General features: G+C 35.7%; 1 protein-coding gene across 4 annotated transcripts; it reads left to right on the plus strand.

Moving 5' to 3' along the window:
- Positions 1–36311: 36311 nt before the first annotated feature.
- Positions 36312–44740, plus strand: LOC114275765 (WUSCHEL-related homeobox 9). Of its 4 annotated transcripts, XM_082887764.1 has the most exons (5): positions 36312–36421; positions 37847–38040; positions 39434–40114; positions 42809–43082; positions 44481–44740. In XM_082887764.1, coding segments are annotated over exons 2-5 (1107 nt in total). In that variant the 5' UTR covers positions 36312–36421; positions 37847–37889; the 3' UTR covers positions 44482–44740. The 4 variants fall into 4 exon arrangements, with proteins under 4 accessions (XP_082743890.1, XP_082743889.1, XP_082743891.1 ...); XM_082887763.1 differs by lacking the exon at positions 36312–36421 and having other exon boundaries at positions 37692–38040; XM_082887765.1 differs by lacking the exon at positions 36312–36421 and having other exon boundaries at positions 37692–38040; positions 42809–43029.
- The last annotated feature ends 17387 nt before the right edge of the window (positions 44741–62127 follow it).

The following is a 62127-nucleotide window of genomic DNA, read 5'->3' on the forward strand; positions in this document are numbered from 1 at the left end:
CATGTTAAGCATGCTGTCATGGCAATATTCACACTCATGCGATATGCTAAAGGGGAAATACTTACATAGTACTCCATGCCAAAACAAAGAACTTGTTAGCAAACATGCATGATCCAAGTCCATGTTAAGTGCCTAATGCATCGCATACAAAATGTTGCTAGAATAGGCTCGGCTATCCTAAACATGTCATGTGAAAATGCACAATTATCACGTATTCAGTTTGGGAATTGAAGTATTGATGCAGTTAGCGTGATGTACCGAGCCTAATGCATGCAATACAAATGCATGGATGCACACATGCATAGCATAGGGTATGCTAAATTAAACGTGCCCTAATACTAACCATTAAAGCGGGTAAGTAAAAGGGAAGAAAGAAGTGAGGTTGGAAGACATACACACCACCCACGCACACTTATTACAGATTTGCCCTTGCTCGGAGGAACCGAATAAATATTACAAATTAATTAACTACACCAGCTAATTAATATTACAAATTGCCTAATTTAATTAACAAATTAAATAGACTAATTAAAACAGGAAAATGCCTCGGGAAGCGCGCCGCCATGCGCAAGTTGCCTCTGTTTTCCTTCTTTCACTCCTCTGGAGGCTGTCAAAACCTCAGGGTTGCATCCCTAGGCACTGGGGAGTACCACCGGCTGAGTGGAATCACCACCGGCACTGGTATATGTCCATCGGCACAAAATTGAATCTGTCGGCAGAGAAAAGGTTGTCGGCCGGCACCTTACACTGCCGGTCGGCAAAGAAAGTCTGCTGGACCTGCAACTCACAGCAACAGAGGGCAAAACAAGGCATGGCAGCACAATTCAAGGCATGTATGCATCAACCATATCCCTTATCATTGCAATGACTCAAAGGGGCATGTGCCTCGATTCTCGGACCACCAATCACGCATTTCCATGCATGATGGCCCAAAGAACCAAGTATGCAACTTTGATTTCAAATGTATGCAAACCAATCAAACAAAACTCCCAATCCCTATCACCCAAGTCGAGGGACAAGGAATGCATGCAAGATGCAACGCAACCTAGGCATACAAGCTAAGGATGCAACATGGCATGGCAAGGCACTTATGCAAGCATACAAGCATACATATGGCAATGCAAATGGATGGCAAGATGGACTTATACATGAATTAGGCAACTCTAATAAGGCCTAAAACAGTGGCCAAAGTGCTAAAGAGTGAGGACTAAATGGCATACACACACACATGCACATAAGGACCAACACTTAAGCCCAAATCAAGCAACATTCAAGCACACTTGAAAGAGGCATTCATGGACTAAAAGCATGCAACACAAGCTCTGAAAATCATACTATAAAATGATGCCAAATCATATTAAACAAGACAAGTAAATGCATGCAATCATGGTCCAAATACTTGAGGCAAGTCATGAAGCTTTGAAGCATGTTTTATCACAACAAACATGGCATGCATTAGGCAACCTAAAACAGGTTTTTAGCACATAACATAAGGCCCAAAAGACCACTTAGATGGCATCTAGATGGCTCAAAAACAAAGGCATGCAAAGGCACCAAAACATGAAGCATTGCTACACAAGCTTCCAAAGCATTAAAGAGGCATGCAAGGCAATCAAACAAGCATGGAAATGGGACTGAAATGGCATATAGAATGATCCCAAATCACCAAAACAATGCAAAGATGCCATGCTACACATGCACATACTCAAGGCCAACAAGCCCAAATACAAAGGAGCTATATCAAGCATGCCAAGATCAACCCAAACGACTATGGACAGAGCTAAAACATGGCAAGATATGCGCAAAATCTTCACAAGACTAAGCCTAAAACATGCTCCAACAAAGGCTAACAACCTAAAGCACATTAAGGCATAAACAAGGCATTACATGGCAACTATGCTAAGCATGCATGGAGTTCCAAAACCAACTTGAAATCATGTTATATTATGGATATATAAGCATGAAAAACAAACCAAACATGCTCAACACACACTCAAGCATAGGCTTCCTTAAGAGGCCAAAATATGTCCTTTTCAAGGACAACAAGGAGAGGGGGTGGCCCTCTCCTTCTTGGGACTTCAAAGCATCATCTTCACCACTGAAATCCCTCAAGATTTCAGTGGTGAAGAGACCTCAACACCAAAATCCCGGAGCTAACACAAAGTGGCTCAAAATGAGGCCTTTTGAGGCCTAAGGGTGGTCAAAAACCCTCAAACAACAAAACACTCTTAATAAACAATAAAGAGGGCCTAAAAACAGAACTTTTTTATGTCATACAATAATCACAAAAACAGCTCTAAGATAGGTATAAAATCAATGCAAAAATGGGGGAAAAGGGGACTAGAATCTCACCCTTGAAGACCCCTTCACAAATGGTGCTCCAATGGCCTCCTTAAGCTTGAATCCAACACCAAAACTTCAAAACAAACTCTTTAGAACCTCAACTCCAAGAGGAAGGTGAAACACTAGGTGTTTGTGTGCAATAGTAAGACACAAAGCACCTAGTGAACAAAAGAGAGGGAAAGAGAGATAGAGTGTGTATCTAACTCTAACCCTAGAACTCAAACCCTAACAATGGTTGTTCTTGCTCTCAAAATATCCTAAGTCTCTAACCAAGCCTCTCTTCCTTGTTCCAAGAGAGAGCCTCTCTCTATATCTCTTGTAAAGCTTACAAGACAAGCTTTACAAGAGGGAGATCCCTCCATACACGTGTATGGAGGAGAGCAAAAGCAAGAAAGCTGTCTAAAAATATCTGCAAAAGCAGATGAATAGCAATCGGCCGGTCAAAAATGCCATCTTGGCCAAAAAGAGTGCCGACCAGCACAAAATAGTGCTGACCGGCAACAAATAGTGCCGGTCGGCAAACTACATTGCCGGTGGCAGCAAAAACCAGCCGGTGGCCTCTAGCCACTGCCGGTGGTGGGTGGGGATGGTCTACAAGCCCTACCCTGCCTCTCCAAGGCAAAACACAAGTGTTCGGTGTGAAACCGGACACTAAACGGTCGAGTTCGGGGATCCTGAGGCAAGGCGCACGAGCCAAGACCTCCGGGAACTCCAAACGAACACAAACATGGATGATCACCGAGTGTTCAAACGGTGACGTCCAAGTCTTGAGGACGGTCAAAAATGGGGTGTCTACATAACCCTGAACTAATCAACATGGCATTCATCATCTCTTTAGGAGTTTGATTCTTTCTCTCAGCAACTCTATTTGACTAAGGAGGATAGGGCACAGTGGTTTGGTGAATGATACCATGTTCAGAACAAAATTCCTCAAATTGTGCATCATACTCACCACTTATGTCACTCCTCACTATTTTAATAGTTTTGCCAAGTTGATTTTCAACCTCAAGTTTATATTGCCTAAAAGCTTCTACGGCTTCATCTTTACTTCTCAATAAATAAATATAGCAATATCGAGTGCAATCATCAATAAAAGTAATAAAGCAATCCTTACCTCCTCTAGCTTGAACAAATTTTAAATCATAGATATCTGTGTGAATTAAAATTAGAGGTTCAATACTACTTTCTACTTTATTAAATGATGCCTTAGTGAGTTTTGTCTCAACATAAATCTCACATTTATGATTAGGATCAAATACTAAGTTTGATAAACATTCTAAAGCAACAAGTCTATGCAAAGAATTAAAATTAACATGACCTAATCTACCATGCCATAATAAATAATAAATAAAAAAAAAACTCAGCAATATACACAGAAGATGTGTTTTTATTATTAAAAGCCAAATTAGGTACAACAGTTATTACATTGAGCTTAAAAAGCCCATCACTCATATAACCTCGCCCCAAATATATTCCACTCTTGGAGAGTACAACTTTATCAGATTCAAAGACTAATTTAAATCCATTCTTGATCAACAATGACCCTAAAATCAAATTCTTGCGAATCTCTGGCACATGGAGTACATTGTTAATAGTGAGTTCTTTCCTTAAGGTAATTTTCAACACGATCTTTCCTTGTCCTTCTACAGTTGATGTAGAGGAGTTTTTCATAAAAAGTTGTTCCCCACTTTCCATCACTTTATAGGTTTTGAACATCTTCTTATTTGCACAGATATGGCGGGTTGCTCCAATATCTACCCACCATTCCTTGGGATTGCCCACCAAGTTTGCTTCAGAGACTATTGCAGCAAGATTGATGTCTGGCACTCCATCGGAAAGATAAAAATCCTCGGCTATGTTGGCTTATGCTAGCTTTTTGCTCGAACTCCCTCCATCCTTGCCAATTTGACAATCCTTAGTGCGATGTCCATCTTTGCCACACACAAAACACTTGCATTTGAACCCGTTGTTGATCCCTTTATTGATCTTACTAGTGGATCCTTGTTTGGAACCATTGCCATCATGCTTCTGCTTTCTATTGTTGAACTTTGACCCTTGTCCATGTTCCACGACATTTGCTTTATCCTGCATGACATGGTTTCCTGACTTCTTGTTGGAACCACGGTTGTCCTCCTCAATTCTAAGTCACACAATCAGTTCCTCAAATTTTATCTCCTTGCACTTATGCTGTAGATAATTCTTGAATTCTTTCCAAGATGGTGGCAATTTTCCAATGATTGCCGCAACCTGGAAAGATTCACTGAGAACCATTCCTTCCGCATGTATATCATGGAGAATTAATTGGAGATTTTGAACCTAGCTAATAACTTTCTTGGTATCCATCATTTTAAAATTCGGAAAACGGTCAACAATAAATTTCTTTGTACTAGCGTCCTATGTCTTATACTTATGATCTAGAGATTCTCATAGTTCTTTAGCAGTGCTTTTAACACTATATACCTTATACAGTGTATTGTCCAACCCATTGAGGATATAATTCCGATATAGAAAATCACCATGTTTCCATGCATTGACTAGAGCAACCACTTGCCGGTCAGTTTCTCCCCCGTTCAGTGCCGGTGCCTTTTCATGAGTGAAGCGAGCCAAATTCAATGTCGTAAGATAAAACATCATTTTTTGTTGCCATCTTTCAAAATCATTGCCATTGAACTTTTTTAGCTTCTCCCCGTGATTTACCGGTACTACCAGAGTCATCACTGGCACAACAGGTGTGGGGGTCGGTGTAATAATAGTCTCAATACTGTTAGTTGTCATATAAAAACAATTTACACACAAAATATACAGAATAATATTTTGTAACAAAATTCGAATGATGAACAGTATATTACTATTATGTTATCCAAGAAATCATTAAACAGTATATTACTACTATTGAAGAAATTAAACAGTATATGACTACTATTTAATTTCTTGAAAAAAAATATTTGTTCGTCTTACACAAATAAATTAAAAATAAAAATCTACTTTAAGATTGTTATGTCCACAGTCGATGTGTGTGCAAATTAAATGTGTAAATAAAATAAACAACAAAATAAATTAATTTAGAAAATAAAATTCTGAATTAAATGCTTACAGAAATTAAAGTCGAGGCTTGTATTGGACACAATCTCCTTAAAGTAGTTTCCAAGGATGCAACGACTAACACTTGATTTTACAGTACTATAAAATCAAATCTGACGAACCAAAACTCTATTGCAACTCTCTCTTTTTCTTCCTAAAAAATAAATGCAGAAACAGATGCAAGAGCACAGGAAAAACAGAAGAAGAAGGACAAAATTCTGATGGAAAAATTGAATGAAATGAATTGCTGGAAGCATGCTTTATATAGGCAAAAAGGTAGCTGTTCCGAACAGGTATAAACCTGTTCAGACAGATTGAACAGGTGCCAGACATATTTGAATCTGTTTGGACAGATTCAGTTAGAGTTGAACCTGTTTTAAACCCTTTGAACCTGTTCGAGTGAAAGAAAAATTCTGGACCAATTTATTTTGAATTTTGAAAACAAAATAAAAAATAAATAAATAAATTACAAATATTTTATGCCCAAAAAAATAAGTATTGGGCCGGACAAGCCCAACTCACGCACCACGCACCCAAGCCCAGCCCGCCCGGACGGACGGCGGCGGCGGCTTTTGTTTTGGGTCCAAAGGGTCTAGCACACTTTTTCCATAACCTCACCCTTCCACAAACTTGGGTACCCCTTGAGGCCCATCCCAAGTATCCCAAGCATCCCAAGCTGAGGTATATAAACCTATTCAAACCCTTAAGCCTTTCCAATGTAGGACAAACACATTTCACAAATGTGTAGGAAACCCATTGTAGAGACCCCATTTTTGACCGTCCTCAAGACTTGGACGTCACCGCTTGAACACTCGGTGATCATCCATGTTTGTGTTCGTTTGGAGTTCCCGGAGGTCTCGGCTACGCGCTCTGCCTCAGGATCTCCGAACTTGACCGTTTTGTGTCTGGTTTTGCACCGAACACTTGTGTTTTGCCTTGGATGGGCAGGGAATGCCTTGTGAGGCATCCCCACACACCACCGGCAGTGGCTAGAGGTCACCGGCTGATTTTTGTTTCCATCGGCACATTTTGTTGCCGGTCGGCACTGTTTGTTGCCGGTCGGCACTAAATTTTGTCAAAATGACATTTTTGGGCAGCCGATCACTGTTCATCTACTTTATGTAGATATTTTGTGCCAGCTGTGATAGCTGGCACCAACTCTGCCTCCCTCCATACACGTGTATGGAGGGATTGCCCTCTAACCAAGCTTGTTGTATAAGCTTTGCAAGAGGGAGTTCTATAAGAGGACAAGCCTCCTCTTTGCTCTAGGTTAGAAACTTTGAAGGCAAAACCAGAGCTTCTAGATATAGATACACCCTATCTCTATATCTCCCTCTCTCTCCTCCTTTGTGTGTGTTTCTTGGCCTAAAAGTGTGATTTTACCTTACTTTTGCACCAATACACACACTATTACACCTTGCTCCGAGATTGAGGACTTTGAGGGTTGTTTCTTGAGGTTTTGGGCTGTTTTTGATCAAAAGAAGGAGGTTGCCTTGGCTATTCTTGAAGTGTGCTTCAAGGGTGAGCATTTTACTTTAGTTTCCCCAAACTTGCACTAGCTTTTTACCTATTTTACTTGCTGATTTAGTTTTTGTGCATAACATAAAAAAGGCTTGTATTTTCATGCTTAAGAACTTTCATTAAGAGTCTTTCATGGTTTGAGTTCAAACTCACCCTCTTAGGCCTTATTTGGCCCTTTTGTTGCCTCTTTGGTAAGGCTTTGTTTGCTTAAGTGTTTTGGTCTTCTCACCACTGAAAATCAATGGATTTTCAGTGGTGAGGAAGGTGGTTTGAAGTCTTGCATAGGGGAGGGACACCCCTCTCCCTTCATTGTCTTGTTTCCTTGCATTTTGGCTTAAAAGGGTAACATGTATGCTTGATCATTTTTGGCCTCATTTCAGAAGTTTTTTGGGTGTTTTGGGTCATGTGTGATCTCTGTTTTTGGCCGGATTTGTACCCATTTGCATGCTTAATATACTTGCTTTACATTCCTCCATTTGGCCTAGGATTGTATCTTGTGTTTAGGCCATGATTCTTGCATGTGTTGGCTTGATTCCATGAAGATGTTGGCATTATTTCACCATGTTTAAGGTCTGTTGGCCATTCATTTCAATCATACTTGCCTTGTTTGGTGTCATCTCTTTGTGTTTTGGCTTGTAAGCCTTGAGCATATTGACCTCTAGCATGCATAACTATGATCATCCTCATGATTTGGCATCATTTAGGACCCCATTTCAGTCCATAAATCATGCTTGTATGCTTGCATTTGTGACCTCTTCCATGCCTTGAGGGTGTGCCCTTTTATGCCTAGATATGAGCCTTGGTGCACACACCTCTTTGGAGCCACTTTAGCTGCCATATTAGGAAGTTTTGGAGTCCCTTTTTGCATGTTAAAATTCTGTTTTGGCTTGTCCAAGCCATGCCATAAGTGGTCATGTTAGTGGGAGTGAAATGCTTCCTTTTTGTGTCTTAACCTTAGGACCTTTGGTTTGCTTGTTGGCATGAGTATTGGCCCACCTTTTGGACACTTTTGGCCACTATTTTGAGGAGGGTGAAGGTCTGTCCCTTTACCATTTTAAGCCACCATTGCATGCTTGTTTCATGTTTGATGTATGGTTGCTTCATTAGGTGTTGTAGCATGATGATTCTATTGTTTAAAGTATCCATATTTACATTGCATTTGCATCTTGTGTGCCTAACATTGCATGCTTGACATACTAGTTGCATGATACTTGGCATGCCTTGCATATTGATATCATGTTACATTTTAAGCCTTGTTTGCATAACATGCATTGCATTACTTGGTTTGGGGTGTCAAACCAAGTGTGAGGGTGAGGGGCGTTCATACCATAAGTGATGTAACGTGCCTTAACTTTCGGTCACCGGGGCCTTTGACTTCAACATGATAAGGCCTTGGTCTTCATTTGTGTGTTGCATGCATCTTTACATCAAGTGGAAAACTTGATCCGTTGGGCTATCATGCACCATTGATGGCTCGAGGATCGAGGGCCATGCTTCCCTGAGCTCAAAGCATGATGGGAAGCATGACCATGCTCACATGTGCCTGAAATCACATGCCATATACTGTCTGTTCTCTGTTGCTGTCAAATCTGTCTTCTACAGGAAGCTTCTGCCGACCAGCATAATTCAGTGCCAACCGGCCATTTATGAATGGCCGATAAACCCAAAAACAGCCGATGGAAATTCTGCACTGCCGGTGGGAATTTCCCCTAGCCGGTGGTACTCTGCAGCATGCAAGGAACTTGTCCTAGGGCTTTGGCAATTTTCAGAGAGAGACAGGGCAGTATAAACAGAGGTGGCAGGGGTATGGCACGAGTTTTCCAGGCGAGCCGGGTTTTGAGCATGCATCGCACACGCATCCCGAGGTAGGGGGCTGTGGCCACCTTTCTTCCTTTTGCATTTATCCTATTAAGTAAATTAGAAGTTCTGTAATAATTTATTTGTTTATTATTCGGATTGTAATATTCATTTGGTCCCCCCAAGTGAGGGCAATTATGTAATAAGTGTGCGTGAGTGTGTGTATGTCTTCCAACCTCACGTCTTTCTTCCCTTTTATTTACCTGCTTATGATGGTAGATTATGGCATTTTTGAAATCAGCATACCTTATGCTATGCATGCGTGCATTCATGCATTTGTATTGCATGCATTAGGCTCGGTACATCATGCTAACTGCATTTGTACCCCAATTCCGAATTGAATACGTGCATCAAATTGATCGCATTTTCACATGCCATGATTAAGTTAGCCGAGCCTACTCTAATTGCATCTTGCATGTGTTGCATTAGTCAACTTGACATGAACTAGGATCACGCATGTTTGCTAACTAGTTTATTGTTTTGGCACGGAGTACGATGTAAGTATTTATGTTTTAGCATACCGCATGCGTGTGAGTGTTGCCATGACAATATGCTTGCCATGCGGCTAGATGCTTATGTGGTAAACTGTTTGAATGCCTGTGGGTGAAGGTTGGGTTGTCTGAGTTGGAATAGCTCATTGAAATCCGTATTTTAGCCTACTTACGAGTAGCAAAATTCCAAAATATGTTTTTCAAAACAAATGGATATGCAATGCTTATTTCCAAATTAGACAATCTAGTCTATACTTGTTTGCTGTGCGCATAACATAGTAATTCTAGGCCAATAATTGGAATAAAAACACATAAAGTTTTCAAAAACGGATATCATGATTAGTAGAGGCCGGTCTTCGGACCGGGCGAGAGGGGGTGCTCATAGCTAACCTTCCCCAATCGTACCCTAGCTCCCGAGCCGAGACAACTCCAGTGATGACGGACATATAGCCTTCGGCACCGAGTCAGGGTTTCCTAAATTCCCCCCCATAAAAAATAATTAGGTGGCGACTCTGTATCTGGCAAAGCAGTCCATGTTTGGCACTTCTTTCCTAAAATCTGTTTTCTCAAAACGATTTGCCGGATTTGGACTCTTTGGTTCAGATTTAGAACCGTGACACAAATCGAGTCCGAACTGTAGTAGCGGGGTCCCTCGCGGGCGCGTGCTACACCCATCTAAATACATTTCCATCAACCCGAAAATGTGCATTGAATTCTCATTCATCTGGAAATGGTTTTGAGCAACCAAATACACGATTTTATTCACTACGCGGCATTAAACATGAACCCAATTAGAAATGTTAAAAATAACGCTTGGGTCCCACCTTAATTAATGCTCAAAATTAGCAAAAAAAATAAGGTTTTTTTTTCAAAAGTTTCAAAAGCCATTTTCCAACATAAATCTCAAGACATAATATCATACACCTAGAACATTTTGGACAAGAAACAATAATTTAAAACAGAGGATCTCATGCTAATATCATATAACTTTTAAAGTAATTCCATATGAACTAACATGTTTTACAATCTCGTGCTCATGCCATTGAAAGTATGCCTTGTTTTAACATCTCAAGTATTATTATTGCATGATACATAAGTTAATAAGAAGAATATTGATTTGGGTCCTATTTCAAATTTTCAAGTTTCGTACATATCATATCATTGAGGTGAACCCCAAGGTTTAGTTTAGAAGGAGGAGAATGCAACCAAATTGACTTTGTTAAGTTAGAACACAACGACTATACAAAAGTGAATCTTTATTTAGATGCAAAGATACACTCAAGTATACAAGAAGACTCTCAAGGACACCTTACTCTTGGAATCACTTACACTCAAACACTTGACTCCACTCTTGAATGTTGTGTCTTGTCCCTTCCAAATGAGGTCACTTCTCTTTATATAGTCATCCACCTCCTCAATGGATGGCTAGGATCATTTTGATCCAAAGGCTATTGTTAACCCTCTAGAATATTCTAGCATATACTCATACTTTCAAATATTTTAGAACTTTCTAAACTATTCTAGTATATAATAGTACTTTCTATACTTCTAAAATATTCTAGAACCTTCCGAAACCTTCTAGATTTCTCTAGATTTCTACAAGTTTCTCTAACGTTCCGGAATCTTCTACAATGTTTTAGAATCTTTCTAATTTTTTTAGATCTTTCTAGAGTCTTTTAGATCTTTCCGGAGTCTTCTAGATTATTCAACATATGCACTTAATAGCCTAGATGATTCTAGAAAAGTCAATGAGGACTCTTAACACTCCCCCTCAGCATTGACTCCTTTATTTAGTTCTTCATTTGTAATTAAGCTGAGTTGCTTCCAAAGCTCTACAAACTTTGAAGCTCCAAGTCCTTTAGGAAACAAGTCTGCTACTTTGTCATCTGTTCTGATCGATTTTATCTCCATCTCTCCTTGGAGTACTTTCTCTAGAATGAAATGATAATGTACCTCCATGTGCTTTAGCTTAGGAACTAGCTCCCATGTCTGATTCTGTCTTAGGGCATGAATCTCTTCCTCCATTGCCTCTTGCCATGCTTTGCTTTGGGATGCCTTTTCAAAGGTTGTTGGCTTTGTAATGCTATCTTATTCAATTAGAGCAGCATTTGCATACTTCGAATTAGGCTTAAATTGTCTTTCCAACCTTTTGAGTTTTGATCCAATCTCTTTAACCCCTTCTTGTTGGCTTAGGAAAACTTCTTCTGGACTCTTGTGATGGACACCTATTTTCCACGAACTTGAAAATCTTTTTGGTGTCTTTGACAAGTCAGGCTCTAGGTCATCACGACTTTGTGTTGATATTGGCTCCTTGATGATTTCTAAACTAGGAGGTGCCTTTTCCTCTTGTCTTTGCTCCCCCAGCTTTTCTTGTAACTGATCTTCTAAATTTCTGGAGTCTGGCAATAGTATATCTTGTGAAGATCACCAAGATGATGCTTCATCAAATACAATATTGCTCGAATTATAGCAACGGCCAGTCGTGGGGTTGCAACATTGCCATCCTTTCCTTTGATTTTCATAACCCATGAAGATGCAACGAATTGCCTTCTTATCAAACTTGCTACGTAGATGATTTGGCACAAATACGTAGCAGACACATCTGAATACTTGAAAGTGACTTACTGTGGGCTTTGTGTGCCATAACTTCTGGAAGGGTGAGACTAACCCCAAACCTGCCTACGGTAGCCTGTTGATCACATGAGCTGTTGTCTTCATACATTCAACCCAAAATTTGCTAGGCACATTCTTAGCATGTAGCATGCTCCGACAAGTCTCTGCAAGATGTCTATTCTTTTTTTCAGCTACTCCATTTTGTTGTAGAGTACTTGAGCAGGTAAACTGATGTCAAATTTGGCATTCTCTAAGATAGTTAGAAAACTCATCTGATGTATATTCTCCTCCATTATCTATTCGCAAGCATCGAATCTTCTTTCCAAGCTCACTTTCAACCTTCTTACAAAATTCTTTGAACTTGGCCAGAACTTTAGACTTCTCTTTCATAAAATACACTCATACATACCTTGAGAAGTCGTCAATGAAGGTCACCATGTAGCTCATTCCGCTAATTGCGCATTCCGCTAATTGATGCTTGTTTTACCGGTCCGAAGACATCTGAATTGATAAGCTCTAAGGGTTCCTTAGCTCTATACTTTGAATCTTCATATGGTAACTGATGTGCCTTACCATACTGACATCTAGCACAAATTGTATCTTCTTGAATATCCAGTTGAGGAAGGCCCTTGAGCGTAGACTTCTTCATCATTATTTTTAGCTTGCGATAGCTCACGTAACCCAAGCGTACATGCCAAAGGTTTGTAGTCTCATTCTTTCGAGTCTTATCTACATAGGCTGATTCTGCTGACATTACGTAGATAGACTCCAACCGTCTTCCCTCTACAATAGGAGTACCAGATAACTTAACTTTCTAGTAAACCTTTACATTCTCTGGGCTGAATAACACATAATTGCTTGAGGTTGTGAGTTGTGAGACTGATAATGGATTCTTCTTCATCCCTGGCACGTGATAGACATTCTGCAGATGTATTTGGTTAGAGTTGAAGCGAGGAGTGATGATTATCATACCAACATGGGTGATCGACAACCTTGTATTATCAGGGGTCACTACTACTCGGCCTCTTTTGTACTTGGACATGTTAGACAGCTTCTCCTCGTCACCAGTCATATGGTTAGAGCATCCTGAATCAACGATCCAATCATTGTTATAGTTGATTGCTTTAGTTTTAGACTCCGCCATAAGAGTCGACTCATTAGGCTCAGACACAATCGCACATACAGCCACTTCACTAACAGTTGGACTATGTTGCTCATGCACTTCCCATGCATCAAAGTCTACTTCTTCAGAGTAATAAGTCTTATTAGGATCGAACACTACAAAGGATACTTGGAAGTCCTATTCTTCCTCACTGTTGTCTTGGTGACTTTGGATGTCGCCAAGTTACCTTCTTCTTGCCTTCTCTTTGAACGACAATCGTTTGCGTAGTGACCTCTCTTTTCACATTTGTAGCACTTTATGTTACGCTACCAGGGTGCTGAGGATCATCGATCATAGTTGTTGCTGCCAGATTGAGCTCCCCTATTTGAGAGCTCTCATCTTGCTGTTGTGATTTCACATGTTCTTCATTTTTCTTTGGCCTTGTAGAGTTAGGCCGTCTTGGTCTACCACGTCTTGGTCCACCCTTTCTATTATTATTACTGAAGAGTGTCTCCTCTTCAGTCTTCAATGAGACCCCAGCCATTTGCTTGCATAGGCTTTCTTGATTGGCCAATAAATTCTCTAACTTTATAAGAGATGGTTGAATTGGCCAACCCCTTATAGCTGTGATGAATGCATTATACTCCGGCCTTAACCCATGTATAGTTATCCTCCTCATTCTTTCCTCATTAATATTTGCTTTAGGATCTAGATTTGAAATTTCATGACATAGATCATTAATTTTTGTGAAATATGCACTTATGGACTTACTTCCTTGAATGGTAGACATCAACTCATTTTCTAGAAATTGGAGCCGAGCATCATTTGTTTTTGAAAACAATGATGCAAAAGTGTCCCATGCTGCCTTGGGTGTGTCATCATTCTTGATGTGCCCAAGCAACTCATCCTCTATGGTTGTCTTGAGCTCATGCATTACCTTTCTGGCCTTGATCTTTCATTTACGGAGTGCCTCGGCATTTTTCGTGGAAGGTGGCGCAGTCTCATTTCTATTAACAACCTCCCACAAATCCTGCTCTTCAAGATAGGACTTGATGTGACTCTGCCAACTCTGGTAGTTGTTGTTGTTAAGTCTTGTGACTCCACTCGTTGTGTTCACAAGATCTACCATCGTGACTTGGTATGATCCTCCTGCACTTTCACCAAGTAAGTGTCTCTAATCCACAAGCTTCACAGTCTTTAGTTGTGCACGATCAACTCAAAAAAATGGTCCTTGACCGCCTAGCTCTAATACCTAATTGTTTAGTTAGAATACAACGGTTACACAAAAGTGAATCTTTATTTAGATGCAAAGATACACTCCAGTCTACAAGAAGACTCTCAAGGACACCTCACTCTTGGAATCACTCACACTCAAGCACTTGACTCCACTTTTGATTGTTGTGTCTTGTCCCTTCCAAATGAGGTCACATCCCTTTATATAGTCATCCACCTCCTCAATGGATGGCTAGGATCATTTTGATCCAAAGGCTATTGTTAGCCCTCTAGAATATTCTAGCATATACACATACTTTTCAATATTCTAGAACTCTCTAAACTATTCTAGTATATAATAGTACTTTCTATACTTCTAAAATATTCTAGAACCTTCCGAAACCTTCTAGATTTCTCTAGATTTCTACAAGCTTCTCTAACGCTCCGGAATCTTCTACAATGTTCTAGAATCTTCCGGATTTTTTTAGATCTTTCTAGAGTCTTTTAGATCTTTCCGGAGTCTTCTAGATTATTCAACATATCCACTTAATAGCCTAGATGATTCTAGAAAAGTCAATGATGACTTTTAACAGACTTATCACCCAAGAAGTTGTAGGTTCAAATTTCATCAAAGCCAAACATTCCAAACTTTGGAACCACTAGAGGTTTGTTCAGTTGTTAACTTTAGAGCCTCGAAATTAGTCAAAATGCATGTAAACTAGCTCAGACACTTGGTTATCAAAAAAATATATCATTGAGGTGAATCATATTTTTCTTAAGTCTCATCAAATGGGGTCGGTTATATAAATTTTTCTTTTCCACTCGACTTTATTAACAGTCATTTAATTAGTCAAATTAGTAAACAAAATTATAAGATTTAATAACAACATTAGAATTCAAAGCGTGGTCTCTCTCTCTCTCACACACAATTTTCAGCGCCAAAGAGTGATATTTTAAGTAGATCTTCAAATATTTCAACAAATTAGGAATTAAATACGTTTGGCTGCATGTGCACCAAATTTATGCATTTAATCTGCCATGTTGTGTATCTACTACATGCACGTTTACATTAGTGAATGTTCTGTTGGCGCATTTTCAGCTGGCAACAAACACATACCCAATTCACATAAAAAAAATTCTATATCCACATTTCGTTCTACGATCAAATGAGTTATGTGTACATAGAAAAACTGTTTTATATATGCATTAGAAAAGTAGGAACATTCATTATAATCATGTGCAAAGTTCAATACTCAAATTGAAGAAGTTATTCCATGCCATTGGGACAAAGTTATTTTGTGATTGATTGAGTACTCACGATTTTGTATTGAATGATGATAGGACAACAATAAGGGACACAATAGTTTGTTATTGATGTGTGACATGTATCGCGTGGTGTCTCGTTGGGGGTAATTAATTTTCCCTCAAATTGATTGTACGGGGAGTAAATATTATTTGCTTTCGTACTCCTTTCGTCCAAGTTTCGTGTTGCTCCAAACGGTGTCGTACAATTTGAAAGCAAAACGACGCTGCGCTACCCAGCTGGTGTGTTGCCAGAAAATCCCTCCGACAGTCAAGTTAGTACCCTTAGAGAGAGAAAAAAGACTAAAGCAAGGATAACTTTGAGTGAGGAAAAATTACAGACTTTTTGCATGGAGGCGCCGTAGAGTTTATATAGCTTGTACGCGCATTAACTTGCTCATCTTTTCTTGGGCGCATAGATGTACTATCCTCTCTTTGGCTTACACGTGTGCGCGTCAATACTGCCAAACAGCGTTAACTAAACCTCCAAACGATATTGACACATTCGGACAGTAAGTTCCTCTCCTCACACTCCAATTGGGCCATGTAACACATCACCACCGAACTAACTCCTGCCCGGTCCGTCTCACATTAACCAGACCAGATTGGCGCTAGCCAAACTGCCACGCACCTAACAGTTCTGCTTGACTTGTATCTCAGTCAAGATAAGGGTCGCCCTTCTTAGCCAGAATATGCAGCTCGGTGATAAAGCTTGTTACCTTCCTGACCTCTTCCCGGCTTGGCATAGCTGCCCAACCAATATGTGCAGCCCGGTCACGAGTTGAGTCGCTGACCTTGGTCACCGCTCTAGCCCGACCAAATCCTGCTCACCTTCCATGGCAAATCTAACCTAGTTTTTAGAGCTCGGCCGAAGTCATTGGCGACAACCTTTAGCCTTATCAAAGCTAGGCTGCTACCTGACCGAGCTTGTCCCTTACGCCAGGCCGACTAGACATCTCGGTCCAACATTTGCGCATCCTTTCACCTCAGTTATGAGATTCAAAACAGCCTAGGTCCAGATTTTGCTCAGCCCATTTGTTTGGCACAAATTCCCCTCTCATTGACTTTACGTGGAATTCATCTAATTAAGAATAAAATTGAAAGCTGCTATATATCACTAGAAAATTTAATCTAAATTTTCTATTTCCTACTTGACTTTTTCTCATATGATATGACAATTTCTACTTTTTTAAAATAAATATTATTAATCATATAGGTATAGACATGACATTTATTATGACACTAATATATACACATAGCAGATGAAATAAAACTGAAAATTTTGCAAATATTTTGTAGATGAATTTGTTGAGTTTTTTCTGCGTATTTAATGATAATCTACAAAGATAAGGGTTTAGTCACCACCATTCACCAATCATTATAAGCTAAGGGTATGTTTGTCTATGTTAGTAATGGGCGCCCATGTGGCATGACCATTTGAATTTAAATTTGAATCTTATCCAAATAGGTTTTGAAATTGAATTCAAACCTATTTAGGATAACCACTCAGGATACAGATATTATCTCAATTACTGATATGGATAGATAATTATAAAATATTATATATCTGGTATATGGGTTATGGGTGATTAAGAGAGAGAAAGAACGTATGATCTGAGTTTTACCCATATACTGACTCTCTCCCAAAAACAACGATCAAGTCATTTGCACTGTGATTTGTGTAGGTGATATTCATTCTGTAATATCACTTCACTGCTGGGTTGGTTTATCAGACTCTGGAAGCACGTGATTTATCCACGAGGTTCTATCATCAAAAGGTATGATCTAAACATTTTATCCGCTGCATGTTTTATACTTTGGTTTACATTGGCATCAAAGCCATGTATGGGTATTTTCGTGCTTTCTTTTATCATATGTATGTTTATAAAAGAGGTAGAGATCCAAAATATTTCATTTTTATGATCATTAATGTCTTTTTTAAGACCATAAACGATTTTATTTTGAAAAAAGGAGTTCGGCAGTACAAAAATCGGACCAGAAAACACCCTAGAAGGCGGCGCGTGCAGACCACGCGCCACCTGACGCCGTGAGCCGCAGCCACGCGCTCCCACACGCTCCCACGCGCCCACACGTGCTAGACGCCCTACAGACGCGCCTGCATGCGCCATCACACGCGCGTCAGCGGCGCTGTCCACGCGCACGCCGTCTGCGCCGTCCACGCGCACGCCGTCTGCGCCTCACACGCGCGCCGCATGCTGGAGCCGAGCGCCGAGCCGCGTTGGAGCCGTGCGTCGAGCCGCTCCGAGCCGGTGTTGAGCCGCGCGCCGAGCCGTTTTTCCCGCCTGGCTTGGCTTTAAGGCTCTGTTTGTTTGTTTTTAATTCTAAATTGCGTTAATTGGCCATAATTTATTCGTTATAGCTTTGTTTTAAGCATGGTTGGTACCGTTAGACTCAGAATTAAATTTTATATCTTCTGTAAAATTTTGAAAATTTTACGAAAATAAAAAAAAAAAATTATGTGTTAAGAATGCATTATTTTTTCTTTAAAATGCATCTGGTGTTGCATGATTAACTTTCTGGGGCTGAATTTTTTATTGTAGACTATTTATGTAGTTTACTATTTACTGGTATAGTTATAGCATTTTATCAGATTCTGGAATATTTATTTCTGATTTTATGTGTGTTTATTAGTTATTTAAAATTCCAAAAAATTCCAGAAAATTTCAATATGATATACTTTCTGTTATGGCATAATTTAAATATTAAATACAGCATATTTTTTGGGTTTGTAATATGTTGTAATTAGAGGAGCATGATTATTTATTTATTTATTAGAATTCCATTATTAAATGAATATAGCATGAGTTATTTGTAAATTTACATTAAGATGTTATTGTATGGAATTTATCATGCTTTGTATATGCCATAGTCAGTGGGAGGTTATTCGGTTGAGAGAAATCTTTGTAGATTAACTCCTGAAAACCAATATTTTGTGCATAAATTAAACTAAATTTTGGATAATTGTCACTTGTGGCGCAAGAGATGATTACGAGCATAGCGGATTTTCGAACTTGCGACTTGTGTAATATTGTCACTATTTAATTTAGATTTTTGCGGCAAAATTATATTATGCTAATCAAATTAATCCTAATGCGAATTTCTCTCTAAATTGATTTAGCTTATGGAAGTTAATTTGGTTGACCTAGACTTAGTAGAGATGTTCAAATGTGAACAATGTAATCCCATTCTTTAGATGAGCAAAAGTCTTGGAGACTTTAGGTCAAGTCTTAATTGAGCCAAAGTATGGAAACATGACTCAAAGTCGCCGTGGTTTTGTTGCCTTGTTTGGCATAATAAAAACTAATGTGTGAGCTATGGTTAGCGGCACGCTACGTAGTTTTGGTTGGCAAGTTTTGGAGTTATGAAATTAGTAAGCCCTCAATAGATCTGTATATGATCTTGACTATTGAGCTGCGCGGATTGACTTTGTAATTTGACTTGTAAATAATGTTACATCATTGGATAAAGTAACATTTTAGAGTCACGTCATCCAAGAAATACGAGCTTAAATAAATTAGTCATTAAGTGTAAGACTAGTAGCCAGTTTAAGCAGTGTTTTGCTCTCTACCCAATTATTGGGAGTGGATGGAGCAAAATTTCATGCACTATAATAGTGTGCGTTGAAATATCACGTGAAGTTAAAAGATTAGCGCTTAAAAGCTGCAAAATCTATTAACACTAAGTGAAAAGATTAGCGCTTAGAAGCTGCAAAATCTATTAGCATTGCCAACTTGTCTAAGTCTGGACACTTACTGTTTCCACACTTGAGTGTGAGACATGGGGAGGGGCTTCTTTGTATGATTCCTTAGCTAGGCTAACGTTTTTGAATAACGTTTAACACTAAGCGCAAACGTTGCGGCATAGTGATGAAAAGATCAAGACTGACAAGGTTGTTATGACTCTAAGAATTTGACGCATCGCTTGTGAGAGCATTGTGTTGAAATTAGACTCTTTAGCCTCATTCGCGCTTAAGTTACTTCAGGAGCTGCCATAGGTGATAGCTTATTCTCTCCTTCTTATGGATAGTAGAATTAATTGCAAGTAACTATGAAGCGAGAAATAGATATGGCAAGAGGAGTATCGTCATCTTTCAACTAGATGTATTAAAGTGTATGGAGAATAAAATTGACTTGAAGGTGCAGGGGATTAGCACTTACTAGTTAAATTTGCGACTTAGGCGCAGTTGATATCTCCATGACATCCTTTTATGATCTAGTGAATATGAATTAGTCCTGAGTCATTGCCTAGTTGGGCCTAAACCTTTTAAACTTATCTTCAAGAACTCACACATTAAGATGATTGGAATTAGTTTATGACATTGGTCATGAACCGGTGGCTTATTATACTTAATCACATTAATGAGATGATGACACGATGGTTTGAGTAGGCCTTCTCGGGCCCACTCGCTTATGACATCTTGCTCTCATGTGAAAGTGTAACTTTGTTCGCAATGGGTGCGCACAAGTAAGTAGGAAAGCCGAAGAAGGTCATTTGTTTTGGCGCATTTAGTCCACTATGATATTTGTGACTAGATATGTGTAAGGGTATGATAGCTAAGCCTCAATCTCGACACATTTATAGATCACGATACGCATCTGAGTCAAGGCTATTTGATCTCCCATAAGTCAAAAAGTTTTGAGATGATTTTTGACATTGCACATATGAGGTTGAGATCAATTAGATAACAGCATTCATGTTTTTAGTTTTGACCAAGGTGGCGAGTATCTATTTGAGTTATTTTTAGAAAACTCTGTGAAGAGAGATGGATGCTTAGAAAATTGATTATTCCTAGTACTCAACAACACAATGGTGTAGTAGAGAATAAGGAATTAAATATTGTTAATGTTAGGTGGATAATGGCGCAAAATGTTTCCCATTTGGAAATTGCACTAGTTTGTTGCCTATATCCCTAACTAAGAGCCCTCCATATCAGATTTTACACTCCAATTTTGAGTAATAGGTTAGTGGAGAGCCATCTATGGGCGATCTGTAACCGTTAAGCAGCTTATCTTTATGTTACTTCTCATAAGATTGTGAAGTTAAGACCTAGGGTTCTATAGCGCATTATTGTATGTTGTCTTGTAAACATAAAGGGTCGTGTGGCGCATTATTGTATGCGGTCATGCAAACCCTCCGGGTCATGTGCATATAGGTAAGCAGCTTTGTGGTAATGTAACTAAGTCACATAAAGTTTTATTAGTAAAGGTGACGTGAATAGAGTTTTCAGAACTCTATAAGATGGAGAATTCCAAGCATAGCGCTCTATGTAGCCTAGTTGAGAATGGAAAGAAATTTTCAATATCCTAGGGACAAGTGGGAGCGATGTGCCTACTAATGGATTACTCCATTAGAGAAGAATACTCTACATTCTTAGTTGCGTGGTAGCGAATGTGAAAATTTTCCACGTCATCACTGGGTGATTGAGAGGGAAACATTCATGATTGCTCCGCAAGATGATAAAGAGCCTGGGATAATGCCCAAGGCTCTAGTCCCCTATTTTTAGAAAGTGGATCAATGTTGCGCGGTTTAAGACAAAGTCTTTGAGGATTAACCTTTTTTTATAATTTGGTTGACTTTCCATTATGACGCAAAACTGTTATAAAGTTATGCGTAATTTGGATAGTCATTGTTGAGGCATAAGGCTCGCCAGATACCGAAAAGTCGCACCATTGAGGAAAGTGTAGACCATGAGAAGACTTCCTCCTGGGGAGTGAGGTTATTTTGACTTAGGCTATGATTGACATAAGTTCGGAACATTGATTTGTGGACATTGTGACCCAACATTCTCGTTAGAGAATTGGATAAGTAGATCCGTAGGGATTTACCTTCTGCTTTTATGGTGAAAAGTTAGGAGCGCAAAAAGGTTGCTAGCTCTAATAAATCTTTTACAACCTAAAACAGTTATCCAAATAGTGGTTCTTAGATTTCGTCAAGCCATGATAGGCCAACGATGATCGATGAAGACCACTGAGGCATGATCAATGGTCCAAAAGAAGTTTTTCCTTACTTAGTCATTATGAGCCAGGAATTTATAAGGTTGTCGCCACCTAGGGTGGGCAGTCCTCTATTTTAGATATGATGGACATGGGTAATGTAATTTATATGCTCGGATGTATGATCCTTAGGGATTGTTTTAGGAAAATTCTTAGTTTGTCTTCGATGACTTACATAAGGAATATCCTAGAACGATTCTAGATGCAAAATTGCAAACCCATTGACTTACCTATCGGTAAAAGCCAGAGCCTTAGCTATTAAGTGAATCCTCGGATTGTCTTTGGGAGAAACAGATGACCTATATTCCTTGATCTTTTCTTTGTTGTGGGAGCCTAAAGTACGCTATGTGGGCGTATTCGGCATGATAAGTGTTATCTTTGGTAAATGGTCAACTGAGTTGTTTAGACATTGACCTTGCTCATTAGATTGTGGATAAAATGCTTTACTAGTAGTATATTAATTTGCTCATTGTAAGATTCAATGCGCTAGATTGGGCGCATCTGTGCTAGTTGGGCACACTAAGAATGAACGCAAATTGGTCACCAAAATATCTTTAGAGAGGTTATTGCGCAAGAGGTAGTGATCTTAAATCATTTCATGTGAGGCGCAAATGCTGGATTCCGTTGTATATACTTATCGCAAGAGGTGCTGATAAGGCTTATGTTTGGAATCTATAATTGCGCAAGCTGTGGTCAATTTTTTTTAAAATCGATCACTTATTTTGAGATGATGGGATGTTGACACTATTATGGTTTGTGTCATAATGATTAGCAGATAATGATGTCAGCGGGCAAGATTGGCTCACTCACACGAGCAATCGCCCTTGGCGCTTGGGAGCGAGCAAGGATGAGACTGGTGGTTTATTTTTATTTGGAGCCAAGAGAGGCTTAAATCATCCATTATGTATGTCGCCTTGGTTATAACCAAGATGAGGTCGTGTTAAGGACCAAACATGGATGTTAGTACCCACTTTCCATGTTGTGCCTGTTATGATTAGCCAGATGCGAGATCTCATTTGGCGCCTAGAAGGCGAGCAAATAGAGAATTCGGGTTAGGCGCTAGAAAGCGACTAGACTAATATCTGTACGGTGTATCGAGTATGACGTCACTCTTTATGGAAGAGTTACTCCACCGTAGCATGTATTCATACTATATGTGCTTGGCGACCGAGTAATGAGGTGAGAGAATGGATCCCTGCTTCCTCACCGTGTGAGTCTTACATGTCATTATTGATATGACTTTCATTTATGTACCCTTTTGTGACTTTTGACTATGTCATAAGATAAGGGGGGTTGATGTTCTGCTACTTTGGTATGTTGCCTGCGGTCATGCATGATTCGGCCTTAAGGGACATCACTGGGAAAGCGGTCAATCCTAAACTAAATGGCATGAGTGCAAAGGGAAGATCATCTAGTATTACACCACTGTTGTATATTCACTGCCGGCAACTCACATCGCTCTGTATGAGAGGCGAATTGAGTGTGAATATATTGCAAGAATTAAGAGGGTCAAACATGCTCCTTTTGAGGGATTAGAGATGTTTTTTTTTGGACCGGTGTAATTAGATGGGTCTGGGGTATATGAGACACTATTTCTATTCTTTTTGGGTTGATGTCTCTATGCTGGCTCATTTTGAGTTTCTAGTATAGAGCTCCCACATGCAGGTGTTCTCAGCAGTCGCACGGTGCAGTGGCTAGTATGAGATTGTTTATTTTTTGGGAGATTGAGATAGAGATGTGGCAGTGTCATGCCAACTCATGTGCGAGTGGGAGATGTTAGTAATGGGCGCCAATGTGGCATGACCATTTGAATTTAAATTTGAATCTTATCCAAATAGGTTTTGAAATTGAATTCAAACCTATTTAGGATAACCACTCAGGATACAGATATTATCTCCATTACTGATATGGATAGATAATTATAAAATACTATATATCTGGTATATGGGTTATGGGTGATTAAGAGAGAGAAAGAACGTATGATCTGAGTTTTACCCATATACTGACTCTCTCCCAAAAACAACGATTAAGTCATTTGCACTGTGATTTGTGTGGGTGATATTCATTCTGTAATATCACTTCACTGCTGGGTTGGTTTATCAGACTCTGGAAGCACGTGATTTATCCACGAGGTTCTATCATCAAAAGGTATGATCTAAACATTTTATCCGCTGCATGTTTTATACTTTGGTTTACAATCTAAGGTTCTCCCAACAATTAACCATAGAAAAAGGTTATTTTAAAGCCAAATTAGAATTCTTTTTTAAATTAAAACATGCATGGGTTTCTCAATCTTGGCATGAAATAAAGATTTTAGGGAATGCTTCAAGAGAAGCAGTTTCTTTTCATAAGATCTGTGAAATCCAGGCTGTTGGATTTATCATTGTGTTATATTTTGATTATATATCTTCATTTTATTTGTGTGTAAATTATTTATAAAAACAAAAATAAAATCATATTAATTTGAGAATTATAGATTCATAATTTTATCATAAATATCTTCAAAAAAATGAGTCATCTATTTTTAAAAATGTATTAGTCTATTTTTTTTAAAAATAAATATAATAAACTGATATAATTACTAACATTAGATCATTTTTTTTTTTGGTAAATGATCTATAAACAACAATCCATAATGAATCAATCAAATTATTAGAAAATAGTCATAGTTGACCCGTTGGCTTTTGGTGGAATTGACCCGTTGGCTTGGACTGTACTATAGAAGCCATTTTCTAATACTAGATACAAGGGGACAAATAAGATAATCATAACTACTAAACAAGGTTAACTATCACTCTCATGTTTTAAGAGCCTTCTTTCTGTGTTAATCTCTTTATATAGAGTGTCTAAAATTGGGACAATTGTATCGTAATAATCTAGATATATGGTATTAGTAATCAATAAAAAATTCAAAACACACACTAAGGCCTCGTTTGGCAACCGAACTTTTTAGTCAAACAGTCAAAAAGTAACTAAATTAGCCAAAAAGCCAACAACCCATACCAAAAAGTCAAAGATTTTATTTTCTCTCTACTTTTTGTACATCTTTTCGTAATAAGCCAAAAAATCATCCCAAACATACTAGTTTTTTTTAACTCATATTTTAACCAAATAGCCAAAAAATTACTAAATTAGCCTGTTTTCAAACGAGACCTAAATAGGTTATTTTTTTATCTTTTAACTATTAATAAAAATGAGTCAGCATGTTCCACATGTAAAATTGTTCTCTACGTGATTGTTTTTGAGGATCATGTAGATAATGCGACATGAAACTCCATAATTACTTGATATTTACCCTTAAAATTGAAAGATAAACATTAATGGAAAACTTGGAGCTTTTAAGTGCATCAAGATATATGAAGGGCAAAGATGGAAATTAAAGTAAAAAATCAACTGTAGCAACTTTACTAAAAAATCAACTGTAGCATTATAGATAAAAAGGTTGAAGAAGAAGAAGAAGAAGAAGAAGAAGAAGAAGAAGAAGAAGAAGAAGAAGAAGAAGAAGAAGAAGAAGAAGAAGAAGAAGAAGAAGAAGAAAGAGCAGTTAATGATAAGGAAAAATCGTACAAAATGGACTCATAAACTATAAAAGTATACAAATTAGGCTCTCTAACAAAATGGGTCAAAGTGAAACACGTCAATAGTTTAAGGAGTCTATTTGTACGTTTTTATAGTTTAGGTGCAAAATGATATTTCTCAATAGTCTAGGGGATCCATTTATATGTTTTTATAATTTAGAAGGTCAAAATGATATTATTCAACAATTTAGGGGCTCTACATGTAAAAAAAAAAACCCTTCTTTTAATTTCATTTTAATGTGTATTTTTGGGGTGTACATAAAAACTCGAAATATTAATTTGGATATGTTTAAATTGTTTGGTTTCCTATAATTGTTTGTGGAGATTATTAGGTTTTGGTTCAAATAACCAAAGTCTATGATAAGTAGGATTTTGAGGGAGGGTAAAAGAACTATATATTTTTGTAAAAATAAATATGATCTAACTATTGTGTAGAGTAATTTGATCAAATTGATTTATATATATATATATATATAAATAATTTGTTCAAAGAGTTTTACAAGATGAATTATTTGAATTATCAAAATAAACTTTGTGATGAACCAACCAAGGCCCGACAAGAGGGTCTAGTTTAGAGTCAATATGCTGCCATAGGTTGCACAAAAAAAAAAATTAACTTTGTAATTGTTGGCTTATTTTTCCTACGAAGGAAAATAATATAAATGTGACTGTGCCAGTAACGATTGAAATCCTTATAGATTAAATTCAAGCCAATTATCAAGCGATTGCGTTGATGGTTCTTTTGCCTCAATAAAGAGGACTTCAAAATTGCCAAGTCTAGAGAAAAGAAAAATTAAAAGAAAAAAGAGGGAGACAGAGAAAGACGATTGAGTGAACAATCAAAGTAATAATTACTTACCTCTACTCCTATTATTCGAAAATGAAGTGCATAAAATGCTTTGAAAAGGAAATGCTAAAAATAAATGTTTCGAAATATAAATGTATGTTAAACTACTCATAAAATAAGGAAAATGACAAGAAATATTGAAATCAATTGTCTTTGATTATGAATTCTGGATCTTTACAATGTAGCCATTAATGGCTATTTATAAAAATACAACAATAACTATTTAGTAATTACCCATTTCTTCCATCTTCATTCTTGTCTTGCCATGTGTCCTTCCACTCATCCACTTTGTCCTTCATATTCTTCATCATCTCCATAACTTCTTTTAACTTCCAAATGAATAAGAGGATGTCACGTGTCCTATAATTATATAAAAAATAAATAATAATAAAATTGCAGATTTATGATGCTAACATTACCTCCCGCGGCCCTTAAAAATTATGTTTACTTGAATTTTTAAAGGGCCGAACCAAGCACATGACTAACCTAAGCAGCAAAGTGCTTCGAATGATATAACAACACTAATAAAGTGCTTCGAATGAGCATGAAATTATGACTAGATGACTTGAATGCTAGCTATTATGGACTAGTAACAAGCTTCAAAGGTGGTATAAAGGACCAAAATCATCTTTCGAATGTTGAAAGTGCCGACAAAGGACAAATTACATCCTTGGAAATACTCGGTAAAACTTTGAAGGTTCACAACCACCATTATTGTTTCTTCGAAGCTGTTAATGCAAGATGAAGTGTTTCGAAACTTACAAAATTATAGCAAAAGGGCCTTCGAAGCAACTTTTGGTCAACATTGTAGTTATTCAAATTTTGTATGTTCTGGTTCATACATAATTAATGAAAACATTAATTTTGTACTTCGAACCAATTATTAATTCTTCGAAGACACCAAAACTGTTGTTCTTCGAACCAACTTATCATGCCAAAAATAGGCATTATTCGACAACTAATTAATTGACATTTTACATATATTTGAAAAGAGGTACACATGTCAAAAGTTTTCTTGCCCCATGTTACATTTCGAAGGTGTTTATTAATGACAAAACCACCTTTCGAAAGTTACATATGTTACTAAAGGATCAAAGTCGTCCTTCGAAAGTGCTCACGACATCTCTTCGAACTAAATCCAAAGAGTTGGATTATTATGAAATTAGTTTGGCATTTTAACAAGCCACTAATGGCTATAAAATGATATTTCAATGAACAACATGCTTCGAAGTGTCTTGGGACATATTTCGAAGGCAACCACAAAACCAAATGATGATGGTTTTATGGATCAACCATATTTTTGGCCCAATATATTTCAATAACGAAATATTATTTGTTAGCCATTCCATCAAAGTCAACGTTTGATGTGATCCGCAAATCTAAAATGGATTTCGAGCAACAAAAGTCATGGTATAGTGTGACCATGAAAATTCATACTTTTTGACATTTTGAAAAATATCAAAAAATTTGAATTCATGAACAGTGGCTTGTTCATTATTTTTTACCATGGTTGTTTTAAAAACATGACTTTTGCCGAACAGATTTTCATAACTATTTGGCAAAGTGGGTTGTTTTTCCATGTTAGCCATTAATGGCTTATGAAAATCACCCATAGATATGTTATTTTCATGACTTGACTCTCTAAAAATTGGTTTTGAGACCCCCCGAGCCATGCATGGAACATCATTCTTAGCCAAATTTGGCTCAAGAACATGCTCTTTCGTTATGTTAATTTCATAATTTGGCTCTTTAAAAACGGATTCTTGAACCCCCCAAGCCATTGATGAAATCAATTCTTTGCTTTTGCTATTTTTAACCATGAAAAAATTCTGAAAAAATTCACCAATTCCGGCCATTAAGGCCTCAGTTAAAGACTTGGTAGTGAGAGTTGATAACTCATCATTCCATTGGTGAATTTCCATATCAAGTTGATGAATTTCTCCAATTAAATGGTGTCTTTTTTCTTCCATCAAATAATTTTGTAAGGGATGAAAATTTATTTCGTCAAGAAAATGATCTCTTTTTGAAGATCCAAAATTTCTTGTTTACGCCAATAAATTTCATCTAGGCTATTTAAAATGGACAAATCCAATTCATTTTTCATTTATTACACTTGGCGTCCCACCGGGCATACCAAAAATTGTTGGCTTATTTTTCTTACAAAGGAAAATATTATAAATGCAAGTATGCCAGCAAGGATTGAAAAATCCTTACAGATTAAATTCAAGCCAATTATCAAGCGATTGCGTTGATGGTTCTTTTGCCTCAATAAAGAGGACTTCAAAATTGCCAAATGTAGAGAAAAGAAAAATTAAAAGAAAAAAGAGAGAGACAGAGAAATATGATTGAATGAACAATCAAAGTAATAATTACTTACCTCTACTCTATGCTTTGAAAATGAAGTGCATAAAATGCTTTGAAAAAGAAATGCTAAAAATAAATGTCTTTGAAATCAATTGTCTTTGATTATGAATTCTGGATCTTTACAATGTAACCATTAATGGCTATTTATAGAGGAAAAAATACAGCAATAACTATTTAGTAACTACCCATTTCTTTCATCTTCATTCTTGTCTTGCCATGTGTCCTTTCACTCATCCACTTTGTCCTTCATATTCTCTATCATCTCCATAACTTCTTTTAACTTCCAAATGAATAAGAGGATGCCACGTGTCCTATAATTATATAAAAAATAAATAATAATAAAATTACAGATTTATGGTGCTAACAGTAATTGCCACCATTTTCATGCGAAATGAATTCAGAATAAATTGCTTTTCTTCCATTTCATCCTAACCAAACTTAGCCGTAGAAAATGATAAAGAGTTATAATAAAATATTTTAGTGATATATAATCGATTATATAATACATAATTATTCATACTATTACATAAGATACACAACTTAAAATTTGAAACTTTGTTACACTTACTTATATTTCAAGAATACCCCCCCCCCCACACACACAAAAAAAAAAAAAAAACCTACTGTCACGACCCGAACCCACCCCTCTAGGTTAAGTCCATAACCGGCCAGTAATCACGAGATTACCTACGGCCTCAAACCAAATAAAACAAAACTCATCAGAGTGAAAGGGGCCAAACGGAAGCAATTTTAAAACTTTGTCCATAGAGCCGTGCTTATATGCACATCATAACATTCTAGACATACATATGTTAATAACTCACAACAGAAAGTGTAGTAACATAAGTAATGTACAGACAGGATCATTCAAATCTAAGTCTGCCAAGCAAAACTACATACAGACGTACTCATAACTTCGCCAACCTGACAAAATGTAAATATATAACAAAAGGGCGAAGGCGGGTCTCGTGCGTGAGACACAAGGGCTGACTCTCTCAAAACCTTAGTTGTTCCATACAGACTTCACTGAGGCTGGGTCTGGACTTCTCTTGGCTCACCTACAAACACATGAATGAGCGTGAGCGAAAGCCCAGTGAATAATATCAAATCAAATACAGAAGTTACATAACAATGTAGAACAACATGTTCCAAACGGCCTTGGGCCCAATTCATATTTCTATTTAACAGATATATAACTATACGAAATTCAAATCAAGTGACGGTAGTTCCAAACATTCTGGCCTTTGGCCCATTCAGATTTTCATTCATGTCAAAACGACCTTCGGCCCATTCATTATGTCAAAACGGCCTTCGGCCCATTCATTTCTATCAAAATGGCCTTCGGCCCATTCGTTTACGTCAAAACGACCTTCTACCCATACATTTGTGTCAAAACAGCCTTCGGCCCACTCATTCATGTCAAAACGACCTTAGGTCCATTCATACATGTCCAAACAACCTTCGGTCCACTCATTTCTATCAAAATGACCTTCGGTCCATTCATTTCTGTCAAAACGACCTTCGGTCCATTCTTTTACGTCAAAACGGCCTTCGGCCCATACATTCGTGTCAAAACGGCCTTCGGCCCACTCATTTATGTCAAAGCGACCTTAGGTCCATTTATTTCTATCAAAACGACCTTAGGTCCATTTATTCATATCGAAACGACCTTCGGTCCATTCATTCGTTCATGTCAGACTTTTGTCCACAATCCCAATTAGCAACTCATAAAGCTTATAAGGGAATAATAATTGGACATTCACAATCATTCAAATATCGATATTTCTCACAGTGATTGGCTTGTGGATTTGCCTTGGAACTTGACCCTACACATTTCATGAACACAAAAGGGTCACTAACAGTTCAATCCGATCTTTGATTCACATATTCCTCTTTAGGCTTTATTCTTATCTCATTAACTCATTTACAATGCTTAACATATGCCTAAGAGTGCTTACAAGTGAAAGAGAACGGAAAACAAAACACAGAACGAGCATACAAAATTTCAAAGAACAGGGTCCCCGTTCGAGCGTCAACTTACCCGCTCGAGCGGACCCTTAAGGCCTGCAAAAGTACTGGTTGCATGAAAAATACGCTCGAGCGTGGAGTAGAGAGCTCGAGCGGAAGGCCTGTCTACAAAACTCCCCGCTCGAGCGTGAGATATCTTGCTCGAGCGGAAATCCAATTCTGCAAAAAGTGCGGGGAGCACAATTTTCCCGCTCGAGCGGCAATCACCCCGCTCGAGCGGACATCAAAAATCTGGGTTTTCTAGATTGAGTTCTTGAGCTCCCTTCAACATTCAAACCATCATTTCATGCTTTTTAATGGCTCCAATTTCACATATACTTGTGCTAACATGGTATAAACACCAAAACACATCTTCATGGAGCTCAATTTCAAGGATTTAACACATGCATGGCTCAAATTGATACTAAACTCAATTCTAGCATACACCTTCATGCATTCAAAGCTCTCATCTTCATAGATTGTACATGCATGTGATGTCTAGCTCCCATTCTCAACTTAGATGATACCAATGGTGATTATACATGAGCTTCAACTACAAATTTACATAGACCATACTCCTTTGAGCTCAAACATGCAACATTCAAAGCAATTACACACACATTGTGTTCAAATATGGAAATTCATAACAATTTCCTACATGCATGTGTTCTAAGACTTCAAATTTAACAAAACCAACTCAATTCATGTTCTTTAACATTTTTCAACTTTGAACTTACAATTTACAAACGAGGGTCCATGAATTCACTTACCTAAGAGCTTCAACACTCAAGCTCTAGCCAAATCTTGAGCTAGATCTTCAAGAGATTCAAGTCTTGAACCAAAATTGTACAACTCTCCCCTTTTTCCTTATATAGCTGACCCTCCCCTCTCTTAGCTTAGAGTTGAAATCAGCCCAAATGAATATAAAAAGGGAATTGAGTGTAGAATGCCCATTTAAAATAAGTCCCCCTAGCCAAAAATATAAATATCAAATAATTGGGCACTAAACCATTAATTAAATCAATTTAATTTGACTCGAATCAATTTTCAATTAAATTCCACCGTAGGCTCTAAAAATTATGCCAATCACAAAGGCGTAGTCAATTTTGGGTTCTGTGGCCGATAGGGCCCTCAATTTAATTCCCAAAGCAGATTATTCAACAGATATTGCTACAGTGAACAGATAGAACTTCAAAACCACATATTTTCACATAATGGAACACAAAATCATATCAAAATACATAATCACATCATGTTAAGGACCAATTAACATATTACGGAACAGGGTATTACACCTACCCTTTCCAACCAACCTTAATTTTAATTTTCAAATAAGCTGTCCAAAATTTTAAAGTGGTTCAATTTAGTGGTTTTGTAGTCTTATGTCTACTTTTAACAATTAAGCATAACATTATGGGACACACCTAAAGGGTAAATTGACAATATCAATCTTTTTTTTTAAAAATAAAATAAAATAAAAAAAAAATCTATTGTCCGACTTTAGAAACATTTGTTGGTGAAAGAAATGCGTTGATGCTATGGGTTTTTTTATTTTTAATTTGGTTATGATACTAGAAAAATAGTTTAAGATTAATTTTACCAATTTAACCTTCAATGTTGTTGACTTTGGTGTGTTTAACAATTAAGCATAACATTACGAAACTTACCTAAAGGGCAAATTGATAATATCAATCTTAAAAATAAAAATAAAAAATCACTTGTCGACTTTAGAAACTTTTGTTGGTAAAGGAAATGTGCTGATTCTTACGAGTATAGATATTCGGCATGGCCTTAAAGTCCAAAATTTGTCCAAGGCATACCCAAGCCCAAGCCCAAGGCGTAGGTGGTCAACCCACTTGGAGCCCACCAAGTGTAAGCCTACCAACAAATATCTATTGGAGCAAGTTGGCTCGATTGGAAAGAATCATCAAGTTAGCTAGGTCGGCCTGTGGGAACCACTTGGTCAGCTGAGTAGTTTGAGGCGCTCAGATCAAATTAGATTGTCACAAAGCCCACACCACCTTTTGTACCATCTCAACAGACGAAGAACATAGCACAATTACAAAATGGTCTGCTTTACCTGCAGCTTGCAATTGACACAGAAATCACAAGAGACGTGAACCTCTACAAAGGACGTAAACTTGTACCCTCAATATTACACGTGGCAGTCTATGATAGGAGAGGACATCAACAGAATTGTCTCCCCATGTTGGTAAGGAATTGTGTATATATATATAGGCCTAACCCTAAGAGAAGGTATGCTCTCAACATATATTCATTATCTCTGATTATCTTCTTGTCAAAGGTATATCTAACTTTGCCATTGGATGGCTCTTGAAATTGACACCCATGGGTGAATTCTCAAAAGTTTATTTATAGGTTCGACAAGAGGAAGCCTGTGCCCATCCCAAAAGCCCAAATCTGCCAAAGATCCAGTCCGATCCGTAGGCCACAACATCACTGATAGCATTCGATTCTATTGTTTTTTTTTTTTTTTTTTTGAATTTTTTTATTATGATATTAGAAAATAAATTTAATACTAACTTAACCAATTTAACCTTTAATACTGGGTTCTATGTAACCTACTGTTCTTCTTTTTTTTTTTGCTTTTTTTTTTTTCTGTCGATTGATAAGAGGATAAGTATAAATATAAAAAATATTAATTATTAAATAGCTTATTAACCCACGATAATTAGAAAATTAACCAAGCCTAACACATCTAATATACAAAGCCCAAGCCCAACAACCAAATAAACCTTCAAGCAAGGATCTCCTCCTTGAATTTCCTACTTGATTTCTTACGTGATGGGCTGTTAGGTGTGTTTTTTGGCCTAATTTCGATGATCCGAACCGTTCATATTTTATAATTTGTCATATATATCATACCTGTAACAAATTAAGTCGATCGAATATCAAAAATCACATGAACTAAAAGATTTATTAAACAATAAAACTGTTTATTAATTTTTTTTAATAAACGGTTTTTACTTCTTTCGATATTCAATCAACTTGATTTTTTACAAGTATGATGTACATGACAAATTATAAAATGTGAACGGTTCAGATCATCAAAATTGGACCCAAAAGTAGACCCAATTGCCCATCAAATAAGGAGTCAAGTAGAGAATTCAAGGAGGGGATCCTTGCTCCCTTACATTACAAATAGTGTTACACAACTATTACCCCAAATGCATAGTTTCTATCACTACAACAAAAATCACCTTTGGCGACTAAAAATTTAGTCGCCAAAGGTCCATTTTTAGTCGCCAAAAGTCACTTTTATACCTTCCCCGACTGATTTTTTTTGTCGCCAGTGTTGTCACGAATAAGCGGTCGCCCAAGGTTTTGGCGACTAAAAACGTTTTAGTCGGCAAAAAGTCTGGTCTTTAGCGACAAAACTTTTGGTCGCCAATACTCAATTCCACTTTTTCAAATTATCCATTTAGCGACAATTATTTTAGTCGCCAATAGGTCATGAATCGCCGACTAAACTCATTAGTCGCCCAAAACAACACATTTGGCGACGAAACAGTTTAGTCACTGAAAGCATTTTTTTGAAAAAAAAATTCAGCCATTGCTACTCCCAGGTTTCGAACCACTAACGTCCCAGCCTCTGTAAACCTTTACCAACACTCTCCCCACTACGCCACAAGAACATCACATGAATATAAATGCAACATATATTATTTATATAATATATTGACCGATATTAATAGAAAACGATATATATATAAATAATTATTTTTATTTAATATATTTTACGAAAAAAATAAAGTATTTACTAAAAAAAAATAGGGGAGCACTTTTGGCGACTAAATATGAATTTTAGTCGCCAATTCTATGCTTTTTGGCTACTAAATGCTGTTTTGTCGCTAAATACATTAATTTCTGCCCAAAAAAAACAACTTTCGGCGACTAAACTGATTTTTAGTCGCCAAAAGCTCCACTTTTGCCGACTAAACTCAGTTTTAGTCGCCATTTGTCCACTTTTAGCTACTAAATTTTTTTTAGTAGCCAAAAACCTTTACTTTTGGCTACAAAAAATTTGTTTGTCGGTAAAACACCTATATTCGGCGACTAAAGTCTTTTTTAGTCGCCAAAACCTATAGTTTTGGCTACTAAATGCTTTTAGTAGCCAAAAATCGTGCCTTTTAGCTACTAAAATTTTTTCAGTCGCTAAAACTCCTATATTCGGCGACTAAACTGACTTTTAGTCGCTAAAAGCCCTATATTCGGCGACTAAAGTGCTTTAGTCGGCAAAAGTGCTCAAGTTTGGCGACTAAACTGATTTTAGTCGCCATTTGTACTACTTTCAGCGACGAAAATACTTATTTTAGTCGCCAATTCTGCATTTTCTTGTAGTGTATGTAACCTACCTACTAACCAAAAGAGGATAGAATTTCACAAATTAAAAAACTTAACTCACACTTCTCCTTAAAACTCAGGTATTAAGGAAAGAAAAACTGAAAACTTATAACTAGCATAGATGGCACAACTCCAGACGATGTGGGACACTTTCCAACACACCCTCCTAGACTATAACATACACTGGCTGGACAAACAGCAAACCAGTCACAAGCCCAACCAAGCTTTGATACAAAATTGAAAAGCCCAACTCACATTTCTCCTTAAAATCTAGGAACTAGAACTTGATTAGGCCTGTGACTGATGTGCCGTTTGTCCGACCAGTGTATGTTGTGATTCTAGAGGATGTGTTGAAATGTATCCCACATCACCTGAAATTGCTCCATTTGTATTAGTTATAAGGTTTCAGTTTTTATTTCCTTAATACCTAAGTTTTAAGGAGAAATGTGAGCTAGACTTTTCAATTTGAAGGTGTACATTGAATGAATTTGAGAAATTAAACCATTTAATTAAATAAAAAATTTGCTAAGAAGCTCAACTGAAAAAAAAAAATAAAAAAAGGGTAATATTTTGATAAAATTTAATCTAATTAATTTTCAATTTATTAGTTAAAATATCTAGTGGAACAAAAAACACCAAAAAACACACCAATTAAAATTGCCCTCGAGTCTGATAAAAAAAAACAAAAAAATAGCCCTCGAGTCAATCCAAAGCCCCACCTTAGTTTGCCCAAACCCGAACTCGCAATTAATCTCCCACCACCACCGATTGCCAATCAAACCATACAACGCCTTCTTGACTTTCAAACTCCCCACCACCCCCCTATTTATTCCAATACTAGCAAACATATATATTTTCCACCGCCCTAACCATTAATTACTCTGTCAAAAAATTAAGGGTAATAATAATCATAATATAAATTAATAAATTTTACAAATTTTTTCTGCCAAAATAATGAAGTTGTAGAAACTGAAACACAAGGCACCTTCAACAATATGCAGGCCATAAAAAGGGTTAAAAAGATTGTATTTTTTTTTTTATTATATACTGCCATAAAATGTGAAGAAAGAGAAACATTTTCATAGAAAATAGAAGAAAAAAATTCAATTAAGTTACATACCCTGAAAATTTATTTAAAATTTTACTTAGGATTGTAATAAGGACAAAATTCATTCTAAATATAACCCCAAATACATTAATTTTAAGGGAGATGCTACAATATGAATCCTCGCATATAATATGCACTTTATAATTTTTTCATAAAATTTCAAAAAAATTTGTAACATAATTTATCAATGTCATATTTTTTTTCACCACAAAGTGTCATAATAAAAACAATAAAGTGTCATAACTTTACATTATAAATTTAATATTTATAAACTGTCATAACACACCAAAAATGTTAATAATTTGAATTATAAAAAATTTTAACTTTTTTTACTATATGTACCTTTTAAGGGTGCACGTGGCATAGTTTTTCTAATTTTAAATCCAGACCCTATACTTCATTAAAATTCTAATTAAACTTCATGTTATTATTATTATTATTATTATTGAAAACCAATAGTAATAAAGAAACAAAGAGACAAACACTACACCATACAACTCCTCTCTCTCTCTCTCTCTCTCTCTCTCTCTCTCAACTTTACAATTACACCGTCACACGCTTATGTCTGATGCCTTTCTCTCAGATGAAGCAGAAAACCTAAAAAGAGCCCCCCCAAGTAAGCAAGTACTCCTTCCAAACCTCTCTTTTGCTTCTCTTCCGGGTTATTGGCTTGTGTACTTTGAGTAGCGTACAAGTATTTCAATTTTGAATGCATACGTACTTGTAAGCTTCGTAGTCTATGAGAATGTACTGCTTACTACTCTATCTTCTCTTTTCTTATTTATTTATTTTCCTTTCTATTCTTGTTTATGTTTTCACAGGCGATTCCTCTTGTTTTTTTCATCTATTTTATTAGGCTCGGTAGATTGCCAGATGAGAAATAAAAATAAATAAATAAATAATTTTGGTAGTATCTTATTCAAGTGTGAAAATAGAAAAAAATAATTGTGATTTCTATTATATTGTATGGGTAAACAATGAGTAAGGCAGTGCTGGTATGTCATTCTATGTTATTTATTTTGTATTTAAATCATAATTTAAATATTATATATATATTTTGTTTTGGTTAAGGCAGAACTTGAGTTTTAAAAGATGTTTCCTTCCTATTATTTTTCGTCTCTTTAATCATTTAAATAAGTGATAAAAATTTTCTCTATCTAAATTTTTTTTCTTCTCACCGAACCCTCCAATCCAAATGGTTTGAAATAAGAGTTTATTAAATACAAGACAATAGGAGATAGAAAAATTTTAAAACAAAGAATCTCGTGTCAAAGTATAAGATTGTGGGTTTTTTAAAACTCAACAAGAGTTTGGTTTTTCTCAAATTGTCATCTCAACTTGAAACAAATACAAAAGAAGTTGAGAGAATTTCAACATTAAAAGATAATTTTGTAAATTTTTCCATATATTTAAAATGATTTTTGAAACTTTCTAGTGAATTGTTATTTTCCCAACAAATTTAAGAATAGAGAATCTTGTGCCAAATTATATGATTTGGTTTGTAGTATCTAATGCCAAATTATAGGTTGTGTATTTTAAAACATAAATAAACTTAGGTCTTATTTGGGATAAATTAAAAAAGTCAAAAAATTATTAAAAAAATTAAAAAAAATTATACTATTTAAGAGTAACTTGTGAGAAAAGTCATTAGGGCAAAATAATAATTTTGCTCTTTGAATTCAACTACCCAAAAAGTTAAAAAGTCAAAAGGGTAAATGATTATTTTGATTTTACTATAATATTTTATTACATATTTCTTCGTAAAAAATCAAAAAATTATTCGAAACATACATATTTTTTCTCTACTTTCTTAACGAAAAAATTAAAAAATACACTTATATAACATATCTCAAACAACTACTAAGTGACACAGAAGATTCCAGTCTATAGCACCAGATGCTATGTTTGCCTAGTGGTTTCCATTCAGTGAGTTTTGTTGCCCACAAACAAAGAGCAACAAAGTGTAGTTTCGTTTTGTTTCTTGTCGTTTGTATATATCTCTTCTGGTTGGCGGCTTAATTAGATATAGCTCTCAATACAGCTTGGTTTGTGACCTCTCAAATCATCATCAACAAAACACCATCATGGCTTCATCAAACAGACACTGGCCTAGTATGTTCAAGTCCAAGCCCTGCAACACCCACCACCACCTCCACCAATGGCACCACCATGATCTCAACAACCCTGCTCTCATCTCAACTGGTTTCCACACAGCCCTTCACACATCTCCTTCAGGTAATCTCACAAACGTTTCAGTATTAGAAGTTACTTCACAGTTTTTTTTTTTTTTTGATCAACATAGAAGTTACTTCACAGTTATTCTCATCATTTGTGAATTTCAAACAGAAGAAGGGAAAAAAAAAAAAAAAAAAAAAAAGAAAAATCGTTCTCTAGCCCATCTACCCACCACACAACCCACAAATACACACCTAATGAGTCATAGCTTAACTCAAGAAGACAAAGTGCTTATCAGACGTGATATCTAAATTTGAGTCTTACTACTGTATAATTTTTTTTTTTTTTTTTTTTTTTTTTCTAGTCTTCTACAATCACATAATCGGACACAACTTTCTCACAAGACTCCTTCAGGTAATCTCACAAAAGTTACAGTATTACAATTTACAAGTTACTTAACAGCTATTCTCATCATTTGTGAATTTCAAACAGAAGGAGAAAAAAAAAAAAAGAAAAATCATTCTCTAGCCCATCTACCCACCACACAACCCATAAATACACACCTAATGAGTCATAGCTTAACTCAAGAAGACAAAATGCTTATCAGACGTGATATCTAAATTTGAGTCTTACTACTATGTAATATTTATTTTTATTTTTTTGTTTTTTCTAGTCTGCTACAATCACATAATCGGACACAACTTTCTCACAAGACGTAACTCATCTCATGTAAGAGAGATAGTTGTGTGCAATTTTGGGATCGGTTTTTGTATCCTTAAAATTTTTTCTATCTCTCTCCTACTGATTGTCAAAAGAGTTTTAGATTAATCAATGAACATTGACACTGTGTTTGGATTGAGTGATTTGGAGAGAAAAGAAAAGAAATAGAGAGAAATGTATTTTTCTTCCTTGTTTGGTTATCTTAAGTGGAGAGAAATGGGAAGAAATAGAGAGAAATGGAGAGAAACTCATTTCTCTCATAACCCTTATTTTCAATCTTCCCAAAAGTGGAGAGATTGGGAGAGAAAAGAAATCCACAAATGTTTATATTTTCATAATACCAATTTTACCCCTATAAAAATAAAAAAAATAAAATGATTGAAAATATAAAAAGGTTATTTTGGTAATATAACATAAAATAATTTCTTTTCTTTTCTCTTAATGAAATCTAACCAAACAAGAAGGAGAGAAATCACAATCATTTCTTTTCTTTTATTTCTTACTTATCCAAACAAAAAGGAGAGAAATTACAATCATTTATTTTATTTTCTTTTCTCTTATTACTTAAGTAATCATTTCTTTTCTTTTCTCTCCTAAGTTACCAAACATAGCGTGAACATATTAATTCACTATTAAAAAAAAAGGGAAAAAAAAAAAAAAAAAACATTTTAGACTAGTGTGAGTGCTTTGATATACAAATCTTATGTGGTGTGTTGTGATTCATTAAACATAGTGGCTGGAAGTGAAGAAAGAAGTCCTGATCCAAAGCCAAGGTGGAACCCAAAACCAGAACAAATTCGTATACTTGAATCTATCTTCAACTCAGGGATGGTAAATCCACCGAGGGAGGAGATAAGGAAGATCAGAACTCAACTACAAGAGTACGGCCAAGTCGGCGACGCCAACGTCTTCTACTGGTTCCAAAATCGAAAATCAAGAAGCAAACACAAGCAACAACGCCACCTCCAAAACACCAAACCAAACACCGCCACCGCTCCGTCCTCATCCTCGTCCTCCTCGGAGAAATCTTCTCCCCAGTCTTCTGCTGATAATATTGCCTTCTCGGTGGGTACGAATTCTCCGACGGCATCGGTAAACAAGACTTCTTTTCAGAATCCGGCTGAGTTCTTGCCGGAACCCTACTTTCTTCCGGTGCAACAGGGTTCCGGAGGAGAAGCCTCAAACTATGTTTTGAGTCAAGGGTTTTGCTTCCCTGAGCTATCAAATAATATGGTTCATGTCCCTAATAATACAGATCAGTCTGTCGGAAATTGCTGTGGTTTTTTGCTCAGTGAGTTGATGATGAATCATGGGTCTCCAAAGAGAGTTGAAGATGAGAAGTTGAAGCTTCAAGAACAGCTGAATTACACTGCTACTCACCCTATTGTTCCATCTACCATCAATCACATTCTAGGTAAATAAATTTTTTAAATTTCTTTTTGCATATGTAGAATAATATATGATTCTCCATCAATTCAATCAACCCTTATCATGAAAAAGTATTATGTATACCAAAAAAAAAATTGTAGAATATTTTTATGGAATGATATAGTCCATTCTGTTTCAAACAAGACTCATAAATTTTTTAAAAATTGTCTTTGGTACGTCATTAATACAAAGAAATGTTTTGTATAAAATTTTATTTCAAAATCCTTTTCCCATTAAAAAATTGATACTATTTCCTAAGTAATAGGGTAAAAAGCAGTTTATCCCCTTGTGGATTGACGTTGAAACATTTCTCCTTTTAATTTGAATATATGCAAATATTTCTCTTATAATTTTAGTTTAATGTGCAACTATGATGTCATTAACGGTTGACGTTAAAATGGCTAATTTATCCATACACAACAAGACTATTCGCGCTCTCTCTCTCTCCCTCTTCTGATACATATAATTTTCTTTATTAATTACATATTTAATAAATTAAATAATAAATTAACTTAAACACCCTAATCTATTATCATAAAATTACCTTAATTAATTTTTAATTTTTAACTTAATTTCTTATTTAATAACATTTTAAATTATATATAATTAAACTATAAATTAATCTAAACAAGTTTATTACCATAAAATCAAGTCATAAAAATACTTTAATCTAATTTTCTTTACAACAGCAAGCATAATTATCTGTCATATTTTCTTACTTATCTTTTACAGTAGCTATATACTTGCCTTTATGTAATAATATATTATATGTCGGATTTCCTTAATAATTTTTAATTGATTGTCTTTAAATTTTCGTTAAATTTTTATTATAGCTTAATTAATGTGTTATTTTATTCTATTATTATTTGTACTGAACTATTATTATTTAATTATCAAAATCGACTTCTTCATCATTTCTAATACTCGTATAATTTTATTGGTAAGACTGAGAAATCAAATTTTGATATTAATTTAAACACACAGCGAAATAAAATACTTTTCAAAGACAATAGAAATTTGTGATTTTTATGAAATAAAATCTTAACTATGTATGGTTTGTTACTAATTTATAATACTTATGAGCTTATATTATGTTTTTGCTATATTTTCAAAGATTAAATATGTTTGAATTAAATATTTTAAAATTTTTATATATTCAATCAATTGTTTAGGAACTAAATAAATTTTAATTTATATGTACTTTAGAAATATAATAGACACAATTAATAGTTAAGGAACTAAATAAACATTTCACTATGTAAAAAAGTGTAATAAAGCCTTTATATCAGTTCTTATGTATGATTAAAATCTCTTCTTTGGAGAAATTTATCGACATAAATTAAATAAGTGTACTTATTTGAATCATATCACTTCTTTACTTTTCTACATATCTTTTCATAAAAAATTAAAAAGTATATTTATTTAAATCATCTCAAACGACCCTTAATAAATTAATAAAATCAAATAAAAACTTATCATGCAATTGATAACATTTAAAAAAAATTAAAAAAAAAAACAGAAATACTTTCACTGTCCCAAAATAATAGTCCCCTTTGGAGAATTTTTTTTTTTTTGTAGTATAATTATTACACTTTAAAAATATTAATTTTCTAAAATTACTCATTGATAGTATATTTTTTTTAAAAATATCAATTGTCATGATTATACTTTTTGTGTTAATGAATTTAAAATAAGAACAAAATAGAAAAATCATATTATTTAGTCCTTGATTGTTGAAAAAAAATTAATATTTCGAAATAATAAAAAAATGAGATGAAGACTAATATTTTAAAACGAAATGAGTAAATGTTTTACGGGGAGTAGTTTTGAATAAGAGAGGATTTCAACTTTTAGGCTCCGTTTGTTTTGTGAGATAAAATGGAGGGAATTGATAGTGAGAGGATTAATAGTGAGGGGATTGTTAGTAAGGTGATTAATAGTGAAGGGATTGATAGTGAGAGAATTAATAGTGAGGAATTGTTAAATTATTTTTATATAAAATAATAAAACAAATAAAAAAATATAAAAAATAAACATTATATTTAAAAAAATTCCAATATATAAAAAATAAAAAAAATAAAAAAATTTCTAATACTCTCACTATTTTTTTAATACCATCTCTACCTCCTCCTTACCAATTCCCCTTTCCCCTCCTTACTAATACCAAGGGATTATTAATTCCCTCCATATCTCTCAAAACAAACACTCTATTTTCAATTCCTTCCTCACTATTAAACCCAATCCCCTCCTCATAATCCCAAACAAACACATAATCCCAAACAAACAGGACCTTAAAGACATAATTCATGTATATGCATTAGTATAGCAATTTGTATTATAATTTTTAAATTACAGACTTTATTTATTATATAAATTATAAAAAATTAATTTTTTTTAAATTATATCATATTATTAATTAATATACTAATTAATGTAGTTATATTTTTCGGGTTTACACAAGTGTGAATGCACAAATTTTTGTATGTTTGAGATGTGATGTATGCCTGCCTTTCCATGCGGAGAAAAGTAGGAGGGTATAAGTGTCTCTTCGTCCGGAATTCGCTAATGTCTACCTGAATTGACGTGTGCATGGATGCACCAAAAGTCCCTGCCACTTGATTGACTACCGCTCTGGTTATGCGCATATTAGTAGGTGAGGAAACTGATTCTCTGTGTGCAGGTGCAGGTACAGTTGTTGGCGAATCATCAGGCACAGTATCAGAGGCAAGATCAACGGTGTTTATCAACGACGTGGCATTTGAGGTGGCTGTGGGGCCCTTCAACGTGCGTGAAGCGTTTGGTGATGATGCAATGCTCATCCACTCCACTGGTCAACCAGTGGTCACCAATGAGTGGGGTGTCACCCTCCAGTCACTCCAGCATGGGGGGTTCTACTACCTGGTGCGCACGTTAACTCCCATCAATACTGTATCAGAAACACAACTTATTATATGGTACTTTTTTTATTTTATTTTAATTCACAACATTTGATTGTGCATTTTGATCTTCCCTTTATTTTTTCAACAATACCACATTTATACAATTTTTCCTCCTAATTCATTTTTATTATTTTTTCTTTTGCTTTTATGTGAAAGTTGTAGTTTTGAGTTTTGTTTATTATTATTATTTTTTTTTTAAATTGAAGGTCATAATTTAGGGAGGAGAAGCTTTGCATACACCAATATCTAAGCATATAATGAGGTGCCACAATTCAATGAATTTGAATTTGATCGTACACATTTTTGGAGTGTAAACAAGATGTAGAATTTCATTTTGGTCAAAATTATGGACTTTCTATTATTAAGTCCTCGTTTGGCTAACAATTTGAGACTAAAAAAAACATAAAAAGACAAAATAAATTATATAAGCTAATATGACAAAATACCATTTTTTATCCATAATCATTATATTTTTTCTCTCACAAAAGTTAAAAAAATCTCAAAACAAAAACTAAACGAGACTAAAAAAGTCAGGATAAAAAAGTTGACTATATTAGTTAATGCCAAATGACCCCTAAACCTATACAAATTTATTAATTTTATTATTTTGAACTAATTAAAACTTATGCTTTATTTATACATTTAAACTTCAATAAAGAGGCCGCGTGAAGAGAAGGGTTGATATTGTTTGTCTTTTGGTAACTTTATACATATTAGTTAAGAAAAAATGTTATACATAAATGTATTTTTTTTTTTAAATTAGTGACATGTATGCATATAATTTAAAAAATATCAAGCATAAACAAATTTATTTTTAGAATTTTTAAAAAGAAAATTAATAAAATATCCATTTCTAACTTTGGGTTAGGAGAGGTCGAAAATGTTTTTTGGTGATCGCTCAATAATATTATTAGAGACATTTTTATGTGAAAAAAGAAATTTCTTTGTAAAAATATGGAGGAACCCTAACCACTACAAAAATATTGTATATCTTTTATCTTATAAAATCTTAATATCAGAAACCTTAAACTAAAAACTTTTTTTTTTATTATTACAAAACACAAACATAATGAGCTTCATCTGTATTTATTAATGTAGACTTTCACTATTTTTGTGTCTATAGTGATTAAAAAAAAAAAGGGTTATATATAATATTAATCTATTAATTAAATATTGTATTATGCGATTTTGTTTACGTGGTATTATTGACAAATGAAAAATTGCATTACACTCTACCTAATAAGAACATGTCTCACTTATTAAAATTTTCACCATGATCAATATAATACACCACATAAATTGTGTCACATTACATGATGTTTCGAAGTTACAAAATAATTACTCACTTCGCTATGTATGCACTGATCAATCTTTTATTTACCTTGTTAATTAATTGTCCTTTCCTCATTGCAGATATAGGAGAAGTGTGGAAGTTGAAGGGACAGGCCAGCTTGTTCTTCATTAAGGTCGCTTTCATATATATATATATATATATATTTCATCACTCTCTTTTTATCCCTAATGTGTGCATGGATATTCCATATATATATATATATATATAATCTTATATACATATATTTGTGTATGTATTTTGGTCTTGTTTGATACACATGAATTAAATCACAAACAGGTGGATGGTTTATACATATTTTTAGCTTGCTGTTGGCTTTGCATAGTGGGAGTTTGGAGTTTGTTTTTTTGTGATTTTTTTTTTTCAAGTGATTTTTTTTTTAATTAATACGTTAAATAAATTATTTAAAAAATAAAATTTTAATGACAAATTAATATAATATTTAATTTTTTTAATCAAAAACGATTTTTTTTTTCTTTAAAGAAATCATTAGGTCTGAGAAAGAAAATCAAAAAAATCTACAAACTGAACTAGTTCAGACCAATCGAATAGGTTTGGTTTGGTTTTGTTAATTCGTGATTCGGTCCTGTTTTGGAAAATTAAAAAATCAGTATTTGCAAATTAGTTTCTGATTTAGGTCCACGAGTTCAAATTTAAACTGAACCAAGCAGCATAACTTAAATCATATATGTTTATTTGCTAAATGTTATGTTTGTTAAGTTAATGGTGGAATAATGTGCATTTTTATGCTTAGATAGTTTATATTTCGAAAAATCATGATAGATTAATATCAAACAATTTTTACTTAATGTTATATTTTTGCTTAACTGATGAATATTATAAGAGTAGTTTTTTTGATGGGTGTGCTATTATCACTATTAAAATTTATAATAAATTGAAGTTTTTTGAAAATGTTATATGATTTTTCTTGTGAATAGATTATGTGATCCATAGTTCCAAATCGAACCAAACTATATTTAAATGGTTTGCTTTGAATTGATTCTATGACATTAATGGTTTGGTTTAATTCCAATTTTTATGGAATCATAAATAACACATTAATCTTGATTTTATCTTAAATCGATCCAAATCAGACCATGCTCACCCATAGAAGTCATGCTAATGGCCTGGCCAATGCAATGCTTAACTCTTAGTAAGGTTTGGGTTCTCAAGCTCTGCGTTTAATTGGAGAGAGTGTTTGGATTTGATGAGTTTATTTTCAGATATTTTTGATAATTTAAAGCCTTTATTTTTTAATATTCGTTTAGTAAAATATTTATGTAAAAATTAAAAATAATTAGATATACTGGATGGGTGTAGGGTACAACAAAAATTTATAACAAAAATATTATGCAAGTGTGTCATGTATTCAATACATATATAGAAATATTATGCAAAGTAACCCAATACAAGTACGACATATTTACCGAAGTACCTCGTTTCATAAGTAATATGTATTTAAAAGAATTTAAATGTACATAATTTAATCACAAACAAAGATGGTGTTTGGAAATTGACTTTTTGATCAATTTTTTGACCTTTTATGAAATGCATATCAAAAAAATAAAAAGAATAATTTAAAAAATGCATATAAAAAAATTTAAAAAAATAATAATTTAATAAGGTATAGTGATTTTTTAACTTTATAACTCAAGCTCTCAGTACATTAATAAAAAAAATCGAACTCCATATTTAAAAATATTATATTGAATTATATGATATATTTTTGTTTCTAGTATTGTATGGAAATGCTTAGAGTGTGTACCATATGCAAATTATATCATTTGTGAGTTTAATTATTACAAATAACATAACTTAACATCACAACATTATAGGAGTCATAACCAAAACAAACAAAAAATGTTATAATCAAACATCATATAAAGTAGGGATAGGCGCGGGTCGGTTGCAGCCACGAACCTTCCAATCCGCTATCCGTCTGTCAGATTAGAGAAAATCAATCCGTATCCGTCCACCAATCCGGCGGATGTAGATTGAGCGGATTGGAGGATGGATGCGAATCGGCTTGGCGGTTTAAAATTTTATAAATTTTTAATATAATCCAACTTGTACGCTTCTTAAAAAAAAATAAAAAAATGTTACAGACAATGGCTTAAAAAAGTATTACAATCACTGCATGCCTCATTCGAGAAAGAAAGTTTAAAACTTTATAATCACTGCATGCCTTATCTACATATTATAATCACACCATGCCTCATCCACATAAAGTCTTACAATCTATGGTTATAAAAATATAAAAGCAATTCAAACCACCAAAACTATAAATATAGCAGTAGAAGAGATTATATACCTCTGTATTATTACATCTATATCTGTTTTTGAAAACAAAAATCAACCAGCATATATCATCTTTTTTCTTTATTATTTTTAGAGTTAGATTTAAAAACCAAAAAATATAGATAAATAATACTTTTATTTTTTTCAATTCAAAAAGTATATTCAAGTTGAATTTTTTTTTCAATAGAACATATTTAAAAGAATATTTAAACTCTTTTTCAATTAAAACACAAATAGAATATATAAATAAATTGTAAACACAAAGTCTTACAAATTACTAGGGCGGTTTGGCGGTTTGGTTGCAACCAAAGAAATCCCAAATCCGTCATCCGTCCAAAACTAAGCGGATTGCAAAAAATCAATCCGCAACCGTCTGCTCGTTATCACGCATCCGTCCAAAATATGGCGGATTGGTTCGGTTCGGTCGGTTTAGGCGGATCGATATATCCGCGACTCACCCCTAATATAAAGTACAACAAAGAACTCTCAGGTCATAACCAATATCACAATAAACTATAATTAAAAATATGATAGATTATTACTAAAAGTATAAAGATTATAATTAGAAATGCATAGGGTACATACCCAAAAATATCGATGGTGCTGCATGCAATAATTAGGGTACTAACTAGTGTATCAATATTATAGTTATGACTTTATTATTAACCCCACTCATTAATAACATTACAAATATAAAAAATATCTTAAATTATGTCACATCATCAATTGGTAAACTAGTTAGTATATCAACTGGTGCATGTAGCATTATTTCAAAAATATTTCGTAAATAATGCTATATATACCAATTAAAATACTAACTAGTGTATCAATTGATGATGTGACATAATTTAAGATGTTTTTAAGATTTGTAATATAATTAATGAATGGGGTCAATAATAATATTATAATTAATATTGATACTCTAATTAATATACTAATTGATATATATAGTACTCACCAATATTTTGTATTGTTAAACTTTCTGCAATGAATGAGGTGTGGCCCAAAAACGGAAAGAAGTTATATATAAGTTTTTTTTTGGCAAATAATATTAGTCAATTAACTCTTTATAAACTTTTTTTTTTATCTTATTTTAAAATTATTCGTCTTTGGAGGAAAAAATTAGGAAGATATAAGTATTACTCTTTCTGAACCACTTGTCTTCAACCTGCCACGTCCCGATCCCATCTACTAGTAATTTTTTTTTCTTCCAATACAGGATGGGTAAAATATACAATATAATACTATAGATAGAGAGAGAAAGAGTGAGAAGAGTTTTAGAGGGGGTCAAGTGGGGTTGATTGTAGGATTGGGCATAGGGTTATCTGACCTGCTCAAACCACCCTACCGGATCTGAACCGTATACGTATAGGCGGTTTTGCAAACACATTAGGGTAGGATGCGGTTTGGATTTTTTCTAATTTTCGGGTTGTCGGCTTGAACCCCAACCGCCCAACCTGTCCACATAAACCTTTTTTTTTTTTTTTTCAAATCTGATTTTTTTCTCCCCTTCGAATGTGACTGTTCATCTCGCTTATCTATATAACAAACAAACCAAAAAAACCCCTAATCTTATCTATCTCTCATGCTCTCCAAAACCAAAACACGAACACGTTTTCATCTCATCAGTCTATCTCTCACTATGGCGTTTTTCATCTGCAATGCACCGATCGACTCTCTCTCGTCGCAAGATCGGCCGATCGACCTCACTCTCTCATCACACCGATTGACCTCACAAGTAAGTCTCTCTCTCCCCGATCTTTAATTTTTTTTGCAACATAACAGATTTCTCTCTATGATATGTCTCCCTTACTCTCTCATCTCATCAGTCTCCCACTCTCTAGTTTTGCATCTGCGCCGATCGACTCTCTCTCATCGCAAGATCGACCGATCGACCTCACTCTCTGATCGCATCGATCGACCTCACAAGTAAGCCTCTCTCTCTCTCTCTGTCACTGTCTCTCTCTCTCTCTCTCCCCGATCTTTGATTTTTTTGCAACATATCAAACCACTCTCTCTGATCTGTCTCCCTCACTCTCTCTTCTTATCAGATCTGTTAATTTTATTTTTGTAGCAACAGATCTATCTGTGAGAAGTGCAAATTGAATGTGTGTTTGTTTGGAACTAAATCTGATTTTTATTTATTTATTTTTTTTTTTTGGGAATTGAATCTGTGTTTTTGGAATTAAATTTGTGGTATTGGAATTAAAAATCTATTGTTCAATATATGAGAAGTGGAAATTGAATCTGTTGTTCAATGTTAATTAAATTTGTTGTTCAATCGTAATTAAATCTGTTATTAAAATTGGAATTGAATCTGTATAGAATTGAATCTATTATTAAAATTAAAATTGAATCTGTGATTCTGTTGAATATGTATGGAATCTGTTATTGACAAAATGAGGAAAAAAAAAAGTTTAAAAATAAATTTTTGAAAAAAAAGTTCAATCTGCAAACCGTCCGCAACTGCCCGCATATTCGCAAACCCTATGCGCACAAACCGCAAACTGTACTGCAGGCGGTTACGGGTTGACTTTTTACCAAACTGCATAGATGCGGGCAGGTCCAAACCGAATCGTAAACCGTCCCAAACCGATCCGCGGACACCCCTAGTTGACTGTATGTGGATGATGATATAGAACTTTAATAGTAGAGCTTTAAAGTGAGCTCTACTTACGTGACAAGGTAAAAAAAGAAAATCAACTTAACACAAAACATCAAATTATAGTGAAACCATCTCAATTAAAGCACCCTAGAGTTTTTTTAGAGCTCTCAATTATTTTTGGAGAAATTACACTAACAGTCTCTATAGTTTGGGACTCGTGTCACTTTGGTCCGTAACTTTTCAATTATGACACATTTGATCCTGAATTTTGAATCTTGTTCTAAATAAGGATAATTGAAAATACCATTATTTAATTTGAAGGGCAAATTCGTCAATTTAATAAAATATAAACTAATTTGACAAAAATAAATGTCAAAAATATATTTTTAATTTTTAAAAAATTATTTTTATCCACCAACGATAAAATTATGTAAAATTGATAAAAATTAATAAAAATTACATGATAAATTTTTAAAAATTAATTTTATATGATCATCATCCAAATAAATAATAAAAATTAATTTGGTAAAAAAAATAAATGTCTAAAAGATTTATCAATTTTATATAATTTTATTTTTAGTGGGTAGAAATAATTTTTAAAAATTCAAAAATATTTTTTTGACATTTATTTTTGTCAAATTAGTTTATATTTTATCAAATTGACGATTTTACGCTTTAAAAATCTAATGATATTTTCAATTGTCCTTATTTGGAATAAGATTCAAAATTCAGAGTCAAACGTGTCACAATTAAAAAATTAAAAACCAAATTAATATAAACACCAAACTATATGAACTATTAGTGTAATTTACCAATTATTTTTCAATAATTTACGTGTACAACGGTGGAAATGCAGTATCGTGGTGGTATTTGGAATGTAAAGTTATGGCTAAAATAGATAATAAAAATAAAAATATATAAAATATTATATTCTATATATTAATTTTTTTTTTCATAAACATCTATTTTATTGCAAAAAATTTCACGAATGATTCTAAATTTTTTTTTCTCACAAACATCTATTTAATTATAAAAAAATAGAAACTATTCTAGACAGTAATTTTTTTTAAAGATTGTTTGGAATGTTGTAAAAAAATATACTTTTTGACTTTTTATAAAATATGGGTTGAGTTTAAAGTAATATGATAGAGAGATTATGTAACTTAAATTAGATGATGTAACTTAAATAGGAAATAGTGATTTTTTGATTTTTTGACTTTTTTAAGGAATACCAAACCTAGTCTAAGGGATGGTTTGAGATATTTTAAATAAATACACTTTTTAAATTTTTATGAAATATAAGTTGAGTGTGAATTGAGTTTGCAGCGATATGATAGAGAAGTGATATAACTTAAATAAGATGATATGACTTAAATATGATAGTGACTTTTTAATTTTTTTAAATCATGATAAATAAGGCTTAAATCTCAAAAAATATTTATTAAAATAATAAATTAATTAAAATAGTGAAGTTTTTGTATGCATAGCGTGTGTATATATGCTTTGATTGATTTGATTGAGTGATTTGGATATATCGATCCTTCCTGCAAAATTCATTCGTCACTCAACGCCCCCAACAACTGTGTTGCATGAACCGTCACGTATCTTAATCATATTAATGAATCACCATCACAACGACCACGGCCAGACCACTTCCACTTACAACATCCTTATCAATTTATTTATGTATAGGGCAAATTCCATCGATACTTTTGGGATTTGGTTCAATTATTATTTATTTTTTGATGTCTTAAAAATGATTTTATTCTTGTAATTAATAATCTCATTTTAAAAATTTTTTTACTTATATAAAATGTAATAACTCCTAATAAAAAAACAGAAAAAATTACATTAAAAAAAAATAAAGAAAATGGAAAAAAAAAAAAGAGAAAGTAAAGCAAAGCAAAAAAAGAGAGAGTGCATGAATTCAATATCTTCATTTTGTCTAAATATTTACAATGACAGAGAGATTAGTGTAATTTCTCAAACGTTAAGGGGTGATATGTATTAAACTCAAATCTCAGGAGGTGTAAGTGTAATTTACCCTTATTTATATTTTATCTTAAAATATTATTAAAAAACTATTTCTCATTTTAAGAATTATTTTTTCATTTATTTCTCCCAACAAACTTTTTATTCTTTCTTTATTCTATTAAAATAATCTTTTACTTCCCTCAACAATCAGGCGCAAGAGAGAGTACAAAACACACTCAAAACAGAGTACAAAACAACATCAGCAAAGCAGCCAAAAGCAAAGAAGAGTGGTCGACCGGCCAGACGACTGGTCAAGCCAATTTTAAGCATTTTTCTTCTCCAGCTACAGGCACTCACAGGACATCGGGGAGGATATCTGGAGGGACACCCTCTTCGCGTCTTCAATGAAATAAAATAAGAATTTATTAAATATGAGGGAGCTACAATGACTCCCTACAAATAAGGAGTCCTGTAGCAACACTTATATTTGGGAGATTGGATAAGGGATCTGCTAGAGAAGAATTTCTAAAGAATTAACCCCTTATAATAGAAAAAAAGTTATTATAAGGAAGCTGCTGAGGATGTTGTTAGAGCATTCCCAGCAGTTTGCTTAACTTTTATCTTAAAATATTATTAAAAATTCATTCCCTATTATATGAATCACTTCTTCATTTACTTTTCCGATCAAACTCACTATTCTTTTTTTATTCTATTAAAATAATATTTTTAATTACTTTTAAATTTAAATATTTTTTTAATAATAAAATAATGAAAAGCCAACCAAACACCAGCAGCACAGCAGCAAAAAACAAATAGAGGAGGTCGACCGGCCGAACGACTGGGCGGTCGATCGATTAGGTCATTTTTGGGCATTTTTCTTCTTCAGCTACAGGGCAGTCACGGACATTTGGAGCGATGTCTGGGGGGACATCTGGGGGGACATTCAAGGGACTTCCCCTTCACGCCTTCAACGAAATAAAATAAGAATTTATCAGATATAAAAGAGCTACAGTGACTTCCTACAAAATGAGGAGTCGCTGTAGCAAAAATTAGTTTAGGGGATTGTTTAGGGGAGCTACTGGAGGTGTATAAAGTGATTTCAATCCCTTAAAATAGGTAAGAGGTGGGTTTAGGGGGGATTGCTGGAAATGCTCCTACATACACATACTCTATCTACTTGTTTTTTGTTTTTTGTTTTTTTTAATTAGCAAGAAAGGCAATTTTATTGATAACTATCAAATTTTTAGAAAATACAACTTCAACAAAAATGAAGTGAATGGGTGCAAAATGCCTCATAACAAAATAAATCAATCTCTATTAAATTGACACTGATACGTATGTTTAATCATGTGCGAGTACATCATCAAAAATTAGTGAGACACTAATCAAAACACACACATATACCCTCTCTTTCTCTCTCATATATGCCGGCCGGGATATGGAATGAAGTTTTGGTGGATGATGATGTAGATGGAGAGAGATAGATGATTGTCAGTCCAATGCTGGTGGTGGGAAGAAGTTTTATAAAAAATAATTTTAGATAGGTGATTATGGAATGAAGTTTTGGTGGATGATGATGTAGATGGAGAGAGATAGATGATTGTTGTTCCAATGCCAGTGGTGGGAAGAAGTTTCATAAAAATAATTTTAGATAGGTGATAAGTGTTGTTCAAATTGTGAAATTAAATAAATAGATTTATGAAGAAATCAAATTATATATCAAGAACATATGCTGATAATTATAATTAAATTTCAACAGAAATACACAAAACAATAAAAGGGTAAAGAGACGAAACCGAAGCCTGCACGGAAGCAGTTTCCTTAAAACAGATTTCACCGCCTCACGGGTCGAGTGCTTGAGGAATCCCGGCGTCTGTCTCCCAGGATACGACGGTCAAAACCAGCTACGACAGAAGCACTTTTTGTCTAGCTTAGCGAACAAGAACAGTGGCAGCACTCTCTCAATGTAGGAACTTTTTGACAAACTGACTTGTAAAATGGAAGCAAAAAATTTCAATTTGAAACTTGATAGGAGGGTCTCAATTTATACATGTAAAGGGGAGAGAAAAAAAGCCTCCAGCCTTTAAGGCTGGTCATTAAAACACTAAGCATCCATAACCCCTTTCCAAAAATATGAAAGTTTGAATGCCCAAAGGATTCACACCCTTTAGCCAAGAAAAAGGATTTAAATACTCGTTAAACTCCTAATCATGAATCTAACATCATGAGGCAATTTCTTGGCAATTTCTTATTCAAAACCCAATGATTTTTGGCTCACTTGGACCTAACACAATAAAAGGTTGGGATTCACTTTAATATTTAATTAAAGTCACCATACTTAAATATTAAATTAAAGTCAGCAAAAATCATTTTTTCCAACAATCCCCCTCATGAATAAAAATTGACCGAAAGACTCAACAAACGGACATCGTTCAACAATAATGACTCGAAGAGAGAGTACAACGAACTAACCCCGACATCAAAGAAAGTAGCTTTTGGCTTTGAACCTCTCCCAGTGAAAACCTATCGAGTTTACTGGCTGATCAGTGAATAAGACATCTTGAACTGCTCTGCCGTTTATGTAAACTGAGACAATAGATCTCACACGGGAATTACTCCTACCACCATTCTGTTCTCACTGGTGTGCCCTGTGTGGCCCTGGACACTAGCCTGGTTCAGCGAGTGGTTTCAAAGAATCTTGGCCTGCCCAATTCTTCTAGAAGCGGCCCCACTTCACACTCACATAGGTGACTCTACTTGAGTATCCTGCAATACTTAGCTCAACAGCTTAACACACTAGAGTCAATAAAAGCTCAGCTTAACCTCTACACTTGCAGGTATCACTGATAGAAGGAATGGCTGGAGGTTTAACCTCCTCAGTGACATACCACCGTTACACACAATTAGGTTGTCCCATTGAACCTAGATCTTGGGATCTCCAGTCAACTAGGTTGGGTTTCCATTCCGGTAACTTCCAAAGGCCTCAACCCCATTCCTTTTGACGACGTTTCGACTAACACTCGATTTAACCCTTTGGTTAGCGGATCCGCAATGTTGTCCTTAGACTTTACATAGTCTAAAGAGACAACTCTATTCGAGAGTAGTTGTCGTATGGAATTATGTCTACGACGGATATGTCTAGACTTTCCATTATACATATTACTCTGTGCCCTACCAATTGCAGATTGACAATCACAATGAATACAAATAGCTGGCACAGGTTTAGACCAACGTGGAATATCTTCAATGAAATGGCAAAGCCATTCTGCTTCTTCCGTTGCTTTATCCAAAGCAATAAACTCTGATTCCATCGTTGATCTAGATATACACGTTTGCTTGGAAGATTTCCAAGACACGGCTGCCCCACCAAGAGTGAACACATATCCACTAGTGGACTTTGAGTCCTTTATGTCTAATATCCAATTCGCGTCACTATATCCTTCAAGCACCGCTGGATATCGAGTATAATGCAGCCCATAATCCTGAGTGTAGCATAAATACCTTAACACCCACACAATGCCCTTACAATGAGAAGCATTGGGATTACTTGTGTATCTACTGTAGACACCCCATTTTTGACCGTCCTCAAGACTTGGGCGTTACCGTTTGAACACTCGGTGATCATCCATGTTCGTGTTCATCTTGAGTTCTCGGAGGTCTCGGCCACGCGCCTTGCCTCAGGATTGCTCAACTCGATTGTTTTGTGCTTGGTTTTGCACCAAACACTTGTGTTTTTGCTTTGGAGGATAGGGAATGGCTTGTTGGCCACCCCCACACCTCACCGGCCATGGCTTGAGGCCACCGGCCATGTTTTGTTGCTACTGGCCATTGGTGATGGCCGGCCGGCAATCTTTGTGGCCGGCCAGCAATCTTTGTGGCCGGCCGACCATTGTTTTGGTCAATTTGAAATTTTTGGCTGGCCGACCATTGTTCATTTGCTTTTGACAAATATTTTGTGCCTGCTATGCTAGCTGGCACCCACTTTGCACCCCCTCCATACACGTGTATGGAGGGATTTCACTCTTGCTTAGCTTGTTTTGTAAGCTTTGCAAGAGTGAAGCTCTATAAAGAGGAGGCTTCTATCCCCTCCTCCAGGGTTACAAAAAAGTTCCAGAGAGCTCTGGTTTTAGGGTTAGCATAGTGTATCTATTCTATCTCTATTTCTCCATCTCTTTTGCTCTAAGTGTGTGTTTGTCCTTAGTTTTGCACTAGGACACCTACCATTACACCTTACCTTGATTGCTGACGCATTAGGGGGCTGTTGTTGAAGTTCTTGAGCTGTTTTGGAGCTAAGAAAGCTGCTCGAGTGATCCTTGCGAAGAAGGTCTTCAAGGGTTAGATTCTTGCCCTTTTTACCCCATTTTTGCATAGTCTTTTTGCCTACCTTGCTTGCCGTTTCAAGCTTAGTGTATAACATATAAAATTCTTGTTTTTACTTGCTTAAAATAGTTGTTTAAGGTTTCTTTAAGCTTTGGAGTTGTTTGACCCCTCTTAGGCCTTGTTAGGCCCTATTTTTGTGCTGTTTTGGTGAGCTCTGGGACCACCTTGTTTGGGCCTCCTCACCACTGAAATCTTGAGGGATTTCAGTGGTGAGGATGGTGTCTTAAGGTCCTAAGGAGGAGAGGGCCATCCCCTCTCCTTGTGGCCTTCAAAAAGTGCCATGTTTGCCTCATGTGTGAGCACCATTTTTAAGTTCATGTTGGCCATGTCTTAAGTGTTATTTGTGCTTATTTTGTTATGATATAGCACTGTTTTTACTTGGTTTAGACACACCATGCTTACCTTGAATACATGTCTTGTAATGCCATGATTTGCCTTAACATGTACATAGCATTTAGACTACCATGCTCATGTGTTTTGGCCTACCTTTGTGAAGCTTTTATGCTTGTTTTAGTGTGCTTGAGGTCTATTTTTAGTCATTCGGGTCATCCATGCTTCGCTTTGTATAGCTACCATGTAATCCCTCTTGTATGCCTTGAGCATTGACCCCTCTAGCATGCCATCCTTGCTTTGTTTCAGTGGTTTGGAACCACTTGCCATGCCATTTCAGTCTTACTGGTGTGCTCGTATGCTTGTATTTGATGCTCCTTTAATGCTTTGAAAGAGTGTTGTCCTATGCTCCATGTTTGGACATTTGTTTATGCTTCCATGTGTAGGTCATTTAGATGCCATCTAAGTGGTTTTTGAGGTTCATTTTGACATGCTAAAGCTCTGATTTTAGTTGTTTAAATCATGCCATGTTTGGTCTTGCCAAGTGTAGTTCAATGCATCTTTGGTGAGTCTTAGGCTTTAGGCTTGGTTGCATGATATGCTTGCTTTGCTTGGTTGGTTTGGAACCTCTTATAGCATGATTCTCAGAGCTTAATATGCATTCCATTAGTCCATGTTTGTCCCTTTTAAGTGTGCTTAAAAGTTGCTTCATTACGCTTAAGTCTTGAACCATGTATCCATGCATGCCTGTATGTGCATTTGGACCCATTTCTTTAGCATTGGCCACTGTTTTGGGCTTGTTTGAGGGCTGCCTAAATTAGTTTAAGACCATCCTTCGCACGTGTTACATGCTTGCCTTATGTGTTGTTGCATATGTGGCCTTGTTCCATGCTTATTACATTACACATTTGCATGCTTAGGTTGTAATGCATTTGGCATGCATTGTACTTAACATGTTGCCCATGTTGCATCTTGCATGCTTGCATGGTTAAGATTATACTTTGCATGCCTGCTGGTTTGTATACTTGCCTACATGCTCATGTTGCATACTAGCTCACATGCCTAGGTTGCATCGCATTGAGCATGCATGCCTTGTCTCTTGAATTGAGTATGATAGAGGTTGGGCTTTATGTGTTTATTTGGTTTGCATGTCATTTGAAATCAAAATACACAACTTGGTTCCTTGGGCCATCACACATTGAAATGCGCGATTGGTGGTTCGAGAATCGAGTACTATGCCCCTTTGAGTCATGAATATGATAAGGAGTGTGGTTGGTGCAAACATTTCTTGAAATGCATTGCCATGCCATGTTTTACCCTCTGCTGCTGTCAAAACAGGTTTCTGCAGGAAGCTTTGGCCGGTCGACTGAATATAGTGCCGATCGACCAAAAGTTTGTGGCCGAGAGCTACACCAATGGTCGATGACCACCCTGCCATGGCCGGTGATGATTCCCCTTGGTCGGTGGTGTTCCACAGTGTCCAAAGAGTGTACCTTGGGATTTGTGCAAATCTCAGAGGAGCAGAGTAGGGTAAACGGAGGCAGATTGCGCATGGCATTGGGTTTCCGGACGAAGCCAATTCGAGCATGCGTGCATCCCTCATTCCCCGAGGCCTTTTACAGCTTTCCTTACCTTAATTGATTTGTTAATTAATTAGGCGGTTTGTAAATTATTTAATTAGTTTGTAGGTTAATTAAATTGTTTTATTCTTTTGGTCCCTCCTAGCGAGGGCGAATGTGTAATAAGTGTGGGTGCGTGTGTGTATGTCTTCCAACCCCCACTTCTTTCTCCCTTTTACTTACCTGCTTTTGATAGTTAGTATTAGTGCTTAATTTAGCATACCCTATGCTATGCATGCGTGCATCATTCATCAGTCTTGCATGCACTGGGCTCGGCGTATCATGCTAACCGCATAGTATTTCAATTCCAAACTTGAATACGTGCCTCGAGTTGTTGCATTTCACATGTCATTCTTAGATTAGCCGAGCTCGTTCTAATGACATTCTGTATGCGATGCATTAGCCATTTGTTAATTTGAACTAGGATCATGCATGATTACTGACTAGTTCATTGTTTTGGCACGGAGTACAATGTAAGTATTTATGCTTTAGCATCTCGCATGAGTGTGAATATTAACATGACAACATGCTTACCATGTGGATATGTGCTTATGTGATATTACTGCCTGAATGCCTATGGGTGAAGGTTGGATTGTTTGAGTTGGAACAACTCATTGAAATCCGTGTTTTAGCCTACTTGTGAGTAGCAAATTTCAAACCATTTTCCAAACAAACGGATATGCAATGTTTTGTCCCAATTTAGGCGATCTAGTCTATACTTATGTGTTGTGCGCATCACATAGTAATTCTAGCTAATTAACCGGAATAAGAACACGTAATATTTTTAAAAAAAATATCATGGTTAGTAGAGGCCGATCTTTGATCGGGCAAGCGCGGGGGGGGGCTCATAGCTGACCTTCCCCAATCGTACCCAAGTTCCCGAGCCGAGGCAACTTTGGTGATGACGGACACGTGGCCTTAGGCAACGAGTCAGGGTTTCCTAAATTCCCCCATAAAAAATATTTAGGTGGCGACTCTGTATCTGGCAAAGCAGTCCATGTTTGACACTTCTTTCTAAAAATCTGTTTTCTCAAAACAATTTGCCGGATTTGGACTCTTTGGTTCAGATTTAGAACCGTGACAATTTGAGAGTCCGAACTGTAGTGACCCACAACGAACAGAACGGGGGGACTCATCCTCCTAGGGCATTCGGGGACGTCTACATCTACTAAGCCTGCTAACCGAGTAAGCTATATCCGACCTAGTACAACTCATCAGATACATTAAACTTCCAATTACCCGAGAATATTCTAACTGTGAGACACTTTCATTATTATTCTTGGTAAAATGTAGACTTAAGTCTACAGGTGTCGATGACACACTCGTATCTGATCCACTAAACTTCTCAAGTATCTTATCAACATAATGAGACTGAGATAGTACAATTCCGCCAGAGATTCTGGTAATCTTAATTCCCAGAATAACATCTGCAATGCCCATATCTTTCATGTCAAACTTAGAGTTTAACAACTTCTAGGCAGTTTTGATCATGTCATCGTTACTACCTATAATGAGCATATTATTAACATACAGACACAAAATGACATAACCTCTGTCAGTGTCTTTGACATAAATACACTTGTCACATTCGTTGATTCTAAACCCATTTGACAACATTACATTGTCAAACTTCTCATGCCATTGTTTAGGTGCTTGTTTCAAACCATACAAAGATTTGACAAGTTTACAGACTTTCTTGCTTTGTCCTGGAGCTGAAAACCCTTCAGGTTGCTCCATGTAGATTTCTTCATTCAAATCCCCATTTAAGAAAGTTGTCTTTACATTCATCTGGTGTATCTCAAGATTGCGCAAAGCTGCTATCGCAATCACCATGCGAATGGATGTCATCCTAGTTACAGGTGAGTACGTATCAAAGTAATCCAGGCCTTCTCGTTGCCTGTACCCTTTGATAACGAGCCTCGCCTTATACTTGTCAATTGACCCATCGGCCTTCATCTTTCTTTTAAAAATCCATTTGCAGCCTAAAGGCTTGCAACCTGGAGGTAAATCTACCAACTCCTAGGTGTGGTTCTGTAAGATGGAGTCAATCTCACTTTTGATCGCTTCTTTCTATAAAGGACTCTCAGGAGAAGTCACAGTTTCGTGGAAAGTTTGAGGTTCGTTTTCAACCATATAAGTCAAGAAGTCTGGACCAAAAGATTTGGATATCCTAGCCCTTTTACTCCTTCTGGGCTCATCTAAAACCTCAATTTGATCATCACCTGAATCATCAACATGATCATCCTCACTAGCAAGCTCATCAAATTGCTCCAAAGACCTTGGAACCCCTTCATTGGTTCGGCAAGGAAAAATGTCTTCAAAGAAACATGCATTCCTTGACTCCATGATGGTATTCCTGTGTATGTCTGGAATTTCAGACTTATGTACAAGAAACCGATATGCACTATTATTATGTGCATAACCAATGAATATACAATCCACGGATTTCGGGCCTATCCTAACCCGTTTGGGTGTAGGAATCGCCACTTTTGCAAGACACCCCCACATTCGTAAGAATTTATACGAAGGCTTAACGCCTTTCCATAACTCATACGGCGTCTTGTCCACCTTCTTCCGGGGTACTTTATTCAGAATGTAATTTGCAGAGAGAATTGCTTCCACCCACAAGTTCTGTCGCAATCCAGAACTTATCAACATTGCATTCATCATTTCCTTTAGCATCCTATTCTTCCGCTCAGCAATCCCATTAGACTGAGGAGAATAAGGCGCCGTGGTTTGGTGGATAATCCCAGATTGAGCACAAATCTCAATAAACGGAGATTCATACTCACCACCATGATCACTTCTTAAAGCCTTAATCTTGCGGCCTACTTGATTCTCAACTTTATTCTTATAAAGAACAAACTTGTCAATCGCCTCATCTTTGCTTTTGAGCAAAAAAACATAACAATACTAAGTGCAATCATCAACAAAAGTGATGAAGTACTTATTGCCACCACGTGATTGTATAAATTTTAAGTCACACACATCACTATACACTAAATCCAACGGTTCTGAACTTCTTTCAATAGAATGAAACGAAGATCTTGTCAACTTTGCTTCAACACAAGTTTCACACTTGTGTTTCGGATTAATCTTAAAAGATGGTATGTGATCTAACTTGATTAATCTACGTAAAGATTCAAAGTTCACATGTCCTAGTCTACCATGCCACAAATTGGAAGACTCAAGCATGTAAACAGAAGAAGATGCACCTTTATTCATCTTTGGGATAACAGTCATAACATTGAGTTTAAACATACCCCCCAACATATAACCCTTACCCACATACATTCCACTTTTGGTAAGAACAACCTCGTCGGACTCAAAAACCATGCGAAAACCATGTTTACTGAGAAGAGACCCTGAGACAAGATTCTTACGAATGTCCGGAACATACAGGACTTCGTTCAAGGTCAGCTCCTTTCCTGACGTCAACTTCAGGACCACCTTTCCTTTCCCCTCAACAATCGAGGTAACAGAGTTTCCCATAAACAATTTCTCACCGTTTGTAACCGGTTCGAAAGTTACAACCAGTTTCTGCTCGGAGCAAATGTGGCGTGTAGCCCCAGTATCAATCCATCATTCTCTTGGGTTTGAACCCACCAGATTCACCTCAGAGACAACGACAGACAAGTGCATATCATCCTCCTCATGGGAGTGCTCTTGTAAGTCTGCCATATGAGCACGAGGTTTGGTCTTGTATGGCTTCTTCTGCTTATGGCAGTCACTAGCCCGATGCCACTCGTTACCACAGTTATAACACTTCCCAAAGAAACGATAACCTGGTTCCTGCGGCTTGTAAGCCGACTTCTTTGAAACACCACCCCTTGGCCCCAGTTTAGAGCTCTTGTTCACAGGGGGCTTCTTTCTTATCCCAGAAGATTTGCCATGCTCAACGACATTGGCCTTTACTGAGGAGGTACTCCCTCCTTTCTTTCTATTATCCTCCTCAATCCGGAGTCGGACAACCAGCTCTGCAACTGACATTTCCTTGCGCTTGTGCTTCAAGTAATTCTTGAAATTCTTCCAACCATTGGGAAGTTTCTTAATGATCATAACAACTTGGAATGACTCGTTCAAAGGCATCCCCTCAGCATGAATATCATGCAAGATCACTTGAAACTCCTGGACTTGGCTTATCACAGTTTTAGAATCTACCATTTTAAAATCAAGGAACCGGCCAACCACAAATTTCTTTGCCCCGACATCCTCTGTCCTGTACTTTTTGTCCAGAGATTCCCATAATTCTTTTGCTGAACTCTTGGAACAAAACACACTATAGAGTGAGTCTGCCAAGCTATTGAACATATAGTTCCAGCAAAAATAGTCTGTCTGCTTCCATGTGTCAAGCGCCATGACTTTTTGCCTATCAGGCTCATTCTCTACCACGGCTAGAGGATTCTCGCTCAGAACCTTGGCAAGGTTAAGCGTGGTCAAGTAAAACAATATCTTTTGTTGCCATCTCTTAAAAGTTTCCCCAGCAAATTTTTCTGGGCGCTC

This window comes from Camellia sinensis, chromosome 9 (assembly GCF_055761805.1).
Source record: "Camellia sinensis isolate YWXY chromosome 9, ASM5576180v1, whole genome shotgun sequence".
Taxonomy (NCBI): Eukaryota; Viridiplantae; Streptophyta; class Magnoliopsida; order Ericales; family Theaceae; genus Camellia; species Camellia sinensis.

Excerpts from the sequence above, each read along its gene's own strand:
- LOC114275765 (XM_082887764.1), top strand. The coding sequence starts at position 37,890 with ATGGCTTCATCAAACAGACACTGGCCTAGTATGTTCAAGTCCAAGCCC. Across the intron at positions 38,041-39,433 it reads CCTTCACACATCTCCTTCAG|TGGCTGGAAGTGAAGAAAGA; the intron begins GTAATCTCACAA and ends CATTAAACATAG. Across the intron at positions 40,115-42,808 it reads TACCATCAATCACATTCTAG|GTGCAGGTACAGTTGTTGGC; the intron begins GTAAATAAATTT and ends CTCTGTGTGCAG.